General features: G+C 40.1%; 5 protein-coding genes and 1 pseudogene across 7 annotated transcripts; 1 reads left to right on the top strand and 5 right to left on the bottom strand.

The window, feature by feature from the left end:
• Nucleotides 1-1,479: 1,479 nt before the first annotated feature.
• Nucleotides 1,480-1,983, bottom strand: LOC121744322 (heavy metal-associated isoprenylated plant protein 46-like). The gene has a single exon (XM_042137827.1). It carries the CDS (start codon nt 1,930-1,932, stop codon nt 1,558-1,560), a length of 375 nt encoding a protein of 124 aa, XP_041993761.1. The 5' UTR covers nt 1,933-1,983; the 3' UTR covers nt 1,480-1,557.
• A 13,234-nt stretch (nt 1,984-15,217) lies between these two features.
• On the bottom strand, nt 15,218-15,933 carry LOC121746103 (histone H3.v1-like). Its single transcript, XM_042140023.1, has 2 exons — nt 15,903-15,933; nt 15,218-15,714 (listed from the first exon to the last, which is right to left on the bottom strand). The coding sequence occupies exons 1-2, from the start codon at nt 15,931-15,933 to the stop codon at nt 15,218-15,220; spliced, it is 528 nt and encodes a 175-aa protein (XP_041995957.1).
• A 1,217-nt stretch (nt 15,934-17,150) lies between these two features.
• Nucleotides 17,151-21,557, top strand: LOC121745290 (vacuolar cation/proton exchanger 3-like). Of its 2 annotated transcripts, none has more exons than XM_042139134.1 (12): nt 17,151-17,574; nt 17,853-18,119; nt 18,204-18,271; nt 18,594-18,622; nt 19,026-19,219; nt 19,517-19,729; nt 19,961-20,095; nt 20,281-20,406; nt 20,479-20,532; nt 20,846-20,962; nt 21,041-21,137; nt 21,212-21,557. In XM_042139134.1, the coding sequence occupies exons 1-12, from the start codon at nt 17,527-17,529 to the stop codon at nt 21,226-21,228; spliced, it is 1,365 nt and encodes a 454-aa protein (XP_041995068.1). In that variant the 5' UTR covers nt 17,151-17,526; the 3' UTR covers nt 21,229-21,557. The 2 variants fall into 2 exon arrangements, with proteins under 2 accessions (XP_041995068.1, XP_041995069.1); XM_042139135.1 differs by having other exon boundaries at nt 17,152-17,574; nt 20,290-20,406.
• Nucleotides 21,558-35,229: 13,672 nt separating this feature from the next.
• LOC121744856 lies at nt 35,230-39,585 on the bottom strand (annotated as a pseudogene).
• Nucleotides 39,586-39,709: 124 nt separating this feature from the next.
• Nucleotides 39,710-46,238, bottom strand: LOC121744855. 2 transcript variants are annotated; one of them, XM_042138528.1, is made up of 22 exons: nt 46,041-46,238; nt 45,320-45,856; nt 45,009-45,217; nt 44,825-44,914; nt 44,207-44,341; nt 44,010-44,128; nt 43,741-43,905; nt 43,495-43,600; nt 43,280-43,385; nt 43,076-43,186; nt 42,819-42,982; nt 42,616-42,733; nt 42,234-42,458; nt 41,934-42,124; nt 41,686-41,853; nt 41,487-41,592; nt 41,266-41,400; nt 40,905-41,063; nt 40,539-40,745; nt 40,262-40,456; nt 40,091-40,162; nt 39,710-40,006 (listed from the first exon to the last, which is right to left on the bottom strand). In XM_042138528.1, the coding sequence occupies exons 1-22, from the start codon at nt 46,086-46,088 to the stop codon at nt 39,848-39,850; spliced, it is 3,525 nt and encodes a 1,174-aa protein (XP_041994462.1). In that variant the 5' UTR covers nt 46,089-46,238; the 3' UTR covers nt 39,710-39,847. The 2 variants fall into 2 exon arrangements, with proteins under 2 accessions (XP_041994462.1, XP_041994463.1); XM_042138529.1 differs by having other exon boundaries at nt 44,207-44,338.
• Nucleotides 46,239-47,962: 1,724 nt separating this feature from the next.
• Nucleotides 47,963-49,194, bottom strand: LOC121743346 (geranylgeranyl pyrophosphate synthase, chloroplastic/chromoplastic-like). Its single transcript, XM_042136631.1, has one exon. The coding sequence runs from the start codon at nt 49,126-49,128 to the stop codon at nt 48,106-48,108; it is 1,023 nt and encodes a 340-aa protein (XP_041992565.1). The 5' UTR covers nt 49,129-49,194; the 3' UTR covers nt 47,963-48,105.
• Nucleotides 49,195-51,104: the final 1,910 nt, after the last annotated feature.

Here is a 51,104-nt window from a genome sequence, read left to right as displayed (position 1 = left end):
AACCCGAAGTAGTATGTCGTTCACTTATTCAATACCCGCTAATTAGTCACTTGTAAGCAGCCATAAATATAATCTTCCAATAAGGCCATGCTCTCATAATTCACCTAAAAGGCTAAAACCAATTTGGTCAGTTCGACAAATTCAATTAAAAATACTAATTTCAGTGACCAAAAAGACTATGAACCACACATTTTTTCCCCTTGTGGTAAGGCAAAATCTGCAATCCTATTAATTTAATCATATATGGGTAAATTAATTTTCGTGGCACAAATTTTGTAATATAAATAAGTTATAATGTGGAAATATGAAGAATAGAATTCGACTTATATGATTCTATAATTCTATTAACGGACGACTGATTAATTGCTGGCTAATAGGCTGCATTTCACTAATCCATTTACAAATCCTTCATATGCGATATATGGGCCTGTCGATTTCATATATCATGGTGTAAGCCCAACTCAATCATTGGATCTATGTCTTCTTTATTGATTTAGAACCCAACACTATATTTATTTATTAGTAATAAATTAGTAAACCAATAAAATGTTTGGCTGAATTATTGCAATATTTTTTTGGGTTTTTTTTTGTATATGATATATACTACGTATAAAGCCAGTAATCCAAAATAGTATATGAAATCATTTTCGCATTTTTTATATACTCCATCCGTCCCAATTAAGTTGAGTCAAAACTTTTGAGCACGGAGATTAAGAAATTGTGTTTAAAAGTAGGAGGGATAAATAAAGTAGGAAAGATAAAGAGAGAGTAAAGTATGTAATGTAATAAAGTAAATATTGATTGGATGTTTTATTATTTGTTAAAAAAGGAAATGACTCAACTTAGTTGGGACATCCAAAAAAGAATACGATTTAACTTAGTTGAGACTTAGTTGGGACGGAGGGAGTACTGGTTATTTGATTTGCCATCATTTGTGAGTGTGTTCTATAATAATATCATATTCTATACATGCCCGCAGGGGCGTAGCGCAGTTGGCAACGGAGGGACAGATCTTGCTACAATCATATTCTATACATACAACGAACGACGGATCAAGCTTATGATAAGGAAATATAGGTGCAGTTCAGCGATGACAAAATATAGGTGTAGTTCAGCGATAACAAAAAAATACTCCCTCCGTCCCATATAATTTGGGACACTTTGACCGGGCACGGGTTTTAAGAAATGTAATGAAAAGTGAGTTGAAAAAGTTAGTGGAATGTGGGTCTCATTTTTATATATTAGTTTTATAATTAAATCTGAGTAGGAATGAGTTAGTAGAATGTGGGGTCCACTACCAAAATGATAAAAGTGAAATTGGTCAAATTATGTGGGACGACCCAAAATGGAAAACTGGGTCAAATTATGTGGGACGGAGGGAGAAAAAAACAACCTTATCGATTAAGTTTATTCAAATTTTAGTCACGTAAAAATAAAACAACAATAGGAGTAGTAAATCGGGTAGCTGTTGTAAAAAAACCAAAACCAAAACCAAAATAAAAATCAAAATTGGAGCTCAATTGCTCCCCAGAGATCCAGAATCATCCATCCCTCAATTCACATAATCGTGCAGGAGTCGCTTGACGAGCTCTCGTAAATCGGGTAGCTGTTGTACCCGACGTAGTGCGGCGGGTACGACCAGACAACAGGCGTCGCATTCACCGGCGTCACCACCGCGGCGGCGGGCTTAGTATCTTCTTTCTTATCCTCACCGACGCTCACGAGCTCCGCGTGGGCCACGCCCTTCCTCAGCTGCCGCGTGAGCTCAACTGCGTCGATGCTCTCTCCCACCACCACCACCTGATCCTTCTCCGCCCCCGACAACGCCGCCGATTCCACTCCCCATATCCCCACGCAGATTTTTAGGGCTTTGGAGCGGGATTTCTCGTCGCTCATCGACACACGCACCACAATCTTAACCTTCATCATCATCAAAATCGGAATTAAATTGTGATGGATCCGCGAATTTTTGATGTTAGTAAATGCTGGTAGAGAATTATGACACAATGAATTTACGTGGTTCGATTTACTGAGGTAAATCTACGTCCACGGGGAGGAATGAGGGCAGGTTTGTATTGCTTGATCTGCGAAAATACAGCTTACAATACAGACTTGCTATATGCTATTTTATCTCTAGAGAGCTTAACGCTTTTCTATCAGATCTAAGTTCTATTTATACATTGAACTAGGATCGTGGTTTGCAGCCCCACTAACAAGATCGTGGGTGAGCAATAACTGCTCAATAACTGCTTCATACCACTAAATAGATCGTGGGTATAGTGGAGGTCGTGGAGGCCTTTCGTGAGTCCACCAACTCCTAGTTCGGTCGAATGCTGAGACCGAACTGCTGGACTTTACCGATCAGCTCTTGCCGATCTGAGAGGAGAGCTTGACTGGTCGGCTTTTACCGAGCTGTAGGCTGAGTCCGAACTCTTTGGTCGTGCCGAACTCTTTGGTGCCGAACAGATACTCTTTCTTGGGCTCTGGGCTGATGGGCCGTCACTGTTATTGGGCTTGCCATTAGGGTTTAGTTCGTACCCCATCACTACCCCCCCCGAAAAGCGAAGTGGATCACTTCGGCGAGGTGAGTCACTTCGGCATTCTGGATAACGGTAAGGGGGAGGCTGACGTCAGGGGACGTGCCTAGCGCATGCCTGCATTAAATGCGACAGTAAAATCCGGCCGTTGATTCCTGAAAAGGTGGGATTCGAAACGGCGCAACGATTTCGAAATCTTTCCCGTATCTGATAAATACGCTCTTTCTTCATCATTGAAGCACTTTTGCTGTTGCGTCTTCTATACTCTCTTTCTTGCGAAAATTCTCTCTCCGCTTTCAAGAATTTTTTTCAGACTATCTTCACCTTCAAAAGTAAGAAAAATGTCTTCTTCTTCTTCTTCGGAGTCGGGTAGCGTTAGGAAAGGGGGTAAGGGGTCTTCTAGCCGGAAAGAATCCGGGGAGAAGACCGTAGAGTATTTTCACAGTATCTTGAGTAAGGATACTGTGATATCCCTTTACGAAAAATACTCTTTTCCTGGGGGGAAGGCGGTGGTACCTGACGGTGATCACAGGGCTGACTCCCCGCCGGAGGGTTACGTCACCGTGTACGAGGCCTGCTTAGAATGCGGGCTTCGTTTCCCCCTCCCTTCTGCCTTTATAGATTTACTAGATTTTTTTCAGCTTCCTTTAGGCCAGGTGACTCCGAACTCTTGGAGGCACTTGTCGGCCTTCGCTGCCGAACTCCGTAGGTTAGGAAGGGATTTGTCTTTGAAGGCGATCCTTAAATTCTTTCAATTTAAGAGGAAGGGGTCTTGGTTTTACTTGATCCCTTTACAGCCTTTTAGGGCCTTTTGTAAAACGAAGTGGCCGAAGTGGCAAAATCGCTTCTTCTACTATGATAGGACCGCGGCTCCTAGTTTTCCCTGGAGAGGGCCGGAGTCCGTTATCCGTCACCCTCGGCCTGAACCGTTGGACGAGCTCGACGGCGAGCTCAACAAGATTCCCCTAGTTAGGAAACAATACACGGAGTCTGAGCTCGTCAAGGGCGACGTCGTGTTCGACATCTCGTCTTCGGACGAAGAGGCCGAGGGTGAGGATTTCTCTTTATCTTTATGCTCTACTGCTTTAACGAAGAAAATCTGACTTTGCTTTCTTGCTTTTTGGCAGTGTTCATGTTGAATAAGGCTATCAGAAAGTCCTCCGAGCTTGTGGAGCCGGAGAGAGAGAAGGCTACCAGCTCGGCGCCTGATGCCGAGAAGAATCCGAAGAGGCAAAAGACCTCTTCGGGTCCAAAGAAGCCGGAGTCGACTTCGGCAAATAGGAAGGGGAAGACCCAGAAGCCCCCGAGAGCGCCAGAGAAAGACATGGTCTTGGCGCCTCCTTCGGAGCATATCTGTGAGCCATTTCTATGGCCCACGGACTTCGCCGAGGTGAATTGTCTTCTTGATTCCTTGGCTTGGCTTCTGTCCTGTATTTTTGGTGCCCTCTGTTAACTTTTTTCCTTATCCATTTTCAGAGGAATGATATGCTCTCCAAGCTCGTCGCCGTCGAACTCTCCAAAGCGTCCAATGACTATGCCGAGATGCAGAGGAAGTTGGCGGCTGCTTGTCATCGGGCCGAACAGGCTGAGGCTAAATTTGAGAAGGCCAGAGCTGCTAGGATTTCGGCCCAGGATGAAGCTCAGTTTGCCAAAAACCAGCTCGTCATCCAGCGAGAGCAGGCGAAGCGGAGCGATGCTGCTGCCGTGGTTGCCCAAGGGGAGGCTCTCCGTGTTTACACGGAGAAACTCTTTTTGAGCAGCCAGTTCTCGGCCTTTGTCGGTAGCCTGGTAAGGCTAATTGCCGATAAGGGCGAGCAGGGGGCCGACGTCGTGCTGCCTCTGTACAGCCGAGAGATAGCAGCTCGGCTTCAGAATCTGCCGCTCCTTGAGGAGTTGTCGAGCTGATCGGGACGAGAACCTGGAGGCTATCTTTGCCTCCGTGGGACCCGTTTCACCCGCTTCGACTTACAACGGAGAGGGTGAGGCCGAGCCGCTGGAGCGGGAGGCCGAAGTCGATCAGGCCGGGCATCCGGAGAAGGAGGCCGATCAGGAGGCGGAGGCGAGGCCGGCAGGAGGCGAGGCCGAGGCTGAGGTAGCCCAGGAGAAGGAAGCTGTACCAGACCGAGGAGCCGGAGACGAAGCAGGCGGAGTATGATTTCGTCTCCCTTCTCTTAGTCTAGTTTCTTCCTTGTAAAATGGCCTTGAAGCCCTAGTGTAAAAAATTTTCCTTGTGAATGAAAAATTCTCTACATTTGTCTTCGTATAGCTTTTCGTACTCGCCTTTATTCCTGTTGTATTTTACTATCTGCTCGGTATAGCTGCCGAACTAATAGCTGCTTTGTACTCAAGGAGATGGAGATACTTCACTGGAAACGGCTGTACTCTTCGGCTTTAGACGAAGCTGAGAGAAGAGCTATAGCCGATCAGACGAAGAATGACGAGCTTCTGGCTCGTTTAGTGAAGCTGGAGGCCGATATCAAGGACTTAGAGTCCGATAAGAAAGATCTGGAGGCCGAGCTGAATACGACCATTGCTGAGAGGACTGCGTACGAGGATTACATCCGTGTGCGCGGGGGATTGACCATATCAGATGTTCAGAGTCGAGTTGACGAACTGTGGGAGGAATATCTTGTACTCCGGAGGAACAATGCGCTGGAGAGCTCGGCTTGCCAACAAGTTGTGAAATCACTACGGCGTTGGGCTTCTCGGTACAACATTGTTCTTTCTCGGCGCCCCTCCATAGAAAGATTCCTTCGGCATATCGTGCCAACAGATGCTCGCACTCCAGATCAAACCTCTGGTTCCCTTGTTCAAAATCCTACTCCAAGTCAACAACGAACTCCGGAACAGCCGGAAACGTCTAGACGAGAACGGGCTCAGGAGCAACCGGAATCGTCAAGACAGGGACGGACTGAAATTCGCCGAGGAGTTGTGACTATGAGCGAGCAAGATCAGCAGATGCTTATTGCAGAGACTCTTCATCGCCGAGGTGTTAGGACTTCTCGGGCTCGGGGAAGAGGCGTTGGGTCGAGGATAGCATCTCGTCGACCTGCTTATTCTTCATCTGCTCGGAACGACCGAACTCGGCTTCCAGAGGATTTTGTGAATAGGTGGCTCAACTTTAGCAACCCCGGACAGTAGAATAGTCCTTTGTAATAGTAGGGTAGCGGAGTTGTATGCTGAACAAGATTTGAAAAATGAAATTTTGTCTCCACCTCTAACACTGTATTTACAGCTTAGCGAAAAAATTTCATCGTACTTGTCCTCGGTCTTATGAAGTATACTTCTTTGATCGGACTTGGTCCTTGGTCTTATGAAATAAACTTCTTTGACCGGACTCGTCATTGGTCTGATGAAATAAACATCTTTGACCGGACTCGTCTTTGTTCTGATGAAATAAACATCTTTGACCGGACTCGTCTTTGGTCTGATGAAATAAACACCTTTGACCGGACTTGGTTTGTGTTCTAATTTGGCGATTTTTGTCGCCGGGATCGAACTTTCCCTTGTCCTAATTCGGCGAGTTTTATCGCGTGGATCGGACTTTCCCAGTTAACCGAAGTGGTCTTATGCAGTAAACCTCTTTGACTAGACATGGTCGTCCTCGGTCTTATGAGGTAAACTTCTTTGACCGAACTCAGTCGTCCTAATTCGGCGAGGTTTATCGCGTGGATCGGACTTTCCCTTATTGCAGTTCGTTTCAGACGAAGTGCTTATTAAGCTGAATTGCGGTCTTGTATCCTCCTTGGAAGCTTGGACGCACAATCGTTGGCTTATTGCAGTTCGTTTCAGACGGACTGCTTGTTAAGCTGAATTGTGGTCTTATATCCTCCTTAGAAGCTTGGACTCACAATAGTCTTTAATAATCGATCTAAAAAGGGGATCAGTCTTTAAAGAACGATATACCTTGGTACCATTTGTAAGAGACGACAAGCACATAGAGACAAAACACATAGAGAAAAAAAGAAAAAGACGAAAGAAAAAAAACTTTAAACTTTTATAAAACGACAAGTAAAAGATACAAGTAAAAAAAAACAAACAAATAAAAACATGTACCCCTATGACCGAACTAGACACAAGACAGACTGACCGGACTTTGTCTCTTACAAGTGGAACTTCTTGAGGTTGGAGACGTGCCATGTTCGGGGTACTTGTTCTCCTGACATGTGAGTCAATTTATAAGACCCTTTGCCGAGGACTTCTGACACCCGATATGGACCCTCCCATGTGGGCTCGAGTTTGCCCAGCTTTTCTGCTCGGCTCACTTCGTTGTTTCTCAAGACGAGATCTCCCACTTGAAATTGAAGCTTTTTCACCCTTTGGTTATAGTACCGGGCTACTTGCTCCTTATACTTGGCTGCTTTTATGCACGCCAATTCTCTTCTTTCTTCGGCGAGATCTAGTTCTGCTCTCAGTCCGTCGTCATTCATTTCTGAGGAGAAATTTAGAGTTCGGGGACTGGGTACGCCGATCTCCACCGGGATTACGGCTTCAGTGCCGTACACCAGACTATACGGAGTTTCACCGTTGGAGGTTTTGGGTGTAGTTCGGTAGGACCATAGGACTTGAGGGAGATTTTCTACCCATTGTCCTTTGGCTTGTTCTAACCGAGCTTTTAACCCTTTCACCAGAATCCGGTTCGTTACTTCCGCTTGTCCGTTTGCTTGGGGATGGGAGACCGAAGTGAACCGCTGTTGAATGTTTAGCTCTTGGCACCAATTCTTGAACGTCTTGTCGGTGAACTGAGTCCCATTATCCGAGATGAGGATGTGGGGTATGCCAAATCGGCACACTATGTTCTTCCAGACGAAGTCCAATGCCTTTGAGCTCGTTATCGTAGCTAATGGTTCAGCCTCCACCCACTTCGTGAAGTAGTCCACGGCAACGATAAGGAATTTCATTTGCCGAGGAGCTTGAGGAAGTGGTCCCACTATGTCTATGCCCCATTGCATGAAAGGCCAAGGGCTTTGCATAGTGTACAGATCGGTCTGCGGCATCCTTGGGACATTTGCATGAATTTGGCACTTCGTACACTTCTTGACGAGCTGCACTGCCTCTTGTACCATGGTTGGCCAATAATATCCCCATCTCAGAACTTTTTTAGCTAAAGCTCTGGCTCCGATGTGGCTACCGCACGATCCTTCATGAACTTCTCTGAGGATGTAGTCCGTCTCTTCTGGTCCTACGCACCGCAATAACGGCTGGAGGTAAGACTTTCTAAAGAGGACTCCTTCATGAAGTTCGTACCGAAGAGCTCGGCACGTGATCTTCCGAGCTTCTCTCTTATCCTCGGGCAATTGTCCTTGATCCAGATACTGCAAGATCGGCGTCATCCAGTTCGGCGAGCTGGATACTGAATGTACCTCGGCTTCATCAATGCTTCGATGCATTAATTCTTCCGCCTTTGAGCTCGGATCTGAGGCCAACTTACTTAAGATATCTGCTCGGCTATTTTCCGCTCTGGGAATACGGATTATCCGAAAATAGGAGAAACTTCGGCTGATGCTTTGCGCTTTGTCCAAATACTTCTTCATTCTCTCGTCACGGGCTTCACTTGTACCCAACATGTGATTTACTATGACTTGTGAATCACAATGGACTTTGAGAGATTTGACGAGCAGACTTTGCGCTAACTGGAGTCCGGCCAGGAGGGCTTCGTACTCGGCTTCATTATTAGTAGTGGGGAATAGGAACCGAAGTGAGTAGGTTACCTCGTGTCCGTCGGGAGCGACAAGTAGAATACCAGCTCCACTTCCCATCTTGTTTGAAGCTCCATCTACGAATCCGCTCCAACAGTCCGGCGGTTCTACTTCGGATTCCAAGGGCTGTGCTAGTTCGGCATTGGCAGAATTCTTCTGTTCGGCAATAACAGGACTTGCTTGATCGAACTTTGCTTCTGCAAGAAAATCTGCCAAGGCTTGTCCCTTGATGGCTTTCCGAGGTAGATATTCAATTGTGTGCTCTCCCAACTCTATAGCCCACTTGGCGATTCTGCCTGACGCTTCCGGTTTGGTCAACACTTGCCGAAGTGGCAGATCAGTTAAGACGCATACCTTGTGAGCATAGAAGTATGGCCGCAGTCTCCTTGCTGCATTTACTAATGCCAGAGCAATCTTTTCCAGTGGTTGATACCTTGTTTCTGGACCTCTTAATGCTCGGCTTGTAAAGTAGATGGGAAGCTGCTTTAGGCCTTCTTCTCGTACAAGCACCGCGCTGATGGTTTGATCCGATGCCGCTAAGTATAAGAATATTACTTCGGCTTCGGTTGGAGCAGAGAGCATAGGAAGCTCGGCTAGATAACTTTTGAGCTCGTCAAAGGCCTTTTTCTGCTCGGCTCCCCACTCGAACTTTGGTGCCTTTTTCAACACCGTGAAGAACGGCAGTTGCTTTTCGGCTGCTTGAGAAAGGAATCGATTCAGTGCGGCTAGGCATCCGGTTAGCCTTTGCACGTCATGTATGGACTTCGGCATTGCCATGTTTTGAACGACTTGAACTTTTGAGGGGTTTGCCTTGAGTCCGTCCTTTGAAACCCAACAACCCAGAAACTTTCCCGAATCTACCAAAAAGGTACACTTTTGGGGATTAAGTTTGAGGTTGGCTTTCTTGAGCACGTTGAGAGTGGACTTGAGGTTGTGCTCGTACTCCGAAGTGCTTTTGCTTTTGACGACTATATCGTCAACATACACTTCGACCTCCTTTCCAATCAGGTGCCGAAAAAGCTTGTCTACCATCCTTTGATAAGTGGCTCCGGCATTCTTTAAACCGAATGGCATCTTTTTATAAGCGAAAATGCCGAAATCAGTAATGAAGGCCATTTTTGAAGCGTCAATCTCATCCATTAAAACTTGATGGTATCCTTTGTACAGATCCAGAAAACAAAAAATTTCAAAGCCTATCAAAGCTTCTACTTTTTTATCTATGTTCGGAAGGGGATAGCAATCTTTGGGACAGTGCTTATTTAGATCGGTGAAATCTATGCACATCCGCCATCCTCCTTCCTTTTTCTTGATCATGACAGGATTGGCTACCCACGAAGGGTACTTCACTTCGAATAACACATCCGCCTTCAATAATTGACGGACTTCGTCATGGATGACTTGATTTCGTTCTGCCGCAAAGAGTCTTTGCTTCTGTTTTATCGGCCGGACTGAAGGATCAATATTTAACCGATGAGTGATTACCTCGGGGGGCACTCCGGTCATGTCCAACGGAGACCATGCAAAGACGTCTTTATACTCCTTGAGGAGCTGGATGGTTTTTTCCCGAAGTAGGGGCGTTCCCGCGAAGCCGATCTTAACCGTTCGGGATGGATCGTCTTCGTACAGCTGAACTGTCATCGAGTTCGGCTCCGGTATGACTTCGGTCATCGCCTCTGACTCCGGCTGCTGTGATTGCTATGCTTGGTGGTGCCGATCTGACTGCTCGGCACTTCTAAGCGCAATTTGCAGACATTCCTTTGCTCTCTTTTGGTCACCTCGGATGACCGCTATCCCTCCTTTAGTGGGGATCTTGATGGTGAGGTGATAGGTGGAGCAAACGGCCCGAACTGTGTTGAGCCAGTCTCTTCCCAGGATGACGTTGTACGGGGACCGAGCTTTCACCACGAAAAACTCAATCATCGTACTGGAGCTAGTAGGCGCTTTCCCCACCGTGATCGGAAGGCTGATAATACCTTCAGGGCGGGTGTCCTCCTGGGTGAAGCTCTTCAGGGGAAGCGGAGCCGGACTGAGCCGAGCTGGGTCCACTTCTAGTTTGTCGAAGCACTCTTTAAAAAGAATGCTAACCGACGCTCCTGTATCCACAAACACCCTGTGGATCAGTTTGTTTGCCACTCCGGCTTGGATGACAATGGCGTCTTGGTGAGGAGAGATGGCCGGGACGGGATCAGCAGCCGAGAACGTAATCACTTCGTCCTGCTTCAGCCTTTTATGCGTTGGCTCCTCTCGATTGGAGCCTCTGCGTTCTGACTTTAGGGACGACTTGGTCTTCCCGGCAGGGAGCGCGTCAATAGTCTGGATTACTCCATCATATTGCGGCTCGTCATCGTCTTCGGGATCCGGCTGCCTTTTCGGATCCTGAGGGGCGCAGTTCGCACCACTCTGCTTTTTATTCTTCTTTGGCTGCTTACTTCGGTATTTTTTCAATGTCCCTGCCTTCACAAGAACATCGATACCTGCAGCCAAGTTTCTGCACTCCTCCGTATCGTGACCGTGGTCTTGATGGTAGGAGCAGTAGTTATCCTGTGGTCGGCGCGCGGCTGATTTCGTCATCCGCTTTGGCTTTTCGAATAGGTCAGAGTGCAGTTCGAAAATTTCCGCCCTCGGCTTGTTCAGCGGTACGAACTGAGCGGGCGGCTTCTCGGGATTGAGACGAGGTCCCAATCTGTCTTGCACCGGAGCCCTTTGAATTCTTTCAAATGGAGTCCGGCGAGGATGCCCCTGATCGCTATGATCGGGCTTCCTTCTGTCTCCTCGGGACGATGAGCTGTCTAACGACCGTTTACGACGGTCTGCCTCATCGGCCCGGGAGTACTGGTCCGCAATGTCCCACATTTCCTGAGCTGTCTGCGGACCGCACTCAACGAGCTTCCTGTAGAGAGCTCCGGGCAGGATTCCATTTTGGAATGCCGAGATGACAAGCAGATCGTTGAGATCGTCTACTTGCAGGCATTCCTTGTGGAATCTTGTCATAAAGTCGCTAATTTTTTCGTCGCGACCTTGACGAATGGAAAGCAGCTGAGCCGAAGTGATTCGGGCTTCCGCTTTCTGAAAGAACCTCCTGTGGAAGGCATCCATTAGATCTCGGTAAGATCTGATGCTGCCCTGGGGGAGGCTATCGAACCACCTTCTCGCGTTCCCGATGAGCAGCTCGGGAAACAGCTTGCACATGTGGACCTCGTTGAGACCCTGGTTCGCCATGTTATATTGATAGCGCCCCAAGAAATCGTGAGGGTCCACGAGCCCGTCGTAAGTCATCGACGGAGTTCGGTAGTTCTGTGGTAGGGGAGTTCGGGTGATGTCGTCCGAGAACGGAGTCTTCAGTGCTCCGTACACGGCGAATCCGATATCTCGTCGGTATGGAGGAGATTGAGTTCTCCTGTGATTCCGGTACCGAGGAGGAGCTGGAATATGTCGGGGTTGAGGATTCTTTCTCCTGGGAGATGCGACACTACTGCGGTAGTGACTTTCTTGTGCGGAGGGAGAAGGAGAATCCGTCGTTTTCGTCTCCGGCTGCTTTTGGCTTTTTCGCAGGAAGGTTAAGAATTCCTCCTGCTTTTCAGCCAAAAACTGCTTAACAGCCTCATTCAAATCGGGCTGCTGGGAAGACTCAGTGGGACGATTTTTGGAGCGGCTTGTTCCTTCGCCATGAGAACTGGTGGTGGATTTATCCCTAGGCTGTTTTCCCGACCTATGGGATGGATTGGCTTCCTCCTGGTTCTCACGGGCTGGAATACGGGTATTCTGCGATCTGGTATGCATTTTTTGGGTGGAAAAAAATGGATCAAAAATTCGCTTTATCACAAATTTTGTTCTCTGTTTCCCACAGACGGCGCCAGTGATGGATCCGCGAATTTTTGATGTTAGTAAATGCTGGTAGAGAATTATGACACAATGAATTTACGTGGTTCGATTTACTGAGGTAAATCTACGTCCACGGGGAGGAATGAGGGCAGGTTTGTATTGCTTGATCTGCGAAAATACAGCTTACAATACAGACTTGCTATATGCTATTTTATCTCTAGAGAGCTTAACGCTTTTCTATCAGATCTAAGTTCTATTTATACATTGAACTAGGATCGTGGTTTGCAGCCCCACTAACAAGATCGTGGGTGAGCAATAACTGCTCAATAACTGCTTCATACCACTAAATAGATCGTGGGTATAGTGGAGGTCGTGGAGGCCTTTCGTGAGTCCACCAACTCCTAGTTCGGTCGAATGCTGAGACCGAACTGCTGGACTTTACCGATCAGCTCTTGCCGATCTGAGAGGAGAGCTTGACTGGTCGGCTTTTACCGAGCTGTAGGCTGAGTCCGAACTCTTTGGTCGTGCCGAACTCTTTGGTGCCGAACAGATACTCTTTCTTGGGCTCTGGGCTGATGGGCCGTCACTGTTATTGGGCTTGCCATTAGGGTTTAGTTCGTACCCCATCAAATTGGCTAGCGATTCAATTAAGCAGAAATTGGAGTGGTTAGGAAAAAGGAAGTCTCGAATTTCGTAGTGAATTTACCTTCATTTTGTCAGATTGATGAAATTGGAAGAATTGAGATGCTGTATCTGTGTGTGTGTATAAATTCGTTTGCAATGGCGAGGTAATTTACAGTTGAAAGAGATGTCTATTTATAGGGAGGATTTTGGCGTCAAACCAACTTCCATCACACGCTTAAATGACTAGTATGTATTTTTTTCAGTCAAAACACAGTCATATTAATGAATTTATTTGTTTGATTGTGGTTTATATTAAGAAAGAATGAGATGAAATGGAGAGAATGAGATGAAATGGAGAGAACGAGAAGCGGGGTGAAATATAGTACTCCATCCGTCTCTCTGTAGCTGAGTCGTATTCTTTTTTGGGTTGTCTCATTGTAGCTGAGTCGTTACTTTTTTTTTGGCACAAATCAACAACTTTTCTTCTCTCTTACTTTATTCTCTCTACTTTTTTCCTTTTCTACTTTATTATTCATTTACTTAAATCACTTAACATAACTTTTCTTAAATCGCGTGTCGAAAAGAAACGCCTCTACCACAGAGGGACATATGGAATACATAAAGTGAAATTATTTAATTTAGTAGTACTATAATATGATGTTATTTTGGTTGACGTACGATACGGCCACATACGTCAATCATCAAATCATGTTAGCGTTGAAATCTTGATTGATTGCAATATTTTTTGGGAGTGGAAAGAGTATAACTGATGCTTAAGAACTCGTTTGGAAGACGAGAATTGAGTTATGAAATCTTTTCCTTGGAAGTTTGACAAATCACTTTCTAAGTTATGAATTTAAAAGACAAAACTAATTTTTAAATATCGATTTTTCTTTATAGTAATTTATCATTTAAATTGTGAACGTGGTTACTTGAACCTCTGCTCTATTAATAGGGGAAAAATCGTGTTACCAAATATCAACATTATCATGTTTGCACCTTATTATTTGGTTAAGCAAATAAGAAATTGTTTTGATGGGGCATGTGTTACTGCCAAGGTAATATTAGCAAAAGTAAACTAAAATGCAATTTCTAAATAAAAAAAAAGATATAAACTGTTAAATTGGACAACATAATATTATTGTCCAAATTAAATTAGTGGCAATAGATATAACTAATCATAATTTGCTAGATAAATGAGCAAATATATTATGGAAGAGGTATATACTAACCTCATAATATTGGGTCCACACGATACATACCTTTTTATGAGGAACCCACAAAGTTATCTTCCATGTAATTTCTAGGAAAATAAAGTGTATCAATGTAATACAAACGGAGACTTGGTATTGTCCCCACCGAACATGTAGTCCAGTTCTAATATATAGTAATATATTTTGGAAAATAAATAAATTAGGATATGATGCTAAACATTCTGACCAAATAAGTTTCTAAATCTTTTGTGCGATTTCTATATATATTATTAATCTTCAATTTGATAGATTAGTAGTAAATGAAAAGAATGCACATCTTGGGTTTAATACTTTTGGGTCCCGTCAACGCACATCTTGAACGACAACAAAAAAAGCACTAATAATAATTTTACTGGAAAATGTATTTTGTTACTACAAATTACTAATAGTACATAAACTAAATTTATATTAATACTTTAGTTTGAATTTCTAGAGACTCTACTGTTTATAATGAAGCGAAATCGACTAACCAAGTCAACATACGAGACTCGGTCCAATTCTTCATTTTATGTTTTTTTTTAAATATCAGATGCTACTATTAAATACCATTATTAACGTCAAAGTGAAAAAAGTTTCTAATTTTCTATTTATTTTTTCATTTCTTGGAATTATGGCCATTCTTGATATTTAACCAAATCCCCAAATTTTCAATTACAAATAAATCAATATTGATAGACTGGATTAATGGAGCATTAATTAGGACTTAGGAGTAATAGGTGTGGATCGTGTGTGAACTAAGGGCGAAAGAGGAGGTAGCTTCCACAAATCAAGAATGACCACTTTATAAAGTAAAACTTTGCTTGCAGCGTTACTTTAACAAATGATTGTAAAGGGCAATTGCAACGCGGCTTCCCCGAGCACAGCAACAGCGGTGTGCGTACTAGGAAACGCAGCGTTGCAGGTGGTGAAGCACGACATGCTTGCACGATGTACAATATTAATGCATGCCATGCCATGCACCCGTAAATATTTTAAGTGAAGTTCTTTTAGATTGTGGGTGCAATGAAGTGATTAGAAATAAGTAGCCAAAACTATGCAAATTTCATGTTCCTCCATCTACTCTTATTGCTCTCTCCCAAGATTTTCTTCCAAGGGACTTTCGCTTCATCCATATATTTCTTTGCTCCTTCCTATAGCAACAAGAATCGTTAACTAAATTACTCAGCCAAAGATGTACGCAAAGAATAGTGATGTGTGAACACGAAGACATAAGATACTAAAACAATTCAATGATTTGAAGATCCACTTGCATTTATAAAGATTGATAGAGCTGCATTGGTTATCATGATGGTTTTTCATGTTTTCTCAAACTCTTAGGAGAAGCAAATTCTTCTGTCACTACGTTTCCAGTTCCCATAGCCGAAGATGATATCCTAGTGGATCTCTTGGTAGGAGGAGTCGAAGTGGTAGATGCCTGCTTCTTCTTATCATGCTGTTTGCGAAATTTACTTTGCACTGAAACAGTTTCCGGCTCTTTGTCGGACTTGCTCCTTTTTGATCCTCTCTTAGCTCTTGCACCCCCATTTAGTGAGGGGTCTCGGTTGGTGGAAGCAGACGAAGTTCCACAATCCACTACCTGAATACTTTCTTCTTCCACAGAAGCTTCACGTTGCTCTTCCTCAACATTTTCTTCTTCTACAGAAGCTTCACGTTCCTCTTCCTCAACATTTTCTTCTTCTACAGAAGCTTCACATTCCTCTTCCTGAATATTTTCCTTTTCTACAGAAGCTTCACGTTCCTCTTCCTGGATATTTTCTTTCTCTACAGACGCTTCACGGTCTTAAAGATGGTAATCGAGAGAGGCGATAAGTAGAAGAAGATTCATGGTGGCTAGAGTTTGAAGAGAAGATAAATGTTTTGTAATTTTTTCTGTTATGAATTGTTTGATGTAGAACATTCCCTTTTATAGGGATATTACAACTCTTAGAAACTCCCACTAATTTATTGTTTGTCTCACCAAAGCTTACAAGCTAACAGCTCTGTGCAGTATGATTTCATTACAGTGATTAGACAAACATTAAATTTGGCAAACAACTTCACAAAACAATGATCTAGTTTAACAGCAGCAGATTATTCAATCACACAGCAACACAGCTATTTTGAATGTTTTTTAAGAGTCAAAATGTAACACAACAAAAGGTTCCAATAGGAAACACCTAATCTTTTCCCTATAAAGACAGCTAGCCTACTTAGAGCATCGTTAACGCTATGGGCCGGGCCGCAAAAAGCGAGTCCCAGCCCGAGCGTCGCGTTATATGGGGAGGATTTGCGGCCTGGGGACGGTCCCGGGGTCCGGCCCGTGCTCGCGTTAGATGGTTCGGGACGGGACGCAACGCGGCCCGGCCTAGGGTTAATTCGTGTTCAGGCCGGGCTGCAACAGATTTTTTATTTTTTATTTTTATTAGAATTAGTTTATTTGTGTTAAACTTGAAAACGACACATGAACTCAAATTTGTCCCTTGCAACTGGTTGGAAATCGAATCATAGTAATATGTTTATTATTTTCCGAATTGAATCATTAAACCTTATTTGACACTGATAGAGTTATATTGCTCAACCTTAGATGTAACGTCGGTTAGATTAATAATTAATCAGATTAACGATTAATTAATTGAGTTTAGGCTTGAGTGCGAATCAAGCCTAATCATGTATATATTGCATATTTAGTTAATAATAAATCTTGGTTCTTTGGTAGTAGTTTCTAACTTTTTATGCATAGATTAAAAAATCTTACCAATAACATTATTAGAAATATGAATTAGTTTAAACATATTAGTTACCAGTGTAACGGAAAGAAAAATCACATTAATACTTTTAATATGGCTAAAGTTTAAATTCAAATTCATTATTTACATTAAAAACTATATGTCCTTTTAGATCCTTCATTAATTAAGTGCACATTGCCTATTTTATCAAAAAAAATGCAATAAAATTAAATGTAAAATACTTTGTACAAAGAATGATGAAAAATGAATTTCAAATGTAAAAAATGTCATTATAACATTAATAACAAGATAACATCACAATTAAATATGGACAAATAATATACTAACAGTACCCCTATTTAAAAAATGTTTTTTTCTATACCAATTTTATGACATTTTTGGTTCTTTGCTGTGATTTTCTTAAAATAATTTTTTTTAAAATAACAATTTTTTTTCTGAGTTGTCATGTTTTTGGCAGTAAAGTATCAATGCAGAAGATCCTTTCATAACTACATTAACTACCTTTCCCTTCTTCCCAATTCGGCAATTCCTCAATCCCTTCCTCAGCCTTGACGCCCAAATCATCGAAACGCAGCTATCAAATCGTAGAAAAAACCCACACAAATTCACACACTCAAGCCCCGAAATTAAATCGAAATTGTTCATAAGAGTTTACTTTCATTAATAGATTTATATTTGTCCTGGCCAGCAGCAGTTGTTGACTTCCCCCACACTTGATGAATCTTTCTCTCTAAGCATTGAATTCGTGGGGGCTCATTATTCTAGGGCTTTCTCTTCTCTCAATTCGCCCAATTTATCCACAATGCCCGTGTTAGGAAATGAGTAGCTGTTTGTTGCTCTTGTTTTGCTGCACAAGTTGTAGTAGATGGCCGATACCGATTCACCCACGTCGGAATTCGATTTACATCTCGAGGTTACTGTTCATTTCTTCTCTCTGAAATTGGACATTTCTAAGTGAATTCGTTAGAATTGTGTATTTAGTGTGTTTACATCAATGTTGCTGCTATGAAAATTTAACTATTGGGATTAATTGCATAAAATCAAGTCTTAGCATTGTATTTAGCAGTTATGATAGCTCCATCATGATATGTGAGTTCTTTGATGTATTGTAAAAAAAACCTGCATAAATTACTGATTCTAGCTTCAATATCATTATTTGTTCAACCATATGTGATGAAATTATCCAAACAGATGGACTCATTAGCTGGAAAATCGTCGATGGAGCTTGAAGGGCTACCTCTTTTCAGCTCTCGGCCTATTGGGAGAAAGATATCTTCTGTGGATATAACTACAGAGAGTGGTATAGTTGGCCATGGATCAGAAAACTGTGGCTCTCAGTGTATAATTCTAAGGGGCATATTTCGTAGTATAAAGATTGCTCTATTCTCCAATAAATTGAACTTGCTTGTACCTTTTGGTCCTTCGGCGATATTAGTTGACAAAATTACAAAAAATCATGTGAGTTTCAGTTTTCTAGCTCAGTTTGTCTTTCTCAAGGTTCAGTTTTCTCTGTTTTGGACTAATGCATTGAACTGACTCCAGGGGTGGGTGTTCTTTTTAAGTTTAGTCGGCATCATCCCTTTGGCTGAACGTTTGGGCTGGGCTACAGAGTATGTATGCTCTTTACATTTCATCTTAAAGATTTGCATACATCATGTGATGGGCATTCTACTTTATTTGAATATATAAATGCTTTTTCTTAAAATCCATCCAGTGAGGTTTGATATTTGGAAAGAAGGTCTTATATACACGTGCCACAATGCACTTTTTTATGGATATCAAACGATGAAACTACTGCTTATTCTTGCATACCTTAAGTAAATTTTTTGTGCTAATTCAATGTCTGTAAACATGATAGGGGTTATGTCTAACTTGAATCTTTGTGTGGCTCATTATTTGATATGGTTTTGATTTGCTTTTCTTTTGGTGTAGGCAGCTAGCTTTCTTTACTGGACCAACAGGTTAGGTTCTGCTAACTCAATGTCTGTATTTACCGTATATACCAGGATTTATTCCATCTATCTGAAACATTATTCGTCAAAACTTGAATGCATTCATACATGCCCCAGTTACTAAACTCACTTGCATCAACTTCTAACTTTAGGTCTGCATAGGAATTTTTTTACGGAATCTCCCATTAACTTTCATGCACGCATGATCTTCTCACTTTCAACATGTATCTATCACATCTTGAAGCATATAGATAAATCCTTGTAAAGGAGATGCTTGCAGTTTTTTCCATCATATAAATAATGGCTATGGTTTATGCTTTTTGCATATTTAGTGCTGTGTACGTATTTTGATATCTATTTTATGATTCTGATTTCCACATGACACTTCACTCGCGTTTTGCTGAATTTTCAGTTGGCGGTCTTTTGAATGCTACATTTGGTAATGCAACGGAGATGATAATATCCATGCTTGCACTTCAAAATGGCATGATACGTGTTGTCCAGCAATCATTGCTGGGATCGATCCTTTCTAATCTGTTATTGGTACTTGGATGTGCACTTTTTGGAGGTGGGCTTGCTCTTAGAAGGGAGCAAGTGTTCAACAAGGTAGGTGCATTGTTATTAGTGTGCTTATCTAAAAGAAATTACGACCCCCTCTGTCACACTATAACTGACCTGTACGCTTAATTGGGTTGTAAAATATAAGTGGCCTAGTCCAACAAAGGATATTTTTTTACACACAGAAATTTATTCAACTTTAGTGGATACTACCACTTTACACACAAACTGTGTAGGCCACAAATAGCGGGACGGAGGGCATACCTTTTTTCAGATGTTATACATTCGTTGTGTGTTATTGGTTATCTAACTTCAAGGCTTTTTTATTTTCCCAATCACTTGTAGCCATCGGCAGCAATGAACTCGGGATTGCTCTTGATGGCAGTTATGGGTCTCTTATTTCCTGCAGTTTTACATTACACTCGCACTGAGTTACACTTTGGCAAGTCAGAGCTTGCCCTTTCAAGGTTTAGCAGTTGCATTATGCTGGTGGCGTATGTAGCTTACATTTTTTTCCAGCTGACCAGCCAAAAGAATCTGTATATGCCTATAAATGAGGTACCTCATAATCATATATCTTGGTGTGTTTACTCGATGAATCATACTTCAGTGTCCGATTTTCTACTGTAATAAATGCTCATTAAATGTGTACAGTATAACAAGTTAAAGATCTGTACTAGCAGTTTCATGAGATATTTTGCAAGTCATTTGCAATTGCATTTCAGAATTTTCTATAGTAATCTTTTCCTGGTTAGATTTATACATTGATCTCTATTCATATAAACCTAGGAGGAAAGTCCAACTGATGAGAACTCTGTTGACGAAGAAGTTCCAGATATATCAAAGTGGGAATCAATCGTGTGGTTATTTACGTTGACTTGCTTCATATCAATCTTGTCCCAATATCTGGTTAATGCTATAGAGGTAACTACTCTATTTCTGGAACATTTTGTTTATGATAAAGTAATAAACTACACATGGTAAGGAAGTTTTTTACTTGCAGCTACTCTGTTTATATCTCTAAAGTTTTGACTGGTAACAAAGTGTATCATCTATGTTGATCTGTTTTGTAATCTGTCAGCGATATTGGTGGTAATGTGACATGGTAGTATTTTCAGGGGGCATCTGTTGCAATGAACATCCCCGTGGCATTTATAAGTGTGATTCTGCTCCCAATTGTTGGGAATGCAGCAGAGCATGCAGGTGCTGTCATGTTTGCTGTCAAGGACAAGCTTGTAAGTGTTTGATTTTTCGTTCTCGACCCTGTGTAAAAATTTGGTTTCTCAAATTTCATAGTACTTGAGCAGGACATTTCTCTAGGAGTGGCAATTGGCTCATCAACACAAATATCAATGTTTGTGGTATGTTTTTACCACATCACAAAGCTCGTTGATTTACAAAAGTTGTTATTCGAGAATATGATAAAAGCATGATTTTCATTATGATTCTTCCTAGCATTTTTAGAAGAAACTTCTGATGTCTCTCTGCTAGTTTCAATTACATATGCATATGCTTGCAACCGTCTCCAGTTTTCGTGTATGGTTTAGAAACCTTGAAACTTCTATCCCTTCAATCTCTTGTTTGCCACTGCATATTCGTGTTTGTTCTTCCCTTTATATATCGGATGGCGATTGCACATTAAAAAGATACTTTTTGGCGGTGCAATAACTATAGATCCCGTTCACTGTGGTTGTTGGTTGGATCATGGGGCTTCCGATGGACTTGAACTTCAAGCTATTTGAGACAGCTACTCTAATCATGACGGTTCTTGTAGTAGCCTTCATGCTACAGGTGAGACGTTTAACTTGCTTTCTCGAAAGTAATCTCGTATTTCAACTCATTCATATAAATGCATATATATATATGCAGGAAGGGACATCAAATTACTTCAAAGGGTTGATGCTTCTTCTGTGCTATCTTATAGTCGCAGCGAGTTTCTTTGTACATATAGACGAAGACTCATCGCGTAAGCTGTGTGGTTTCTATCTGAGACTTGAATATACTCTCCTTTGTAACACATATCTATCTTTCATTTTGCAGAGGAGGATCATCCTTAAGAGTTGTACATACAAAAAAAGGAAGAAGAAGAAGAAGAAGAGGCACATCCTCAAGTCTGTTGGTATATTAAGGCCCCAAACATAGATTCAAGATCTTCATGAACTATACATGTGTGTATATATATATATATATATATATATATATATATATATAATTTGTAAAGTTATCATGTGAAAGAAGTTTAATAATGTTTGATACATAGGAAAAACCAAGAAAAGCCTTGTTTTATGGGTTTACCCCTTGTTTGATAATATAAGAAAACCATGAAAAGAATGTTTTTAGTATTTGAAACTTCACAATCTTACCATTTTTCGGTTGAACTACCAAACGAAAAGCTTTCTCTAGCCCTTGAACTTTAAACTTTTTTCTGTTTTTTTATTTGATATGCTCGAATTATGTAATATTATTCATTAATAAGTATATAAAATTTTAAATTCAATAATATTTTTGTATCTGCATCAAATACGAATAGACCTAATTTTGAATTGTCTTGATTAATTATCAATTTTATTATATACTACTATAATGGATCATAAACTAGTGAATTATTTGACAAGAAAAATCGGTAACTTATCCACATATATAACACTAACCAGCAGTGGCGAAGCCACATCAGGGCAAGGGGTCCATGGTCCCCCATCATTTTTAATAGTTACTATATTAACTATATATATTTAATCATTTCTTTAGTTATGTATTGGCGCAGTTGGTGGAAAAGTTTGGGGTTCGATCCTACTTAGTCCCATTTATAGTTTTGGCTTTGTTTTTTTCCTATTCTACCATCAAAAAATTTTCTATTCTATTCATATTTTTTTACTACTTTATTTTGTTTGCTTTTGTTAATTTAATACTACTATATTTTTGTAAATTTTAATTTTAATAGGATAAAATTATGTATTTATTTTAAATTTCGTTGTTTCTGTAAATTCATATAAAAATTTAATTTATACTAAAAAAATAAACTACGCAATTTTGTTGACATAGTAATTATATTTCATATTACATATTTAGTATCTAGAACATGTTGTAATTATCTCTCATCATTCTCCCCTTTTTTATAGAACTTACAATGTATGTCGCACTTTTTTTAGCAACGATAATATCGAAAATATACACAACTGTTAATGATAATGTGGGCCCCTCAGTGTTAAAGTTCTGGCTTCGCCACTGCTAACCAGGGTGAAAATCACAGACTTTTTTTCCCTTGTTTTTCTAAAGGGTGAAAAAGAAATGAATTAATCAACGAGGGTGAAAATATCAAAATAGCATGAGAAATTTCCATGGAAATTCTTAATTGTACTTATTCAAGTAACTTGAAGGTATCATTAATTCAGTCAAAATCATGCATTGATACGAAAATTCGAGAATTGATGAAAACATAATAATGTAACTACAAGTCTACAAGTAAGCTCTTTCCGTGCACAACTTATTAACATGCACGACTTTGATTGGATACACTAATAGCAATTTTATTGTAGTATAACACTAAAATTTTCTTACAGCAATTTGAAAAACAGATTATCTTGAAAAATCAACAATGGCTATAGTCTTATAGATATTGGAAAAGTATTTTTTGTGGTCTTAATCAACTTAGAGAAATTAACATACAGTTGGGCAGTATTGACCAGCTAATTCAAATGTAAAAACTATATATATATATATATCACATATTATATGTTGCATACATAGTCGAAAATGGGCAGAGTTATAAAAGAGAGATTGAATCAAGTGTTTGAGGGTTGGGGTTTGGTGCTGATTCTGCTTGCCTCCATTTCAGCCATGTCTATCTTCATATTTGCTTGTGCTCAAAAGAAGAAGCCCTCTCATCCTCACAAGAAGAGACGTAAATATGCCGGTGCTGGTGGCGCCGGTGTTGGTTCCATCTTAGCCGGCGCTAGCGGTGGCGGTGGCGGTGGCGGTGGTGGATGTTGAAGCACGATTATAAAACATAGAAGATCCTTATATAAGTTGGATTCACATATACGTTTCCAACTATGATTAACATTAAATTCTCTGATAATTTATATGTAATTCTTAGTATTTGTTATTATTACTTATTCAGTTATAATTTGGATGTTTTAATACGGGTGAAAGGTCATATTTATAATTATTGTCTATTTTTTTTATTTATTGGTAATCAATTCGACATTGATAATGATAATTTTGATAAAATGAATGATTACATTTTTTATTCGCACACTAATTTATTGCATGAATATTATGGTGATATTTTATTTTTATCACAAAAATATAAATCATCAAACTAGTATATACTAATATTTTAATGTTATGCAAAATGTCTAAGAATTATATGTGACACCCCAGCCTTGGTAACATGTACATATGTAATAAATAAATGTAGATAAAAATCACTGATATATTATAATTTCAAATAATTCTAGACCATATTCTCATCACTCAATACGATATACTTCTACATGCGCGATGAGAGGGATAAAATTATCAAAATGAGTTCAACAGCTAATCATGGTATAATAGAATAAATAAGACAATTGAATGAAAATGTAAAGAAAAGTCAAAGAAATTAATATTCATTCCTACCTTCGTACCATTTCCATCCTCGTTCCATGGTGCAATTGCAAATGATATTCTTGAGAAATTACACATTTATATATGTATTGACAAGACTAATTTTGTCTTCCTATGTCCCTAGCGTAAGCAATTTTTTTTTAACTTGAATTGTTTTGATTTATTATCAATTCATATTATTCCTAGAATGGATAATCTAGTAAATTATTTGTCGAAGAAAACTGGTATCATTCTATGAATGTCAAATCAATCATTACTCCACATGCGAACACGTTTGCTCTTCTACATCACCGAATTATCCTCACATAAATATTGAAGAGAAGAATTCAAGTCAATATGAAAATTCAAACAAAGATATTTTTGGATTATTCAAAAATCAAATCATAATATATGACTATAAACATAACATAAAATTACTCAGAAAAACAACAATGAGTCAATGACTATAGATATTGGAAAATCACAGAGATTTTCCATCAAATTTCCGATGGTCTTAGCCAATTTTTTCAATTGGCGCGTATTGACCTAGTCTATGTTAATGCAACTATATATATACATACATACATATATTGTGTATAGTGATAAAATGGGAAGAGTTATAGGAGTTTTTAGTGAGAGAAGAAATGAAGTGTTTGAGGGTTGGGGATTTGGTCTGATGCTTCTACTTGTCTCCATTTCAGCCATGTCTATCATCTTGTTTGCTTGTGTCGATCACAAGAAGAAGCCTCCTAAGAATAAGAAGAAGAAGAAGAAACGTGATGCCCCCGACGTCGGCGATTGTGGTTGTGGCGATTGCTTTGGAGGCGGCGATGGTGGCGGTGATGGCGGGGGTGGTGGCGATGGCGGTGGCGGGGGATGTGGCGGAGGCGGAGGTGGAGGTGGAGGCGGGGGATGTGGCGGAGGCGGTGGTGGAGGCGGGTAGAATTGGGTTTGGAGGCATCTATTTTTGCATATCTTCTATTTAATTTATTCATGCTAAATAAATAAGTGTGATAGTACTTAGGGCTGGCAAAATATACCGTAATACCGAAATATCGCACTTATCGTACTGAAAAAATACCGAAAATACCGAATTTGCGGTATACCGCAAGTTACGGTACGGTATGATACCGTACCGATATCTATCGGTACGGTAAAGGTATAGATTTTCCTATACCGCAATATACCGCATTTACGATATTTGCCAAAATTTTGATATATATGTTGTATTTAAAATTTACATAAAAAATAGTTAATATGTTAAAATCCCTAACCATACTTTCATATTTTAGTTCAACCGCCCCAACCCGAAACATACATATGCAAATATGCAAATCAAGTCCACTGTATAGATTTGATTATGGTGTAGTTTTAATCTTTTGGAAATTATTTAAATAAGTGAAATTTTATTTTAAATATTTGGCTATAATAGAATTTTTTTTGGTATGAAACACAAGTATTACGGTATGTCATACCTTATTTTGGTATACCGTACTCGATATGCCATACCTTATTTTGGTATAATGTAAAAGTACGGTATACCGCAATACGGTATGGTAACGGTATCGAAAATAATCATACCGAATTTTGCGGTATGCCACAATGAGGTATACCGGAAAATTCGGTAAGGTATAGGTATGATATTTTCTCATACCGCAATTTGCGGTAAGGTATGTGGTATGATATTTTGAGTGAGGTATACCGTACCGTGCTACCCCTAATAGTACTCCTTCCGTCCCCCAAAATTCGTCACCATTTGACCCGGCACGGGTTTTAAGAAATATAATAAAAAGTGAGTTGAAAAAGTGAGGTGGCACAAAGGGAGCGGGATCGGGGGCGGATGGAGTCGCGACGCGACGACGCTTGGCCGTCGACTTCTTCCTTCCTTGCGGCCGGCGTTGGGAACTACTCAGGCCAGCGTCGGGGCTACCCAAGTTAGCTCCGGCGAGCTGGGTGGGCACCTCATCGGAGCCGGCGTCAGATAGGGATACCGACCTCGACCGTTTGCTGGAGGAGCTAGAGGAGGATGGTACGCCTCCCCTATACTTCGGATGCACACGCACCTCCTGCCAAACATTGAGGTACTTGAACGGTTTGTAGTGTTGGGATTGGTAGGTCGCCAACGCGGCACTGATGATGTCGACCTCGCTTCTACCGCTCCCCGCCGACCGCTATTCCTGGAGGTAATACCACTGGAACTTTTGGATTTCTTTGTTAGCTCTGTATATGGCATTGCACACCATACTCTCGTTGCGCTCGATTGTTCCAGCCGGCCGGTTTTGATTGTACCGGTGACAGATGCGCCACTAATAATGGTCCCCGGATTGGTTCGTGTCAATCTCCGTATCTTCGGAGATAGACAAGTACGCTTTGAATAATTGATCTATCTCCCCCGGAGTGTACGGGAGTGCGGACAACACGAGTAGGAATAGGAGGAGGTTGAGAGCCGTCGCTCCCTCCCGCTCTAGGTACGGTGGTTCGGGTGCCCACCCGTATTGTCCATCGGGGGCATCTTGGTCGTCCACCGGGTAAGGCCGGTAGCCACCCGGAGCTTGCGAACTTTGGGTTTGAGGTGGGGCTGAAAATTCCGTTTCCGGACTACGAATTGGTTGTGAGCCGAACCATTCATGGTTCCAGTCGGAGGGATGATCGCCAGAGCCGGACATTTTTTTTATTGTAAGAGTGAAAGAAAGATAGAGAATTGTAAGAACGGAAATGAGAGAATTTAGATGAGAATTGTGTAGTGTGGTGTGAAATTTTTTGTGTGGAAGTAGGGGTATTTATAGATGAAAATGTTTATTTTTGGGGAAAAAATTGAAAAATAAATTAAAAGTGGGGAGAAAACGGATATAATTTTTTGGGAAGTGGGAAAATATTTTTTAAATTTTTAATCAGATTTTTAATTAAAATGTAATTTAAAAAAAAATGAATTTGCCGTTGGTCAATCAGGAGCCGCCACGTCAGCTGCTCACTGGCATGGACGTGCTCTTAGCTAAGAGCAGCGCCGTGCCAGCGGCAAGAGCGCAGCGGCGAGCAGCATTCCGCGGCGCCGCTGGCACGGACAGACGGACGCCGTGTCCGACCGCTGCGGATGCTCTAACTTAATTATACTACTAATTCAAGAAACTTGGAGGTGTTAAGCATTCAAGATCATGTATTGTGTGGGAGTTGATCAAAGTTATTTTTGAAGATATTTTTGAAGAAAGTATCAACACCGATTATCCATAATATATACAACTATTAGTGACTCTTTCGTGCGGTGGCGAAACCAGAATTTGAATGTTCGAACCTAAATATTGTTAATCCTTGCAGAATATTTTCAGTGTCACCATTGCCATAAGCAATTACGACATAATTAGTAGGGGTCCGAGAGAGATGAATAATAAGATAAAAATATCTAGATATTATGATCAATAAAACAATTATACTACTAGTACTTTCCTGATAAGATTTTGGCAACTTATACTATACGATTGGGGCAGAAAAGTGTCACATATATATAATAAGACAAGTAGTCAAAATCATGCATTAATATGAGCATTGATCATAGATATTTCTGAAGAAAATATCAACGCCGATTATCCAAACATTTAACCATAATAGTACAATAATACAACTACAAGTAAATCGTGCACAATATGATCATGATTTTCAAAAAATTTTTTGCCAATATGATCATGATTTTCAATAAATATATCCACTATATGAAAACTGAACCCAATTCTTACAGTTAAAAATATGAGCTTAATTGAAATTCTCGAAAAGTACACAATTTGAATTGCCTTAATTTATCAGTACTATCAATTATTATTAGAATGAGTACGAGTAAGCTAGTAAATTTGTAAAGAAACTGGTATCATTCAATGATTAATTACATCACAGAATTATCATCTCATTAATACTACTCATATAAAGAAGAATCAGCAGTGAATATGAAAATTCATCAAAGATATTTTGTGGTCTTAATCAACTTAGAGAAATTAACATACAGTTGGGCAGTATTGACCAGCTAATTCAAATGTAAAAACTATATATATATATATATATATATATATATATATATATCACATATTATATGTTGCATACATAGTCGAAAATGGGCAGAGTTATAAAAGAGAGATTGAATCAAGTGTTTGAGGGTTGGGGTTTGGTGCTGATTCTGCTTGCCTCCATTTCAGCCATGTCTATCTTCATATTTGCTTGTGCTCAAAAGAAGAAGCCCTCTCATCCTCACAAGAAGAGACGTAACTATGCCGGTGGTGGCACCGGTGTTGTTTCCATCTTAACCGGCGCTAGCAGTGGCGGTGGCGGTGGCGGTGGTGGTGGTTGTTGAAGCACGATTATAAAACATAGAAGATCCTTATATAAGTTGGATTCACATATACGTTTCCAACTATGATTAACATTAAATTCTCTGATATTTTATATGTAATTCTCAGTATATGTTATTATTACTTATTCAGTTATAATTTGGATGTTTTAATATGGGTGAAAGGTCATATTTATAATTATTGTCTATTTTTTTTTATTATTATTGGTAATCAATTCGACATTGATAATGATAATTTTGATAAAATGAATGATTACATTTTTTATTCGCACACTAATTTATTGCATGAATATTATGGTGATATTTTATTTTTATCACAAAAATATAAATCGTCAAACTAGTATATACTAATATTTTAATGTTATGCAAAATGTCTAAGAATTATATGTGACACCCCCCCCCCCAGCCTTAGTAACATGTACATATGTAATAAATAAATATAGATAAAAATCACTGATATATTATAATTTCAAACAATTCTAGACCATATTCTCATCACTCAATACGATATACTTGTACATGCGCGATGAGAGGGATAAAATTATCAAAATGTGTTAACAGCTAATCTTGGTATAATAGAATAAATAAGACAATTGAATGAAAATGTAAAGGAAATTCAAAGGTGCAATTGCAAATGATATTCTTGAGAAATTACACATTTATATATGTATTGACAAGACTAATTTTGTCTTCCTATGTCCCTAGCGTAAGCAATTTTTTTTTAACTTGAATTGTTTTGATTTATTATCAATTCATATTATTCCTAGAATGGATAATCTAGTAAATTATTTGTCGAAGAAAAGTGGTATCATTCTATGAATGTCAAATCCATCATTACTCCACATGCGAACACGTTTGCTCTTCTACATCACCGAATTATCCTCACAGAAATATTAAAGAGAAGAATTCCTGTCAATATGAAAATTCAAACAAAGATATTTTTGGATTATTCAAAACATCAAATCATAATATATGACTATAAACATAACATAAAATTACTCAGAAAAACAACAATGAGATTTTCCATCAAATTTCCGATGGTCTTAGTCAATTTTTTTCAATTGGCGCGTATTGACCTAGTCTATGTTAATGCAACTATATATATACATACATATATTATGTATAGTGATAAAATGGGAAGAGTTATAGGAGTTTTTAGTGAGAGAAGAAATGAAGTGTTTGAGGGTTGGGGATTTGGTCTGATGTTTCTACTTGTCTTCATTTCAGCCATGTCTATCATCTTGTTTGCTTGTGCCGATCACAAGAAGAAGCCTCCTAAGAATAAGAAGAAGAAGAAGAAGAAACGTGATGCCCCCGATGTCGGCGATTGTGGTTGTGGCGATTGCTTTGGAGGCGGCGATGGCGGGGGTGGTGGCGATGGCGGTGGCGGGGGATGTGGCGGAGGCGGAGGTGGAGGCGGGGGATGTGGCGGAGGTGGTGGTGGAGGCGGGTAGAATTGGGTTTGGAGGCATCTATTTTTGCATATCTTCTATTTAGTTTATTCATGCTAAATAAATAAGTTTGATAGTACTATTATTATTCGTGCACATGTAACAATTATGAGTGATCATAGGAGAATACATCTCAAAACATGATTACGATAGAAGATCTTATTATGTGCATATAAGTAGGATTCATATTTTCATTTTCAACCATGTTACATCTCTTGTTTTATTACATTTTTTTGTATAATATTTATACAATTCTTAATATCTTAGTACTTATTTGGATGTTTTTTGATGCGGGTGTACCACCTCGATTCCCGATGGCCTCACATATATTGGTATTTAATATCACAAAATTTTCTAAAAAATTGTTTTTCTCCATAAATTTTAAATTTGGCATATAATAATTCGTCCGTGAACAATTTTCTCCATGTTAAATTCAGTTTTACTATTCTATAAATGCCTTTAATGACAAACGTGGGTGGTCAATTATACTTTTTTATGATTTTATTTTGCACAATAAATGATTTACTGGCGTATAGTGCTTAAAAAATCTCTCAAAAACAATCGGAATATCGGCATGGCAATGAGTATATGAAGTGTAATTCCAACCAAATTAAAAGAAAATCATAAACAGAAAACCTCCTCTTCTAAATCTAAACATTTCTCTTATATAAAGAACGAAAGCGTAAGGATCTTTCATAATAATAGTACTGTCTAAAAAGAGGACTTTCAAATGTGGGTGTGAAAGGATTAAGAGGGTGTGAAAATCTGTGGCTTAGCTTAGTTGAAATGAAAAGGAGAAGGATAGTGACAGAGTTAGGATCAGCGTGTAAAAATCTGCAGCATCCCCATCCGTGCTCTTGCCAACGAGCACGGATGTAGGCCCGGACCAATAACACAACACTCATATCCGTGCTCTTCCGCAAGGACAAGCTCAAGGGTCCCACCATTCTATTATTCAATTTAAATAAAAACATTTCCATAATATTAAAATGCATTAAAATTATCCGGAATAATATTACAAATTATAAAAAAAATTACATAATTAAAATCATAAAAATTAAAAATTACATAATTAAAATCCTAAAAATTTAAAATTACATAATTAAACTCCTAAAAAATAAAAATTACATAATTAAACTCCTAAAAAATAAAAATTACACAATTAAAGGCTAAAAATACCCTCGTGGAAGACTATTCATCCGGCTCTACCCCCAATGTTCTTTGGAGACCCCGTATCATTGCCACATGCGATCGAAGTTGCTCGGGGGTCATAGTTGACCTATCGGCCAAATTGAGTTGAGCCAAAACCCCTCACAACGAGTTGGTGGGGGTTGAGGTGGCACAAAGGGAGCGGGATTGGGGGCTGATGGAGTCGCGACACGACGGCGGTTGGCCGTCGACTTCTTCCTTCCTTGCGGCCGGCGTTGAGAACTACTTAGGCCGGCGTCGGGAACTACTTAGGCCGGCGTCGGGGCTACCCAAGTTAGCTCCGGCGAGCTGGGTGGACACCTCATCGGAGCCGGCGTCGGATAGGGATACCAACCTCGACCGTTTGCTGGAGGAGCTAGAGGTGGATGATACGTCTCCCCTATACTTCGGATGCACACGCACCTCTTGCCAAACATTGAGGTACTTGAACGGTTTGTAGTGTTGGGATTGGTAGGTCGCCAACGCGGCACTGATGATATCGACCTCGCTTCTGCCGCTCCCCGCCGACCGCTCTTCCTGGAGGTAATACCACTGGAACTTTTGGATTTCTTTGTTAGCTCTGTATATGACATTGCGCAGCATACTCTCGTTGCGCTCGTTTGTTCCAGCCGGCCGGTTTTGATTTTACCGGCGACAGATGCGCCACTAATAATGGTCCCCGGATTGGTTCGTGCCAATCTCCGTATCTTCGGAGATAGACAAGTACGCTTTGAATAATTGATCTATCTCCCCCGGAGTGTACTGGGTGCGGACACCACGAGTAGGAATAGGAGAAGTTTGAGAGCCGTAGCTCCCTCCCGCTCTAGGTACGGTTGTTCGGGTGCCCACCCGTATTGCCCATCGGGGGCATATTGGTCGTCCACCGGGTAAGGCCGGTAGCCACCCGGAGCTTGCGAACTTTGGGTTTGAGGAGGGGCCGAAAATTCCGTTACCGGACTAGGAATTGGTTGTGAGCCGAACCATTCATGGTTCCAGTCGGAGGGGTGATCGCTAGAGTCGGACATTTTTTTTATTGTAAGAGTGAAAGAAAGATTGAGAATTGTAAGAACGGAAATTAGAGAATTTAGATGAGAATTGTGTAGTGTGGTGTGAAATTTTTTGTGTGGAAGTAGGGGTATTTATAGATGAAAATGTGTATTTTTAGGGAAAAAATTTGAAAAATAAATTAAAAGTGGGGAGAAAACGGATATAATTTTTTGGGAAGTGGGAAAATATTTTTTTAATTTTTAATCGGATTTTTTAATTAAAATCTGATTTAAAAAAAATGAATTTGCCGTTGGCCAATCAGGAGCCGCCACGTCAGCTGCTCACTGGCACGGACGTGCTCCTAGCTAAGAGCAGCGCCGTGCCAGTGGCAAGAGCGCAGCGGCGAGCAGCATTCCGCGGCGCCGCTGGCACGGACGGACGGACGCTGTGTCTGACCGCTGCATATGCTTTAACTTAATTATACTACTAATTCAAGAAACTTGGAGGTGTCAAGCATTCAAGATCATACATTGTGTGGGAGTTGATCAAAGATATTTTTGAAGAAAGTATAAACACCGATTATCCATAATATATACAATTATTAGTGACTCTTTCGTGCGGTGGCGAAACCAGAATTTGAATGTTCGAACCTAAATATTGTTAACCCTTGCAGAATATTTTCAATGTCACCATTGCCATAAGCAATTACGACATGATTAGTAGGGTCCGGGAGAGATGAATAATAAGATAAAAATATCTAGATATTATGATCAATAAAATAATTATACTACTAGTACTTTCCTGATAAGATTTTTGACATATTTTGGCAACTTATATAATAAGACAAGTAGTCAAAATCATGCATTAATATGAGCATTGATGATAGATATTTCTGAAGAAAATATCAACGCCGATTATCCAAACATCAAACCATAATAGTACAATAATACAACTACAAGTAAATCGTGCACAATATGATCAAGATTTTCAATGAAAATATGCCAATATGATCATGATTTTCAATAAATATATCCACCGTATGAAAACTGAACCCAATTCTTACAGTTATAAAAATGAGCTTAATTGAAATTCTCGAAAATTACACAATTTGAATTGCCTTAATTTATCAGTACTATCAATTATTATTAGAATGAGGTCGAGTAAGCTAGTAAAATTGTAAAGAAACTGGTATCATTCAATGATTAATTACATCACAGAATTATCATCTCATTAATACTACTCATATAAAGAAGAATCAGCAGTGAATATGAAAATTCATCAAAGATATTTTTGGATAACCCAAATCATCAAATCATAATACATGTACAAGTAATTATGATTGGAAATGAATCCAACAATGACTATAGACATTGGAAAAGCACTTATCTTTGGTTACCTATCTAAATTTATAGGTGAAAATTACCGGTTTTGTACAGTCTTTTATTTTCCTTCAACTTGCCGATTTTGGTAATCAATTTATAAGAGAAAATTTAATTTGGCGCGCATTAACTCGGGCTCTATTAATGCAATATGGGGGTGTTCGGTTGGCAAGATTAAATCTCATGATTAAATATGTATCATGTTTGGTTCATAAGATTGAAACTCTTCAACTTAATCCTAGATGGATAGTATCATGATAATTAGTCATAGCCTCTCCCCTACAACTAAAATCAGTGGCGGATCTAGGGGGGCAGGAGGGGGCGGTCGCCCCCTCCGTGCGACTATTTTTCCCTTATCGGGATGTAAATTTACCATGTCCGCCCCCTCCGTTTGCCTCCGGCAACGCCCCGAACAATAAAAAAAATAGCCATGTCCGCACTAAACCAAGCTAATACTATATATTCCGCCCCCTCCATTTCCGGATCCTGGATCCGCCACTGACTAAAATAATCCCACAACTTAATCTTAGATGGATAGTCTCATGATATTAGTCATGGCAACCAAACGCCACCTATATATATATATATGTACATACAAACATACAATTGTGTATAGTGATAAAATGGGAAGAGTTTTTGGAGAGAGAAGTAATGAGGGTTGGGGGTTTGGAGTGATGCTTCTACTTGTCTCCATTTCACTCATGTCTATGCTCTTATTTGCTTGTGCCGATCAGGAGAAGAAGAAGAGACGTTATGCTGGTGGCGGCGGTGGCGGAGGCGGCTGCGGAGGCGGGGGATGTGGCGGTGGCGGAGGCGGCTGCGGAGGCGGGGGATGTGGCGGTGGCGGTGGCGGGGGATGTGGCGGTGGCGGGGGCGGGGGCGGGGGATGTTAGATGCGCGAATGGTTGGGCTGGAATGAGTCATCTATTGCATATCGTGTTTCTTTTTCGTTTTTTGTTCAGTTTGTTAGTGCTAAATAAGCAATGTGATACTCCCTCCGTCATTAATTGTCACAAGTTGACTCCCTTCGTTTTTTCGTCTTAAGAAATGTCACAAACAGTTGGAAAAGTTAGTACATCTGAATCAACTTTTTTTTATAAGGACATGTGAATTGGCTCGAGTTTTAAGAGATATTAAAAAATGGGTTGAAAAAGTTTCATAATTAGCAATCAAAGATCAATCCAACTATATATATCACGTAATGTTAAGGCGGCGGACATGATAGCGGCACTAGCGGTCAGTGGCGGATCCAGAAATATTATATTGGGGGTATGATAAATAGTTACACGAAAGATTTAACAACTAATCAATTTTTTTTATTCTATTATCCCAATCATTTTTTTCAATGAATCACTTCATTATATATAAAAATAAAATTATTTTTTATTCTTATTACTTGAAAAATATTACTACTATTTAAAATGCAGGTTCTTATATATTTATTTAACACAAACGTTATTTTGGTTTAATTTTTTTTAATATTTTAACCAAAACAAAATACATAATATTTTCTGTATAATCCCCAAATATGAGCATAATTAAAAGTCATAAATTATAAAAATTATATCCAATTATATATACTTTAGTTATTGGGTATGAAACAAATGAGAGAACAAATTATTTGGAGTATTATATTCAATCATATCCATACGTAACAGCTGTAAATTGATAACAAATTAAAATAGAAATATAGATATCAAATGCAAAATAGCAGAAAAATGCATAAATGAAAATAGAAATATAGGGTCTGTGCTATAACATATCAGCATTATACCACTGGGCTATTTGCTATTTTGGGAGTACGCTTGTACCCCTTGTTCTTAACTAGATTCGCCACTGCTAGCGGCAGCTTCGGGGGTGGTAGAGGCGGCGGGATGGGTGGATTTTGATGGAGAGTTAGATAATCTAAGAGGAGGAAATGGATTGTGGATAGATTATGAAGTAGATAAATATGAAAGAGTCATGCATGTAACACAATATTTTAGCTCTATTTTACTTTTTATGGTCGTAATTTTCAAGATACTAGTTTGTAAGGATTCAAATTCATGCCAAAACATTGTGAGATTAATATTTCAAAAGGTTACAAATTCATAGTACTCGTATTTAAATGTGTAAGAGAACTAAAGTAAATTGAAATGTTTGAATATAGGAACCGACAATTTTCATTCAAAATTTTGAATAGTGCATATTACAATGTCTATTCAACTTCAGCCAAGATAAGAAACACAAAATAAAGACAAGTACACTTGTAATGGGTTGAAAATAATTTTTCATCTTAACCTAAATACACAAAATTAGTAAGCTCTATGTTATATGCTTTCACTCAAGGAATAAATGAATAACATTATAGTATCCCAATCTGCTCTTTAATGAATGAAAAAAAGATTTCATTATTAGCTTAAAAGAGGACTTACCAAATCAATTCAACTTTCCCATAATCTCATAGGCTAAGCCTTGACCCCTTCAAGCCTCAGCTGCAAGTTTTATCCGTTGGTGATGCTCCGCAACTTTGTAGTCCACAACCTCATGGAACAGTGTTGAGTCAAGAACACAGTCAGGCCTTCCATACACGGCTGCTTGAACGCTTGCCATCAGTTTTGCAATCTCACGGCCTGAGAAGCCTTCCGTCCTTCTGGCAGCTTCTCGTATACATCATCTGATATGTCTTTTACGGTTATCTTCTGTGGCGTATTCTTAATGAAACTGCCCCATCTTGAATCTTTATCACCTTCACCACATAGATACTGTGTCAGGTAAAGCTTCAACAGTTTGAAGCGCTCATCCTCCCGGGGAATTGGGAACTCAATAACTTCATCAATGCGATCTGTGACAGCACTATCAAGATCGCCCGGCCTGTTTGTGGCAAGAACAAGGACAATATCTCTAGATTGGTCTCCAGTGCGGAAGAGCAAGGCGTTCAGAGCACTTCGCTGAGCTTCACTCATGTAGGTGTTGTTACGCCTGGTGAGAACGAATGTTAAAGAATTTTAAGTTTATAAGGGAACACAAAATTAGTTTTGTTCAAACAAAATATCGCATAGAGACAAGAACATAGAAGTGATATCCAGCCGATGTTTGGTTGGGGAATTTAGAAAATGAAAATTAAGGCAGTTGCCTAATCAATTAGGTTGATATATCTCCTTCATTTAGTAAACAAATACTTACTCGCATAGGAAAGCATCAGCCTCGTCGATAAACAGGAGTAAACCTCTCTTTGACTTTTTCGCCCAATCAAATATCTCGTGTATTTTTGTAACAGCTTGAGGACCCAAGGGTGCTACATCTCCACCAGTCATCATGGCATAATCCAGACCCTGAGAAAATAAATCTCAAATCCATCAATTTAAAAGTACTAGGAATAGGATGGAGATGAAGCAGGCACCACATAGCACTGAGTTGGTGTCATTCTCATAATATTTGAGGTCTCTGCAGTTTGAGTTCAGCAAGTAAATTACATATAACAGAAGACCAGAATTTTTATAGATCATGAAGCAAAGGATTCTCTTAAATGGAGAATAACAATGCTTTGTCACATTCCCTCATCGTACAGCTGAGATAAGGGACATCAGGGTAGGCATTGCTACTAAGAAAATGGCTTTCTGCTAGCTATTATTTTAAAGGTTTGAGATTAAAAAAAATGAATGCTAAGACGAATACTGTACCGATTTTCTAGCTATTTCCCTTGCAACCATGGTTTTGCCAGTACCAGGAGGCCCATAAAAGAGCATGTTTCGAAATGGTGCCTGATTGATTTTCGTATTTGATGTAGCCCGAGCAAGGTGCTCTATTCTTTTCTGCAGTGAAGGATGCAAGACAACATCCCCGAGAGCAGATTTACGTTGAGTAGCTGCTGCGCCAGCTGCAGTACTATAGCTTAGCACCTTATTGGCTACTCGAGAACCTACTCCGGACCATGGATATTTTGCCAGAGATGATTCCCGAATTAGAGATGGCTGACCAAGAATTCTGTTGACATATCCCCACATTACTCTCGCTCCTTCCCTGAGAGGAAAAAAGTATTTAGAAGCAATGTGTCATTTTCTGAAAAGTATTAGGCCTTTTCACTTGAGCATAACCCAAATATTTTAACAGGATTCACAATAAGAGTACTGTAATCTTTGCAACAGAAATTAGGCATGGGTAGAAGAGAACTAAACTCTTTTATCTGAAACATGCAATAGTCCGTGCAGATTTCACATAAAAGACTTCAATGCACACAAATGCACAACTATAGCAGAAAGTCACACCAACCAACTAGTAAGCAAATCAGTCCTGTTTGAAAATCAAGTATAAATAAAAAGGGATCGCACGACCAGACCTAGTGGTATAAACTCCAGCAGCTAAGGCAGTAGCTCCTCCTACAGTCATGACCAACCTACTTCTGTCAGTCAACAGAACCCTTAAGCCACCTGCATAAATAAGTACATTAAACAGACTGCTGCAACAAAATTGACAAGGAAACTGAATATAGAAAAGTTACATAGTTTTCAAGGAAAATTTGGATTCTCTACTACTAAAGGGTGCGATAATATTTTACAGTAGAGAGACCTAACTTAGAAAACCATAGTGAAAAAACTGCAATCCAGACACTAAGGTAGATCCAAACCTTCAATATGACTGAAAGTTGTGTTTATTGCAGCAAGCCACTTGTCTCTTTCACCATTTACTCTCTCCAGAAGCATCCTCCTATTATGGTCTTCAGTCAATTTTGCTTCATGAGCACGTCCTTCTGCTTCAGCCATAGCCTTCACTCTTATTGTTTCCCGCTCTATCTCAGCTCTCTCTTTCTCAGTCTGTCTTTGCTGAGCTTGTATCTGTTCTTCAGTAGCTCGTCTTGCTTGTTCTTTTCTTAAGGATGACTCCTCTTGCATTTGAACTAACTCAGCATTATGGCGTCTTAGAGCTTCATTGTCCGTCTGAGGTTACAGCAGATAATAAGTAAAAAATTATTAAAGAAAAAGGAGATTATCCATACCTGCATTCTTTTGCGAGTCAATTCATCTTCGTATCTCATCATTTGTGCCTTACCCTGAGCCTGCTGCTGATATAGATTCCTTTGCTCTTCAGCCCACTTTCGCTGCTTTTCCTGCAGGTGCCAGGCATTATTTAGGGAAAGACATACAAGTTAAACCAAGGAATGTAGCTTCAAAATCAGGCATAATTGGTTGGATTTAACAAGGTAAGAAGGTTCAAGACCAAAAGCATAGCAGAGCTCAGGTGAATCATGTAAATTTCCACACGGGTTCAACATTTGACAACATTACGTTATGCAGAACTTTGAAGAATAAGCATTTCCTTATGATTCCACGAAAATGCACAATGAACAACTGCATGCATTTGTCTGGATGAAAATAACTAGATAGATATTAATGCCATTTTTGGGAACACTTAACAACAACATTGATCTAAAGCTATTAATTTCATTATTCTAAGAACACGGAAGGAAAATAACATTGAAAAATTTGAGCTGAGAGTCATGAGTCTCATGGCCACACTTCTATTTCATTCAAGATGAGATCTAGAATCTCAATCTTGGAATATACAAAGCTATTTAGAGCATTTCAACGGCACTAACTAGATCCCTAAAGCCTTAAGACTGATAGCTAAAACAAATTCAGACACCTTAATCTTCAAGTTCACAGATTTAGTTTTACTTAGTGGATTTTTCATATGTGAAGTCACTGAAATTCCATTTAGTGTTCTCCAATATCCCAAATATCTAATGAAATGTATCTTCACAGCTCCAGCCATGATCAAAATCTTCGTAAATTGGCAAAGGTTATCTAAATTTGAAAGCCTAGACAAGAGATAACAACCAATTTTAAATCAACTCAAAACCATATTCGCACTCACAATATCATCATGAGCTTGAATAGCCTCAATATTAGCCTTCTCTGCATCCAACTCCGCCAGCCGAGTCTGCTCCTGCCTCCTCGTAACCTCGAAAACCTTCAGCGCAAGAAACATCAAAACTGTCAAAAACAACCGCATTTCACAATAGAAATGACAGCAAAACAAAAAAATACCTGTTTGGCATGAGGAGAGCTATTAATTTCCCTAAGCGCCTTGGCTCCCCTCTCCAGCGCTTCTGGATCAAAACTGCTCTTCGATACTTCAACGGCCGGCGCCGGCTGGGAGTCCTCACCCTGACCTGAACTGTCCTTAGGCGGACCCTCCGGCTCCGACGAAGAAGAAGAAGAAAATGGATAAAACCGGAACGGCGAATCAGCATAGGCGCGGTTATAGGCGGCGATGTATGACGCTGCCACGGCGGCCGCCGCAGCAAGCGACGGGAGTCGCGAAACACCCATTGATGAAATCAATTGAGCTCAAACAGAAGCAATTAACTCTTTAATTGATTTACATATGAAACCAAGAAGTTGACATTGATTCTGAGAGAAATTTGGAAGGAAGGGTTTAAGGGAGTGGCGCCATGAAAATTAATTTTGCTAAACCCATTGTTTAGGGCTTAAACCATCGATGGATTGCTACCCAAGCCACTTACAATGAATGGCTCGAGTAAATTAACTAATTAAGGGTTGAGCATTGATATAAATCATTCAAAATATCACTTAATAAGCTGCACAATTATTACAACGCATCAAACAACAAGAATAAAAAATACTAAATCAAAAACTGAATTGAAATGTATACAAAATGTTAAAATGAGTATCATCATTATTACACTGCTCTCAAAGAATGATATTACAAAAAAATATATATACACGTATACATGTATATATATTTGCAGCCTCTAGAAGTATATATAAGAGGATGAGTCGATTCTGTTTGTTGTGTCTCTTGACAAAATAGACCGAGCTTCTGTAATGGAACGAGGAGCCTCCAAATCTTTCTCATGCAAAGCATTTCCCAGCAATCTCTGCATCTGAGATGCATATGTATCATCCACAATCTGTCAAAAAACACAACACAAAAAAGCTTAACAATGTTGATTCTGTTAACAGTTATGTGCATAACACAGAACACGAACACTTACCCCGAGGGCGTGATATGATCCGGTATACCATACTCGGTTTTCCTTCCTGCCTTCCAGGAACTTCAACACAATCTTAACAAGTGGAAAAAATGATTTTAAATGACAGCTTAAGAAGGAAAGGTCAATTAAGCAAAGACCGGGTGTGTTTAAGTGTTCGAACGGGTTGCTTACTTGTCCCATTTTGTCCCAGGAAGCGCGAGTGATTGCAACGAATATTTGGCTTGTAAAAGTTTCATGCAGCTTGGAGATGCAATCAGTGAGCTGTGTGCACAGAAGTTGCATCCTCTCGCGAATCTGAGCTTCCCCGTCAGCTTCCTTTGTTTCTTCCAAGATCCTCTGAAGCCGGGTGCTCTTGTTCACTTGCATCTGGAAAGATTTACACCAAAAGTATCGCGTAAACTGCAATTTATTAATGCAAGGGGTAGTGAGCTCGGGAATGAGTGCTTACGTTGCCAGCAAGCTTGACCACGATGGCTTGGATGTAGTTCTTATATTTGGTTCGCAGAAGAACAGTTATAGTGTTCATCTGCTCTCCGAAGCTAGTTTTACTGTCTCCATTTGCGGGCAGATACGAAGCCCATGACTTCAGTTTGTCCTCAATCCTACAATGCAGAACGTCCAGAATTCTCTTGATCGTGTTCAGAAATATTCCAAGCTGCCAAACACAAAAAACCGGGGAATCAGACTAGCTACGTTCGCGAATTTGATGCTAGTGCAAATAAAACCATCAACCATTAGTAAATCTAGATGAATACTTTCGAATCATAAAGAGTATTTTTGATATGCATATGATTTCTGCAACAATGGAACTCACCTGGCTAGGAATGGCATAGTGTGCCGTTGATTGCCTCCTTGCCAATTTCTGGACCTGCATACCGAGCCTCTTTGGTATGCTATCACGGAGAGGGGTTAAAATGTCGTGGTATTGCCTCTCCATCGCTTTAATTATCGCCCTTTCCACATTTGCAGCAGCCTTTTAATCAACAGTTAGTGAAATGGGAACGAATTAGGAGCAAGTCGGTTCGATAATTTTAACCAGATAGTAATACTACTATACTATGAACAAACGTTCTAGTACGTCGATGAGATGAACTAATGGCGACATGAAATAAAAACCCCCGTACCAGCTTTCAAATATATAGCCAAATTAGTGGAGACAGAAACATAGAACCTACATTTTCCAAAATTAGTGTGTATTGAGGCCATCGATTGATAACGACTTCGTATTCACTAAGCATTCTCTCAAACTTCTCGAACATATCCTCAGCAAAAGGAGATGTTGAGTATTTGGTAAATACTCCCCATGGAACCTACAGTAGGAAAATCCATATGCAATGTCATAATTATAATCAGGAGTTAACTATATGACACAATCACAATAGTGAAGAAGTAGAACCTTTTCGGCTTTGCAAAGATCGAGCAACGTAAGTTGTAAATCTTGTATCCAGACCATGATGTAACCGTGGTACAAGTTTCTGGAGTCAACGCCACCTTCGACAATGCTGATAACAGAAGGTTCACATAACATTAGTATGAAGTCTAAGAAAGTTGTGCTAGTGTTTCGATTTTGTGAGGTACTTAGATATCACATAAACCTGATATTCCATGATTCGAGATTTCTCTCAAAGTCCGACATTGCTATTAAAAGATCATTCACATGCGGCAGGGGACTTGATGGGGGCCACATAGCAAGGAAGCATCCCAGTCTCTTGCTCAACTCCGTGCTGTAAACTGCTGCGGTTATGGCAGACAATTCTATCGAACTGAAACAGAAAAAGTTCGCTTTTGTTATCAGAATTGTAGTTTTCGTAGTGTATAGAGAAATATGCTGATTATAAGGTACCTGGGAAATATATACAGATTATGGATTTTGAGATCAGTCTGGATTTCATTGCTAATGTTAATGCAAAGGTTCTTCATCTTCGAATAAGCTTTGGTGATCGTATCTGAGTCCATAACAAAACCCTCTGAGTTGCCTGACACAAACTCATCAGTCTCCAGCATGTGTCTTCGGCATCTTTTCGTTGCTGCAGTCTGGAGGAAATCATTCAAATTACTGAACTTATCCACATATACAAATTGAAGGAATCATAGCAGTAAACGATTCCATAATCCATTTTAGCAAGATAATGTTAAGCATTACCTTTAGATAGTTTCGCATCGTAGTCTGAGCATCTTGAGCAAGTATGTCATGTAGTAAGGTGTAAAGTTGCACAGCAGGAGCTAATGCCGGCGATGCAGTTTCAGATGCTGGAGCCGAAGCATCTGCTAAGCCGGTTGGAGAATTATCATCAAGTGACTTGTAATTCTGGAAGGCCGTAGCCAAGAGCCTTTCGACTTGTGTCTCACAATCCAATAAGATGCTTTTCTGTGCATCCACAAATTCATAACAGTTAAGAAGGACAATGAAAGAAGCAAATCAAGAACATAACTGCACAACCAAGAAATTTTGCTCTGCCGGAACTAATGAGTATAAATACTCTCGGACAAATAAGCTCTACCTAGTTTATAGTTGTCATGCTCACCTCTTGTCTTGTTAAATTTCGGTCGCTTCGTGCCTTCAGGACTGGGACAAGCAACTCATGCAAAACCTCTAAGCAATCTTTCGTAGGAGTGGCAACGTTCATGACATACGAGAGGTATCTGCACAGCGTTCATGACATAAGTAAACACGTCTCTCCATTTCCTAAGCAGGATACAAGATTCATGTGGCAGGATATGTATGTACCTTAATTTAGTATATGAGTCGGACACTCCATAATATTCCGAGAATTCTGCCATGATCCACTTCCAAGGCCCATTTATGCGTAAATTCCGTGCATGAAACTGTTGAGCGCGCATGGCAGCCTCCAGCAGCAGATCATATGCTAGGGTCTCCACAATAGATCCACTCTGTCATGATCACAGCGGAAAAACAGCACATTAGAACCGTTCTAGATCGTTCACATACTCTATTTGAAAATCAGGTAAGATGGTAAACGATACCTTCATAAGCACTGTCTCGTCACTTGTAAATGTGCTTCCAATGGAGAGCAAGACCTTACCGACACATTCTTGATCACTGTGATAGATTGGCCACCACCGAACTCTTTCATTCTACAAAGGTAAAGGTACGTTAGACCGGTTATGGTTGAGAATAATATATATTGATAGCCCGATACTGATCTGGCTGGTTATAAGGGGACTTACAGGGTTATCAGACAGCGAAGAAATCGGAATTGTAGCACAGCCTTGAACATTTTTCATTACATCTTGAACTTCGAGTAAAAGTGCATCCCCTTGACTCTCGGGAAAACTGAAAGTCAGGTTCGCGTTATCATTTATATGGACATGATCAAAATAGATAGATAAAAAGATGCAAAACCATGAAATTTTATAAGAGTTTAGTAATATTGCCAACTTACAATTCATGATATTCACCTCCTCCGGGCCGAAGTGAGATGGCAGAACCTGGTTCAGCTTCATTCTCTTCAGCAGAACTCTTTAGTTGAATCACACACAATAATGTTTCTGTAGAAGATCAACAATAACAAATCTACTCAATCTACGAGTTCAATATCGGCTAATCTTAAGCCAGCTACTCAATATTTCAAGTTCTATATCGGCAAACATATGTATTCTGTTTCCATGAGGAGGAATCAGAGACGAACCTTCAGATGGAAACGACAAGGGGCTGAATTTAAGAGTGTTGATTCTGTGTTTTACGATTGAGGAAACATGACGGACATACTCAGCTCCAGCTTGCAAGTAAATAGCACCTCTCATTGAGTTTGTATTCTTTAACTTTCTCCTCGGAATTATTCGGAGCTTTTTCACTGCAAAAGAAAAGTTAAACGATATTGTTTTGAAAAAGGGCTACCAAAATCTGATGGAAATGCCATACTACATTAGTTTTAAGAGTCAAAGGTAAGGCTTAAACCTTCCACACAAATCTTCCCAACTGTCCGCTTGACTTTCGAGGCCATTGCTTGGTCGGTGGTCTTCTCATTCATGTTTGCGTGCTGTACGCCTCGAGGTTGAAGCAAGAGTTTGTGTAGTCTAAAAAAGGAGAAGTCAATGATAAGTTACATTATGATCTAGGAAACCTTGCAAGTCATCATGATATGTAAGACATACCCAAAAGCATTGCGAAGGAGCAGGCACTCATCTCGCAGAAATTCTGGCGCCTCTGCACAACCTCTCGCCCATGAATTTAGACATAAACGAACACAGGCATCATAAGCAACAAGTGCTTGATATGCATTTTGACTGCTGTCATCGTAATTAAGGTGCGTTTCAGTATCTAAGTGATTGGTAAGTGATTGGATAGAGATCACATTGGAAAAAAACGGGGCCACAATCATTGGTAACGCAATATGCGGGATTAACTAAAAAAGAGACAATAACACATTTACAGGTGCTTCGAGACATATGCAATCAGTACCAAAACAGAAAAAGATCGAAAGTTTTGGCGTACAGGCAGTTATTAGTTCAACTAAACATATTTTAACATAAACCTAGGGATAGTTTGATCATGTGGCTGCATTTACATTGATCATTTAGGACAAAGAAACAAATTCAAAAAACAATTAGATGATCTCCTGCACTAGGCAATCCACTAGTAACGAAGGAGAAAATGCAGAACCAAGAGTCTCAAAGGATAACAATATGATACAACCTACTGTGACCTTGAGGAACTAATTTTAGCAATAGAAAGAAAGAATAAAGAGCATAAGAACTCGCAAGAAGTATAACCTGGCACAGTAGTACGGTATGTGGTTAACAGAGTTCGCCTGCCAGACAGGAGCAGGATGTTCATTTTCCCCAAGTAATCTTTCACCATCCCTACAAATAACGATTATCAAATAACAAAACATGTACAACATCTATGTTAGCAACAACTAAACTAACATAATGTATTTCCATACTCTCATCATACCTTTGGACCATTTCCGTCTTCACTGATTTGTTACTTTCCTCCGCAAATCCTTTATCACCGCAAATACCCTGCTGTAGTTCTTGGCATTGACCATCAATGCTTTTCTCGCTTCCGGTCTCAGAGTCATGAGCATGCCCAATATCCATGAAGGGTGGTGCACTAGGAGTACCAAGATCAACATTTTCACTCAATCTACCAATGGGAGTACCCTGCATCAAATTGAAAATTCATAAACTTCATTAACCAAGAACATACAAGCTAACTACCTCCATTTTCGATTTATACCAAATCAAGAATAAAATGTGACTTACATAATCACTGTTAGTATCCTTTCTATCATTCAACCGGCAACTTCCAGCCGAAACAGCACTGCTCTGACCATATCCCCTCGAACCCCATTCCCCATCCGTGAATCTCCTCACGCCCCTCGGAACTTCAACCCGAAGATCCTCTTGCAACAGCCCTCTTTTAATAGTAGACTTATGCTTAACACCACTCAACTTATTTCCAGCACTGAAGTGGAACATATCCTCTTGAAACCCCCTAATCACCGGCCCATCCACCGCATCATCATCAGAGTTGTTCCCGTGTGGAGCAGAGCCCACGCTCTCGCCCTCATCATCGTTGTCATCATTGTAATAATCGGACTCATCCTCGTTACTCTCGACACTTAAATTCACCGAACTTAGGGGTTTCATCAATCCAGAATGAAATTTCAACGGAGGCAAAAGATGGGAGGAAGCATAACTACTCGAATTGTAAGCTAATGGCGATCTTGGGAGATGGTATTTAGTATCTATCCTCTCCGACAACGGCGACCGACATGGATACTGTTCAGAACCCGATCCCTGCAGGCAAACGGGGGTTAAAGTTTCAATCTTTAACACAAAATTTCAGTAAGCAACAAGGGAAATATATGTGATGCAATCAAATTCATAAACACCGCAGCATAACAAAGTGAAGAATTGAAAGAAGGCGATGAATTAGAAGAAAGGTTGAAGGAATATCTTGGTGGGTCATGAAAAAAGTTACCTTCTTGATCCAGTCAATGGCGCTTTCATCAAGCCCTTCGGTAAACATTGCAGGAGAATTTCAAATTCTCACAGTTTGGAGATGTTGAGGAGTTTTCTGACAAATGGGTATTTCCAGAAGAATGTGAATACAGAGAGAGAGAGAGAGAGAGAGAGAGAGAGAGATGATAGAGAGAGGGTCGTCGGTGGAGAGCTGGCTGAATTTGTTCGCAAAATCAAGCGCAACGGCTAGTTTGAAACTGGAGCTTGCTTTTTCTCGCTCACCGGCATTTTATTTTCGGTGGGCCCCGAGTGGAAAATTATTATTTTAATATAAAAGAGAATTGGTAATATCTTATAAGCTACTGTGAGAAGTTGAGAACAAATTTGATGTCTCAACACATTCACAATGGCGAAAATAGAGAAACAATTATGAAGAAAGAATATTTTGACAATTATGATTGGTTGGATACAAAGTGATAATATGTCCTGATTACTATATTTTTATTTATATTTTACGGTGAGATTCAAAATCAAGCTTTTCTTTCCTTTTTTTATGACCTCCCAAAATTTAAATCTTGATTTGCTTCCAAGATTATAAAGGGGTGCATGCATCCGAGTTGCATCTCTTTAAATTTTAAATTAAAATTTGTTAGGATAAACTTAGGACCGAAGTATGATTGAAATGTTAAAATAATTTTTTGTAATTGAGATATCAAATTCAAATTCCAATCAACATATTATGCTTTTTGAAACACACACTAACCAATTGATTTATTTTTTTCTGTCTATATTTTCAAAATTAGTTTTTGTGTCTTCAAATCTAATACTCCCTCCGTCCCCAAAGAATATACATTTTGGGTTCCACACAAGTTTTAATATAAAATTGGTAAAGTAAGAGAGATGTAAAGAGAAAAAGTAATTAAAGTATTGTTAGTAGAGAATGAGTTCCACCTCATTAGAGTAAAAAAACTTTCCAAAATTAGAAAGTGTATATTCTTGTGGGACGGACTAAAAAGGAAATAGTGCATATTCTTGTGGGACGGAAGAAGTAACTTTTTTTTAACACGGGTAGAATTAGAAATGAGCACGTTTTGGGAAGGTATGTTAGAATTTTATTTACTAGAATGCTATTTAGGCTATGTTCGGGTTAGGCTGATTGGCCCAAGATTAGGTTGGGCCAACTATAGAGTCTCCTGTAGGTTGCCAAAAAACAATTAGAGGTTGGCATCTAATAAGATAAATATTTAGACCCCAACCCTATATCATAGAATTAGATTTTCATATGTATCGAATTCATATATTTTTTAGGCATTGAGAAGTATAACATATTATTCTCTCATTCCACTACGAAAATAACACCTCAACTAAGGCTCCATTATTCACTTTTCATATTATTTCTGCCACTTTAGCCTCAAACATTACAAACTTAGTAATGGAATCTAAAACCATACAAACATAAGAACTCCTTAGCCTTTTGTTTAAGGCATCAACAACTATACACACTAAAATGGAATATAATGCCTTAGAAAAATTGTTTCAACTAGGTACAAACGTAGGAAAGAAAAGATTGGTAGTAGCGATGCTATGTATTCTAATATTTATTCAAAAATATGAAGTAAAATCAATTTAGATCATTCACATAGATTTTGTATAACGGTTTACTTGAAATTTTAAGAAAAAATAAAAAAAATCATAGTAATAAATAGTTTGGCAAATCTTAAGCCTTTGTCCACCCTATGCTAGGTTTGTTTTTATGTATAAATAGAATACAAAATTTATATAGTATATTTAAACAAATAGCAAATCGGAAATTGGTGTGAGCCTCTCCTCCAATGTGGCATACCGCGATGCGCCTATCCATGCTCTGTAGCCAAATGCTCTTACGAATAATCTATGTTTCATCGCAAAATTAAAAGAAAATAAAGTCTTATACTCAGATAGTCTCACAACTTAATAACCATTTATTCCTCATTCGTCATTCTTCATTCTTTCATCCATGCCATGCCAATTATTGACCATACATTACAAGTGAAAAACACAAGATGGGATCAATAATTAAGCAACAATTAAGATGGTTTTCCAAACTAATTATTCCTATAAGCAATGTAATCCGCCAAAGCAAGCAAAGGAGCCGCCTTAGCCTCATCAAACCCCGCAATCTGCTCATACGCCTCCCTCTTCAACTCCTCCGCAAACTCCCTCGACTTCTCCAGCCCCAGCAGCTTCGGATACGTCGCCTTGTCCGTCGCCACGTCCTTCCCCGCAGTCTTCCCGAGCTCCTCCGACGACTTCGTCACATCCAGAATGTCGTCCACCACCTGAAACAGCAGCCCCATGCGCCGCGCGAACTTTCTCAACCTCTCCACCGCCTCGTCCCCCGCCCCGCCCACGATCGCCCCCATCACCACCGCCGCCTCCAGCAGCACCGCCGTCTTGTGCAGGTGGATGTACTCCAGCTGCTCCAGCCCCACCCCGGCCACCCCTTCTAAGGATATGTCCGCCACCTGCCCTCCCACCAGCCCCTCCGAGCCGATGCTGCGGCCGAGCTCCGCGATGGCCCGGACCACGCGGTCCGGGGCCACCCCGGGAGGCGTGGCGGATGCCACGTGCTCGAAGGAGAAGGAGAGGAGGGCGTCCCCTGTGAGGACGGCGACGGCCTCGCCGAAGGCCTTGTGGCTGGTGGGCTTGCCGCGGCGGAGGTCGTCGTTGTCCATGCAGGGGAGGTCGTCGTGGATGAGGGACATGGTGTGGACCATCTCCACCGCGCAGGCGGACGGCATCGCGGCGGCCTCGGGCCCCCCCACGAGCTCGCACGCCGCGAGGCAGAGGATGGGGCGCACGCGCTTCCCGCCCGCGAGGAGCGAGTAGCGCATGGCCTCGTGCACCAGGCGCGGCTCGCGGAGGGGCACACTGGCGTCGAGGGCGCGCTCCACGCGCGCGGCCTTCTCCTCCATGTAGCGGTTGAAGTCGAAGGTGGAGGCGAGGCGCGCGTCCTGGGAGAGGACGGCGGCGATCGTGGGAGGGCGGCGCGGCAACGTCTTTGGATTGAACATAAGCTTGTTGCTGCTGATAATTGTGTTCGGGATCGGACTCCAAATTAGGCTCATTTCGCCGAATTCAAGGGAGAAATTGAGAGAGAGAGAGAGAGATAGTAATTCGGAGCATTTAAATTCAAAAAAGATGCATGCAAAATAAATAGATGTAAGCTGGCAGAAATGTCGTATTCGTATTTAGGCAAGTGCTACTAGCTACTACTAATAACGAATTACCAACATGCTTTCCACGAAGTCTACACTCAGGTGCTATATGTTGCATCAACAACTATATACTTCCTCCGCTCCCAATGGATATCTCATATTTGACCAGTTTATATTTTAAAAATTATTTAACTTTATCAAAGAAAATTGATGAAAAATGTTAGTATATACTACATGTTTTTACTCCATCCATACAACAATAAAAGTTCACTTTTTGCTTGTTTTCTCAATAGACAAATAGAAATTAATAGTACTTTCTTTGTCAACTAAAAATATAAAATTTTGAAGTGGTATGGCACCAGGTATATAAAAGTGGAATTCACATTGTCCACTAATTGTATTACCCATGTTTGTTTTCACATTTGTTAAAACACGCAAAACATGAAATACTATAAGACTCATATTCATGAACAAAGTAAGCATCATGACACTTTGATTTACATGTAATTTTTATAATTAATGACGTCAATAATAATTTTAATGTATTAAGAATTGTACTATAAATATACTATAGAACAGAAGAAAAAAAATGCTAAATACGATGCTCAATGACCACAACTAATGTTAAGTAGACTAAATGAGAATATTGCTCAGTAACGATGTTCATTCACATGAAATATGTAACATAATATTTCTCTTATATTATGGTCTTCAATTTTCTTTAAAGTTATAGAGGAAGAAACAAAGGCTTTTGTGGATGAGATTGTGCAGGACTCTTCTATTTGTTGTATCATCATGAAAATTATCATATGCAATAGCAAAGATAAGTAGTGACTACTGACTCGTTTTTTTTCAATGGTTAAATCAACTTAAATTTAAAGATCACGTTACGGATGACTTGAATCCGAAACCTTTGGCCTCGGACATTAATAACCTTTCTACTGCTTGGTCAACTCACGCACACACTGACTCGTTCTTCTCATTGGATGAATGCAACACCCGAATTCAAATCCTATTAGGGGCAAAAGTTCTCTAAGGCCATCCACAATAGGAATAGCCCAGCAATAGCCTAGCCATAGCCTAGCCACTGCCATATCATCAGCACTAAAAATCCTCATACCACATCATAAATAGCCCAGCCATAGCCTAGCCACATCATAAATAGCCCAGCCACATCAATAGTCACATCACTAATAACAATTATATAAAATGACATAATTAACAATCACACAATATACGGAATTTAATTTACGAGACATATACGGGAAACATTAATAATACTATTAAAAATTTAAAAAGTACAATAATTTAAAAATATTACAATAATTAAAAAAAAGTACAATAATTCACTCCTCGTCGTCGTCGTCGTCTCCTCCGTCGCTGTCGCCACCATCGCCTCCGCCTCCGCCGCCGTCGCCGTCGCCTCTACTCCCGGCAGCTTCCCTCCGTGCAGCCTCCAAATCCTCCTGCATGCTCAGGAGTAATGTTTGAAGCAAACTCTTCTCCACGAGGTCCACCGCCGCCCGCCATTCGGCCATCGTCTTGACCATCTGAGCGCGCGTTTGTTGACGCGCGAAGAATTTGAGATCCGTTGTGGATTGGCCAAGGGGGGATGCCGACTGGACCTCCTGTGAACCCCCGGCGACCCCCATCGCCTCCCGTTGAGCCCGCCTGTGCCCAACCGGGCGAGTACGGCGAGCAAACGAACGAGGAGTCGGGACCTCCTGGGCCGTCTCAGGGAGGTCGTGGGAACCACCGCTACTGCCGCTGAAATCACCGGAATAGTTCAGTCGTTTCTTCTTCGGCCAGCCAGAGTCGACACCTACTCGGAACTTCTCGGAGTCGTTCAGCACAAGATAGCAGTTCCAGTAGGTGAAGTCCTTGTA

Source organism: Salvia splendens, chromosome 8 (assembly GCF_004379255.2).
Source record: "Salvia splendens isolate huo1 chromosome 8, SspV2, whole genome shotgun sequence".
Lineage (NCBI taxonomy): Eukaryota > Viridiplantae > Streptophyta > Magnoliopsida > Lamiales > Lamiaceae > Salvia > Salvia splendens.
Note: the sequence above shows the minus strand (reverse complement) of the source record. Positions and strands in the feature narration are given on the sequence as shown.

Coding starts and splice junctions, on each gene's coding strand:
- LOC121744322 (XM_042137827.1), bottom strand. CDS start 1,932: ATGATGATGAAGGTTAAGATTGTGGTGCGTGTGTCGATGAGCGACGAG.
- LOC121746103 (XM_042140023.1), bottom strand. CDS start 15,933: ATGAAATCATACTGCACAGAGCTGTTAGCTT. Junction 15,715..15,902: donor CTGCACAGAGCTGTTAGCTT/GTAAGCTTTGGT, acceptor ACCATCTTTAAG/ACCGTGAAGCGTCTGTAGAG.
- LOC121744855 (XM_042138528.1), bottom strand. CDS start 46,088: ATGTTTACCGAAGGGCTTGATGAAAGCGCCATTGACTGGATCAAGAAG. Junction 44,129..44,206: donor CTCCTTCGCAATGCTTTTGG/GTATGTCTTACA, acceptor CTCCTTTTTTAG/ACTACACAAACTCTTGCTTC. Junction 43,187..43,279: donor CTTCGCTGTCTGATAACCCT/GTAAGTCCCCTT, acceptor TTACCTTTGTAG/AATGAAAGAGTTCGGTGGTG.
- LOC121745290 (XM_042139134.1), top strand. CDS start 17,527: ATGGCCGATACCGATTCACCCACGTCGGAATTCGATTTACATCTCGAG. Junction 17,575..17,852: donor AATTCGATTTACATCTCGAG/GTTACTGTTCAT, acceptor TTATCCAAACAG/ATGGACTCATTAGCTGGAAA. Junction 20,096..20,280: donor ATCTGGTTAATGCTATAGAG/GTAACTACTCTA, acceptor GTGACATGGTAG/TATTTTCAGGGGGCATCTGT.
- LOC121743346 (XM_042136631.1), bottom strand. CDS start 49,128: ATGAGCCTAATTTGGAGTCCGATCCCGAACACAATTATCAGCAGCAAC.